The sequence below is a fragment of the Gopherus evgoodei genome, chromosome 1 (assembly GCF_007399415.2).
Source record: "Gopherus evgoodei ecotype Sinaloan lineage chromosome 1, rGopEvg1_v1.p, whole genome shotgun sequence".
Classification (NCBI taxonomy): Eukaryota; Metazoa; Chordata; order Testudines; family Testudinidae; genus Gopherus; species Gopherus evgoodei.
In genome coordinates, this window is record NC_044322.1 from 203826588 (window position 1) to 203898676 (window position 72089).

General features: G+C 44.5%; 1 protein-coding gene across 1 annotated transcript; it reads left to right on the forward strand.

Moving 5' to 3' along the window:
• Positions 1–6046: 6046 nt before the first annotated feature.
• On the forward strand, positions 6047–50200 carry TBX19 (T-box transcription factor 19). Its single transcript, XM_030583408.1, has 10 exons — positions 6047–6077; positions 7649–7873; positions 15592–15856; positions 18375–18509; positions 19372–19433; positions 20568–20629; positions 22806–22994; positions 24759–24894; positions 25640–25737; positions 50134–50200. Exons 2-10 carry the CDS (start codon positions 7677–7679, stop codon positions 50184–50186), a joined length of 1197 nt encoding a protein of 398 aa, XP_030439268.1. The 5' UTR covers positions 6047–6077; positions 7649–7676; the 3' UTR covers positions 50187–50200.
• Positions 50201–72089: the final 21889 nt, after the last annotated feature.

Below are 72089 nucleotides of genomic sequence, written 5' to 3' on the forward strand. Positions count from 1 at the left end.
AATTCCTACATTCAGTCTCTGACTCCCCAGCATCCTGGAAATCCAAAATGATGACGGTTCTACCTTTTTTTCTTTTAAGTAAAAGAACATAAGAATGGCTGTACTGGGTCAGACCAAAGATCCATCTAGCCCAGTATCCTGTCTATCAACAGTGGCCAATGCCAGGTATCCCAGAGAGAGTGAACCTAACAGGTAATGATCAAGTGATCTCTCTCCCGCCATCCATCTCCACCTTCTGACAAACAGAGGCAGAGGTGTAGCGAGCGCCCTCTGTACCCTCCGACCGGAGGGAACCCCGCAAGGAAGGGGGCCCCTAAAAGTGGCAAAAAAAATGTAAGGTATAACTAGGTAAGTGACATTTATTGACGCTATTGCACAATCCATGTCGGTTTTACTGACAAAACCGTGAAGTCATTATGATACATCGTAATGCTATTGGCTACATCAGTTGTCTGTCGGTCAGTTTCGAATTTTAGTTGGACTCATTCAAGAATGTGTATTTGCGTTCATAATGGCGGTCGGCAGATAAATGTTATTAATTTAGTTGTTTAGTTTTTTATTGTTTCCAACGCAGAAGCGTGCTTTGTGATGTCTAAGAGAATGTATAAGAGCGGAGCTAGTAAACAAAAGGCAGCAAAAGATGCCGAGAAGGAACTTGAGAAAATTCCAAAGTTGTCAACGTATTTTGTGCTGCAATCCAATGTACAGGTACAGGCACATGAAACGGACAGCGCTAGCAGCGACAAATCATATCCAGAAGTATCCAGAAGTGCTTCAAGTGAGGTTGAAGGTGAAGCCAGTTGTTCTACCAAACAAACTGTGACAGATATTCCAGCTGCTGCCGGGAAAGAAGTACCTGAATCTGAACCACTGACTGATGATCAAGGAGATTGGCCGTCTATAATATCGGACAGGCAAGTGTGTGACATTGTTGCATGTGGCCCACCGCAGCAGAATGAAAGTTATGAATTTCCATTTAATGAGGAAAGACGGAGGTTCACAAGTACTCATTTCTATCGAACCATGGCAAATGGCGTGAAAATAAGACGTTCATGGTTAATGTACTCAGTTCAGAAAGATGCCATTTTTTGTTTTTGTTGTAAATTATTTGGCACTGGCAACATACCGCTACGTCGTGGAACATCTGCTTGGAAAGCACTGTCAACAAGACTTCAGCAGCATGAAACAGGCAAAGGTCATCAAGACTGTATGATGAAATGGTTTGACCTTCGGTCAGGCATAGTAAACCATACATCTATTGACCAACTCGAATTGCAGGCTTTTCTGAAAGAAAGAGATTTCCGGAGAAATGTTGTCAAATGCATGGTTGATGTCGTTATTTTCTTGTGCGAAAGAAACTTGGCATTTCGAGGAAGTAATGAAAAGTTCGGCGATCCTTCGAATGGCAACTTTTTGGGACTGTTTGAATTGCTTGCAAAGTATGATACTGTCCTCAGTGAACTTTTACAGAGGATTAAGAAGACAGAGACACATGTTCAGTACCTCAGTCCACAGATCCAAAACAAGCTGATTCAACTTGTTGCCAGTAACATTCAAGAGGCCAACATAGCGCAGCTTAAAAAAGCAAAATATTATTCAGTTATTTTGGACTGTACTCCCGACGTGTCACATGAAGAACAGATGTCTGTGGTGTTATGCTTTGTTGAATGCAACGGTGAAGATGGTGTCAATATTCGTGAAGCGTTTGTTGGTTTTCTTAATGTTCATGATACAACTGGCGAGGGCTTATTGGAAGCGTTTCTTGAAAAGGCAAACAACTTAGGAATAGATGTTGCTGACATGAGAGGCTAAGCTTATGATAACGGCGCAAAGATGAGAGGAAAGAATAAAGGAGTTCAAGCCCGCATGCTAGAAATAAATGACCGTGCCTTGTATGTACCATGTGGAGCTCACACTAGGAATCTTGTGATCTCAGATGCAGCAAAGTCATTGAAATATGCCGTTGACTTCTTCGGTCTGATTAACAGAATATACGTTATCTTTTCTTCTTCATCTTCACGTTGGGATATACTTTAAGAACATATGTCAATATCTGTTAAAGGGTTATCGGACACTCGTTGGGAGCCGAGAATTGATGCTGTGAAGCCATTGCATTATCACCTTGAAGAATTGTGCAACGCTTTGTCATCTTTGCGAGAATATGCGCTCGAAAAGAAAGATGGCAATACAGCAACAGAAGCCGGTGCGCTTTTAGACCATGTTACTACGTGGCCTTTTGTTCTGACTGTGTACACATGGTATGATATACTATTTCACGTCAATAAAACCAGCAAATTAATTCAGTCAGCAGATGTGTCAACTGACGTACTGCAGGCAGAAGTTGGTGCTACAGTGAAGTTTTTGGAAGACTATCGAAATACAGGATATAACTCTGTGGTCACAAATGCACGGGAAATAGCAGAGCATATGGGTATTGAGCAGGTGTTTCCAGAAACCAGGGTGCGATGTAAGAAGAGAATGTTTGATTATGATTGTGCTGCTGATTTGAGTAGTCTTTCTACCAAAGAAAAATTCAAATCACAGTTCTTTCTTGTTCTCACTGATCAGGCCATATCTTCTGTTTCGTCGTGATTTGACCAACTCGTGGAGTGGTATAAGTTGTTTGGATTTCTGTACAATGCTAACAGCCTGAAGCAGTGTCACAGAGAAAATGAACTGGAGAATCACAGCAAAAGTTTTGAAAGAAAAATGGGAGACATTGATGCCAACGAACTCATAATGGAATTGAATCGTTTTATTTATGTCATCGAGAAAGAGAGAGGACTTGTCATGGCAAACAATTTTTTAATGTACATATACAAAACAGCCTTCAGGAGATATATCCATATCTTTGCATTTGCATCAGAATTCTTCTGACCACACCAGTTACTGTCGCTGGTGCTGAAAGGAACTTCAGCAGAATGAAACTGATCAAGAATATCCTGCGCTCAACCATGACAGATAACAGGCTTTCTGCGCTTGCAGTTATCTCAATCGAAAACAAGATTGCCAGATCTCTGGACTATGACGCATTGATTACCAATTTGCGGAGAACAAGGCTCAAAAGAAGCGCTTTGCATAAATACGGAATACATGTACACTGTAGGCCTATGTATACATAATATGAACCCTGTATATTGTATAAAATAAATACCGCATTCCAGTTTCTGCATTGTAAGGGGCCCCGGACATATGTTCGGAGGGGGCCATTTTCTTTGTTGCTACAGCCCTGAACAGAGGCTAGGGACACCATTCCTTACCCATCCTGGCTAATAGCCATTAATGGACTTACCCTCCATGAATTTATCCAGTTCTCTTATAAACACTGTTAAAGTGGAAAGACAAAATTAAATTTCCCCAAACAACTCTGTTCACTAGTCTATTATCTGCTTCCTGGCCTACAACTCATTCCATCCGGGCAGCTAGATCATGCAGATGTTTTGTGTCTTCCCGAAAGGCTTTATAAAGTGGGTCTTGGGGCATGCAGATTTTGTAAAGCATGAAGAAGCTGGAGCAAGATGACGCTTGAGATACAGATTTTAAATGGATCATCTTTGGCCTGAGTGCTCTGCTATATTTTTGGCATGCAGCCTAGGTGTGTCTTCAGGTGTTTGTTTTTTCCAAACCTAGAATAGTGACCAGTGCAGATCACCGCACTTAGGATGGACTGTCACAATGAGCATGAGTCACTATCTAGTCATTTTAAAAATGAGCCCCATTAGCTCGCATCCAAAAACCCAGCTGACCAATTATTTGAACAAAATGAGCATTTTTCCCATTTCAATAATTCACATAGATTTAGATCCATTTAGTTCCAACTTCACTGATAAACAAATTCTCCGTTGGGCAGAGCTGTGGTCTGAAACATTTTGGCCTCAAAGCTATTTTCATGGGATAATGACTGGTGACAAGGGGCTCTAGAACAGAATGGCCAATGTTGTTCTTTGTTTGAGGCATTGCTCTTGCTTCCCATACAGGATGCTGGAGCCCCAATGAGGGGTTGCTGTTGCATCTCTCGATGGCTGTGAGAACAGTTGTTACATGATGGGAGAATGAGAAAGTTGCAGGAGGACCAGATACAGAAGAAAAATGTTCTATTTTTGCCTTGAATGCAGCATTTGCCAAACTTCTAAAAGTTGAGCTCTGCTTCACAAAAATGAAACTGATCACCACCCCACCCAGAAACCTTATGTTGTTAAAGGCCATCCATCTTAATACATCCTCGTTGCCCCTGCTCTGGCTTGTCCTTTGGGCCCTTCCACACCTTGGTGTAGATCTTCCTACCATGGCCCTGCAGCTCCTTTCTTATATACATTGATGAGCCATGAAATAATTAACAGCATTGACATTTAAAGTACCATTGCTGGTATCTGAGTCTGATCCCTGAATTCACACCTCAGAGCTATTTTTCAGGCTGTCTGCAAACTCAGGCAGACTTGCTAGCTCAGTTACACTCACTCCACAGTTTGATGGGTTTGTTGTTGTTTTTATTTTCTGCAACCACAACAGCTGGAGACTAATTTTTAAAAGGTAAAATAAAAGCTGGGACTCTGGAGGCTAACTGAGAGGTTTGTCTGTCCCACTTCAACCCCTCCAACTAGTCAGGGAGGGACACACCCTGCATTTTGGAAAATGCTGATGGTTCAATAACCCTAAAGCTATATTAATGCAGCTATAAGACTGAGATTCTACTTATGCAAATGTTTGGACAGTTGAGCACCTGAAGTGTATTTCCCTTTGCTGACATTTTCAAATGTGGGTACTAAAAGTTTGGCACCTCGATCCATCTTGGGGGTCCATTTAAAGTGCTTGCTATGGAAGTGTTCAGCACCCACAACTTCTATTGTTTTCAGTGGAAGTGTTGGATGCTGAAGATCTCAGAAAATCAGGCCACTGGTTTAGTTGGCCTAAAAATGGATCTAGGTGCTGGCTCTCGACATCTGAGTTTGCATTACTGTATGTGGTGCTCACTTTAATATAACACACCAAAGAAAGTTGCTTAAACTAACTTGCTGCATCCAAAAAACAAAAACAAATGAACACCCCCTCCAACCCATCCTCGTGCCCCCTGAATTGTTCCAGTGTCACAAATAAGCCTGCTAAACATTAATCAAATCCATCATCTGCCTGTGACCAGCAAACAACTGGCCTCTAGAGATTCAGCGACAGTATCCCCTACTGCTGTCCTGCTTCCTTCCCTTTCCAACCACTGTGGTCTGTTATTTCTGTGTGTACATTGATTTGCCTTGAGATCTAAGCAACCTGATGCTGGGAGTTTGGATTGATTTTCAGAGGTGCAGCTGAGCAGGTACCACTCCAGTTGAAATCAGTGGGCCTGATGGGCAGTCAGTATCTCTGAACATCAAGTCCCGTGTCATCTTATTTATCCATCAAAGGAACATGCCAAACTACAGCTATAGAAATAATACCGTCGTTACGTGGCTGAGTCATCACTGCTGCAGGTCCCCATCTTTGACACTCCTGAGTTCTGAGCAACTGAATTCCTAACATTAAGGTTGCATCTAAATAATGTTTGCATTTCATCTCCTTGGCATGAAGTAAGAAAAATTTTAAAAAATGGTAGGAAATCTGTATATATGTATTTAGAGCTGGTTGAAAAACTGAGGATTTTTCCGAAAAACTTTGTATCAATGTTGAATTTTCAAAAGATTTCAACTAGTTTTAATTTATTTTTTGTATTTTTCCATGTTTATATATAAAGAACTAAAAGCCACCTGCCCCGTCCTCTAGGTGCTTGTTACAACATTTGACATTGTGCAGTGCATACAAAAAGAACAACTTATCCTCTTCATGCAGCAGAAACAACCAGCTGAAATATTAATTTATAAATACCCTACCCTACACAAATTCATTAACCGTCATCACCACCCATCTCATCAAAAGCCTCCTGGCTTGATTTTCAGAGGGAGCTGAGCACCCCAAAATCCTGTTGACTTCAACATGCATTGCAGGAATCCAGCATGCTGAAAATCAGGATATAGTGGGTAGTATTAACTGCAGGAATGAGCCCTAATATTGCAACTGAGAAAGGAAGCTGACTTCTTGGAACTGACAAGGTAACCTAACTCACTTCTTTATTACGGGAAAGCTGATCAGAATATGGTACATTAAGGCTGAAAAGCATCTCTGGGGGAGGGATAGCTCAGTGGTTTGAGCATTGGCCTGCTAAACCCAGGGTTGTGAGTTCAATCATTGAGGGGGCCATTTAGGGAACTGGGGTAAAAATCTGTCTGGGGATTGGTCCTGTTTTGAACAGGAGGTTGGACTAGATGACCTCCTGAGGTCCCCAACCCTGATATTCTATGATTCTATAGGAAGCAAAATACTTTACAAAACCAAGGTTTGGAAATAGCAGGGCTAAGTAGCACAGTGGCAAAAACATTTGAGCCTTGTCTAAATTACAGCTTCCTCTGTTGCTACCGCTGCTGGGAATTGAGAGTCCTAATTTGTTCTAGTGTAAACAAGTCTCTTCAGTCTGGTACAGCATGAAATCTTTGCAAGACTGGAGCTCCCCACCTTTGAGGCTAAATTCCAATAGCCTCATTCTGTGCATGGCTCTACTGGAATCAAAGGGACTACTTGCAGAATTCAACACAAAAGGGTGCAAAATCCAGCCCTTTGTGCTTAGGAGCACGACACCAATCAGGCTTCTTGTCCTGTAAAGTCTGGTGGACTTTGTAAACATACCATGGGTCTGATGGACCTTGTTAAATTCTGCAAACTGTCGAAAGTCTGCCAGACCCTTAACACTCATTATGAAGTGCACCAGACTTTTATCAATGCAGGAGCTGAATATGTTTTTTACAATGAAACAAATAACTCCAAAAATGTGCCCTTCCAACTTCTCAGAAAAAATCGGAAGCATAAAAGCACATCAAGGGCTGTTGAATTAAACAAGCTTGAAGTTCTCTGTCATGTCATTTTTGAGTGACCAGAAATTATTAGTATACTTTCCAAAAAGAGAACTGTACCTTTTAAAAAATCCCATAGATCTGAACCGCAGCTTGTCCTAGACTCCTGACATTTTGAACATGCACTAAATTGTCCTCTAGGCACAAGACCACATGGGCAAAATTTAGGTGCAGAGGGGCCTTTTTTTATTGTTGTTCTATTTTAAGAAAAAGGGGAGCAGGGTGAGCACATTGCAATTTCTGATGGAAAGCTCGCAAGACTAGCATCTCTCCACCCCGATCTTGAATGTTACTAGCTGACTCTTACCCCTTTGGCTGGGGTTTGCATCAGCACAAGCACAATTTCCATGCATTGTTTCAGTCTGGAAATGAAACAATTTTCATTAATGGAAACCTGGTTCTCAAACAGAACAATTAGACCCACTTCAGATTGATAAAAGATAAAAGCCCATTAATTTGGATGGAGAACTCTTCTTCCGAGGCAGCCAATTGCATAATCAGGCTGCCTCCCACCTGACTTGATGAGTAATTAGGAGATAGTCCTCTTTTTGCATGTGCATGTGTGTCAACCTTAACATGCTGGTGTCATTGTCCCATTGGGACTTCCAGGGGGGAGGAACAAATAGGTGGCCAAAGATCAGGGAGAGCAGATTTGTTAGTGTGGCTAATTAATTGGCTTAGGTTGAGGTATGCTTAGAGTTTGTTTGTTTTTTGAGCCAGCTGAGAAGTTTGAGACAGTACACCATGACTGATCTGGGATGTAAAAAGCCCAGTGACTGCACCGTCTCCAGACTGCTCAATGTTGTGGAGAGCGAACTCCAAGCTGGCAGAGACAAAGGGGACCCGACTGAAAAACAACTCCAGCTTGTCTTGGAGGAGGCTGCGCTGTGGCAGAGGTTCAGGGAAGTCACTAACGAGATGATCGTGACCAAGAACGGCAGGTGAGTGCTGTACTGTCCCCAGTGTAATTAGCGTATCCTACAGTATATGGGGAATATTAGCAACTGCTGTTTACATAGGCTAAAGAAAATTGTAGCCAGGGTATAATGTTGTTAGTGCTGTGTGTGCATCCACATATCCTGTGCAGGGAGGGAAAGGCAGTGTCAGAGACAGCCTACAAATTAAGAAGGGTGTTCATGTTCCTTTCTGAATACTGACAATCATTTCTCTTCCCTTTTATCCCTGATGGTAAGAGACACTGCAAGAAAATATTTATTGCCTTGGGACTGAACAAAATAGTAAAGAACATTTCCAAGGGGAAGGATAGTTCCACCTCCCAATCCCACTGCAAGGGCGTTGCAAATGATTCCCTCTCAACACTGCTTATTATAACAATACTTACTCAGTGCTTAGATGATAGCTTTTCATCTGTAGGGCTGAATGTGCTTTACAAAGGCAGAGCAGTGTCATTATCCCCATTTTACAGCTGAGGAAAATGAGTCACCTACCAGAGATCACACAAGTCAAAGTAGGTCTCAGACTAGAACCCAAGTCTCTCAGCCTGTTGGCCCAGTCACACACTGTCCTGTCTCTGTTGCCCTGATACGCAGTCCTGTACAAACAATTTGTGCTACAAATGGGTGCAAGACAAGCCCGTTGGTAGCATATAGGTGTGGTGCAGATTTAACAGTGCTGCTGCTCCATCGCCTTTGGCAGAGAACTTGGAAACTTGGATGGAACTTTGGTAAATGATTTATTCACAAGATCTAAAGAAGTCAAAATGTCCTCTGCATTGCTCATGATTCTTCCTAGTGCTGGGCACAATCAGTGTGTGGGGGCACTCTACAAAATGCAAAGGAGGAGACAGTGCTAAAGCTGGAGCCTTACTGAGTGGAAAAGTCTAGCATTCTGCTGAGCTGGGAGTGAGAACTGTCCACTCAAGGTGCTCCCACTCGAAACTGGGCAGACCGTGCCATTAGATCTGTAACACACGGGGTGATTAGAGGAAGGTCCAGTCACAAAGCAGAGCAGAAATTTCAGTTTTTAAAAGCACACAGTTCTTCCTTTGCTGGATTGTTGCTGGGAGATTTCATAGAAGATGTGCATATTAAGGAAAGATTGCAACAAAGAGGGGGAGAGAGCCAAATGAAAGGGCTGACGTGTGTCAATCTTGCAGAAAGAGGTTAAGGCCAGCAGTTTTCTGATGCAGAACAGGGGACATCGGCTGAACTGTGGTACTAGCTGCTAGCACCTTTCATGGATTATAGCAGTTAGAGATCAAAAAAATCTATTCACTCAGGAAGCCTACTCCCCTGCAAAAACAGCTGATATTTCTGAGTTATCAGCTATTGAACTGATACCTCACTAGTATTGTGTTCATTCCCAATATAGGCGAGTCTCATGTACATTTAACATGCGCAAATTCAGATTTGCACGGTCAGCCAAAAAAAAAAAAGAGAGAAAAAGAGAAAAATAACAATTTAAACACTGTATCTGTGGTGCGGGCAATTCCGCCCGCCATTACACTCAATCTAATTTGGACTATACACGATTTTCGCTTTATGCACTGACAGCGGAACGTAACCCCAGAGTAAGATGAGACTCGCCAGCATAAGATGAGACTCGCCTGTAGTGACCTGTATGGAGAAACAGACATCTGTTTCTTCTAAAGGCCTCGTCTACCTTCAGAAGTTGTTCCTGTTTAAATTCAATTGGTTTTTAAATGAATGTCGTTAACGCAGAGCCAACTCCTGTGTGGGCATTTGTTTTGCTGTAAGCATGGCTTATTTCAGCTTGGCTTAAGCTGATTCCTAATCAATTTAAGCCAAACCCAGGCAAGCCTGTTTAAACTCAGATAAAAGGGCTTTGCATTGATTTAACTAAACTGGTTACAAATCACACCCTTAGGTAAACCAATGCAACTTCCTTTGTAGACCAGTCGGTAAACAATCAATGTAGACTATACTGCCTATCCCTACACAGAATAATGCTTTACCAGAGGTAAAGCGTACAAGTAAGTATGTGTGGATAATGATTTTTGCCATGGGGAGGAGGGAGTTTGATGGGTCTGTTATCAGGTGTTTGTGATTACTTTTGGGTGGGCTATGGATAGCTTTCCACTGATCAAATTCTCAATATTTTTGCTTTGTTCTAAACTCTGCCTTCAATATCAACCTGATCCTGCCCCCCCTGAAGTCAATGAGAGTTGTCACTAACATCAGTGGAAGCAGGACTGGGTCCTTTCTATAATAGAAAACATAAGTTGTTTGAATAGTAGGTTGAAGTATAATAGTCTCTGGTTTATGGTCCTAAGCACAGTTATGTTGTTAGAGGGTTTGGGGCTGTTACTATAAAATGTAGGCCAGGGGTAGGCAACCTATGGCACATGTGCCGAAGGCGGCATGCGAGCTGATTTTCAGTGGCACTCACGCTGCCCGGGTCTTGGCCACCAGTCTAGGGGGCTCTGCATTTTAATTAAATTTTAAATGAAGCTTCTTAAACATTTTAAATACCTTATTTACTTTACATACAACAATAGTTTAGTTATATATTATAGACTTATAGAAAGAGACCTTCTACAAACATTAAAATGTATTACTGGCACATGAAACCTTAAATTAGAGTGAATAAATGAAGACTTGACACATCACTTCTGACAGGTTGCTGACCCTTGATGTAGGCTTTTGTAAAAAGGCCTCTCTTTGAATTTCTAAAAGTATATTTTAATTAAAACCAGAGTACAGGCTGGGGAAACATAGACAACGCCCTGCAGAATCCAACAGGGCTGTCCAGAGGATTCAGAGGCCCCTGGGGCAAAGCAATTTCAGGGGCTTCTTCCATTAAAAAAAAAGTTGCAATACTATAGAATACTATATTCTCATGACACTGGCCTAACCCTGCTCCCACTGAAGTTTGTTAAAACCCCCATTGACTTCAAAGGGAGGAACGCGGAGCAATTTTGAAAATCCCATCCTAAGAACTTTATGAACACCCAGGAATTAATCCTGACAACACATTATCAAATCAGTAAGTGTTGTTATCTGGGGAAACTGAAGCCCAGTGGGTTGAAGTGACTTGGCCAAAGTTATCTACCAAATCGAAGGCAGTGCTACAAATAGAACCAGAAAAATGTAAGGCTGCATAGCCTTAAAGTTTAGGACTTAGCAGCGCAAGTATAACATGTACAATGTAACAATTTCTAATAGATTAGTCTCCAGTAGGCACTGATGTTTCCCTAAATGTGCTTGCATCATAGTGACTCCAAGTGCCCACAGTGAATATCAAGTCAGAATTAGAGACTTTGATACTATAGCTGATATATGTGGTGCTCTATTATAATAATGTAACTGGTATAATAGGATATAGAGACTCACAGAAGTTAGAGGTGGATACATGTGATGTTTTGGGGATCATGCAGCCCAGGAAGGAGTTCTGTCACTGCTTACTCTGTACCCTGGGGTGCCTTTATGCTGTGATGTGATGGCTCAGACCCCTGATGCCAGTCGCCTGCCCACAAGCACAAGGTCTCACCCTGGCTTCCACCAGCCTCGTTCCTCCCTGCAGGGTGACATGAACGGTCCTTCCAGTCCTGAGACTCCCCAAATCCATCCTTCATGAATTCCAGGCACTTGGGCTTTCCCCTCTGGCTCCTCCCCACGGAAGGCATGAAACCAGCCCTCAGACAGCAATTTACTTTGGCACACACACTCCACATGGTTTGCACATCATAGACTTGTTTGGGGTAAAACTAAACAAAAGGTTTATTTAATAGAAAAGCCACAGATCCAAAGATGGAGGAGGAAGGGAAACAAACATGCAAGTTACATGGAAAATAAACAGGAAGATGCAATCTCAGGCTTTCCATTTCCATATTGGATAAAGTCTCTTGTGTAATACAAGATTCCTTGTGCCTTGGAACAGTTTTCCTGTGTACACCCTAGCCATAAGGAGCAACCAGTGTTTCATGGACAGCACCTGCCAACCAGCTGTCCTTGTTTCTGGATGAAAAATTCAGTTTCAAGCCGCCTTTTTAAAAGGCTTCCCTTCCCCCCACTTCCTGTTTTTTCTGTCAGACTAGGTAATTCATGGTTACTCAGACTGGGGAAATCCCCAGTCATAGGGGGTGGAACTACGGGTGCTGAGGGTGCGGCAGCACCCCTTGGGCTTGAAGTGGTTCCTGTCATACACAGGGTTTACACTTCGATTCAGTGGCTCTCAACACCCCCACTATACAAATTGTTCTCGCTCCTCTGTCTCCAGTTGTCTCAAAGTCTTTCCATTAGCTTTAATGGTTCACCATTGTCCTTTTCTGGGCTGGATAACGGCTGGGTACTTGAAGCTGGAATCATGTACACAACTGGCTTGGGAGGTAGCCCCTCCCAGCCTAATTAGCATCACCTCACAACAGGGCCTAGAAGTAAAGTTGCATCACAGTTACAATTTACAGCTTCCTATCTATACTCATACATACATTCCTAACCTTTGTGTGTACACATCTCCTAATGACCATCAAGTTCAGAACATTGCAAGCTTTCATAAAAGACCTTACTCGATATGTTACAGAGTAGCAGCTGTTAGTCTGTATCCGCAAAAGGAACAGGAGTACTTGTGGCCTTAGAGATGAACATTTATTTGAGCATATGTATTCAATATGTTTTTATAGTACAATATCATTGTCTACAATCAGTTAAATCAACCATTCATTTCTGGAGTTTAATCCATCTGTTCTGTCCTTGGGGCATCTGCACTCTGATTGCCACAAGAAGGGCTGGACATACCAGTTATTAAACTGATATACCACTGAATCCTAGTTCGCGATAGTATGAAACGCATCTGAGCTGTGATGCTGATGCAGTGAGATTCACCACTGTTTTTATTCTGTGCTGTTTGTTAGAGCTGTTTCCATATCCTAAGCATAACGTAACTCCTGATTTAAAAAGTTTTATCTAAGGTATAGCCCCCAAATCACTGTAGTATCTGAGTGTCTCAGAATCACTAAAGCATTTCTCTTCATATCACCCCTGCGAGGTAGGGAAGTGCTATCATCCTCATTTTATGGCTGGGAAACTGAGGCACAGAGAGACTAAGGTCTGGTCTATGTTGAAAATTTACATTGGCATAGCTACATCTCTCAGGTATGTGAAAAATCCCCATGCCTGAGAAGTGCAGCTATGCTGACCTAACCACCGGTGCAGACAGTGCTAGGTCAACAGAAGAATTCTTCCATCAACCTAGCCACTGCATACTAGGGAGGTGAATTTACTACAACAGTGGTAGAACCCCTCCCGCTAACCCCATAGATCACCCTGTCATACAGCTTTTCCTAAACATAACAAAAGCAGAGTCTGCACCGCTGTTTTCAACCTCACTGCATGCTTTCTAAGGCTTTCAGTTGTAGGACATAGCGGTCTAGCAACCTGTTCTCAGTGAAAACTGGGGGTGGGGAGGAGGAGGTTGTGTGCCTTTCCCAGGTTTTCAATTAATATGGATCAACATGGAGAATCATTCCCATGGACAGCTATCAGTAGGTGCCACCAGACTCCTTGCTGTTATCCCTACAGAAACTTGAGTTCTCTCCCCCAAACCGTCTACCCCCAGACTCACTTCCCCTCCTGATCATTTTCAGAACAGCACTTCGCCACCAGGCCACTTTTCCATGGACAGGCCAGAGTGCTGCCCCCAAACCCTCTTTTCCCCATCTCTGCACTCTTCCAATCACCCCCAGGCTTACTCTCCAACATGCTCCCTGCACAGCCCCTCCCCACCCCAGCCTCCCTGCTTGCCTACCACCTGCAGCTTTTAAATGTTATGTATCACTGACATGGCTAACAGCTGGTGCATCTCATAGCTTGCAAGTTGAATGAGAGAAGTGTGGGCCTCAAGGGGGAGTGACGATGTAGGTGTGGGGAGTGATGTTAATGAGTGGGGCTGTGGTGAAACCAAGGGGGTAACGTGTTGGGGGCACCATGGCAAGAGTAGGCTTATTTACAGCATGGATAGTGTGTGTGTGTGTGTGTGTGTGTGTGTGTGTGTGTGTGTGTGTGTGTGTGTGTGTAAAAATAAAACTGTATGATATATACAATGTAAAAAAACAAAAGTCTCCACATACAAAACAAGAAAACAAAAATTCCACAATGCAAAGCTATTTGCTAGACATCAGTAGAACGAATTCCCGCTCAAGATGCACACGCAACAAGTGTGCATTTTTGTGCACTAAGGGCCTGATCCAAAGCCCACCAGTGTCAATGGGAGTCTTTCCATTGACTTCAATGAGCTTTGGATCAGGCCCTTTGAAATGATCTTCTTCATTCACTGTGCACATTAATCAACCATATAGATATGCAGGTGGCTTTAAAGCCCAGCTTTATTTCATATAACAGGATTCAAAAAAGAACTAGGTAAGTTCATGGCAGATAGGTCCATCAATGGCTAATAGCCAGGATGGGCAGGGATGGTGTCCCTAGCCTCTGTTTGCCAGAAGCTAGGAAGTATTTTTTCACACAACGTACAGTCAACCTGTGGAACTCCTTGCTAGATGATGTTGTGAAGGCCATGACTATAACACGGTTCAAAAAAGCACTAAATAAATTCATGGAGGATAGGTCCATCAGCGGCTATGAGCCAGGATGGGTGGGGATCATGTCCCTAGCCTCTGTTTGCCAGAAGCTGGGAATGGGCAACGGGATGGATCACTTGATGATTATCTGTTCTGTTCATTCCCTCTGGGGCACCTGGCATTAGCCACTGTTGGAAGGCAGGATGCTGGACTGGATGGACCTTTGGTCTGACCCAGTGAGGCTGTTCTTATGTATGTATGTTCCATATGTGCCTTCAAGCATCCTATATAATTCATAGATTCCAAGGCCAGAAAGGCCACTTTGAATATCTAGTCTGACCTCCTGTATAACACAGGCCATAGAACGTCCCCAAATAATTCCTAGAGCAGATCTTTCAGAAAAGCACCCAGTCATGATTTAAAAATTTGTTAGTGATGGAGAATCCAGCACAACCCTTGGTCAATTATTCCAATGGTTAATTACTCTCCCCATTAAAGATGTACATCTTATTTCCAGTCTGAATTTGTCTAGCTTCAACTTCCAGCCATTGGATCGTGTTACACCTTTCTCTGCTGAATTGAACAACTCCTCCCATCTTAGTGAATTTTCCAAAATGTCTATGTAGTGAAGGAAGAATTTCAATCTGCCTGTGTTGATATATCTTGTTTACAGTCAGAGTTGTGGTTCCCCATTGGCTGATCAGGGATAAAAGTGGGGACATGTGAATGATTTTTTAATAGTTTTCTAGAAATTGAGATGTTACAATTGTAAGATCTGAATTCTCGCTGTCTTCTAGCTCTGTACTACTGAGGCATAGGGATTTCCAACCACCTCTCCGGTGGAATAAAGCTGGTAGCCCTAAGAGTGTGACTAGTGCAGGACAATATTACCAGTTCTGGTCCCATCAATTAGGGTGATTTTGGGGTGAAATTCCATGTTTCAGGTGAAACATAAAAGCATTTTGTGACTGCTTCTGACTGATCAACAGGAAATGAAAACAGAGTGATGGCAGCCCTTTAACATCATCTCTGGTTCAGCCAAAGTGAGGGTAATTTGTTCTTTGAGCAACTCAGGGAGCGTCTTTGCAGAAACATACTAACAAGCCTCTTTTATAGCAGGATTAATGATGCTTCTCCCACTCCTGCCTTCTGTTTCCACTACAGACGGATGTTCCCGGTTTTAAAGATTAGCGTGTCAGGTTTGGATCCCAACGCCATGTACTCCTTCCTGTTGGACTTTGCCCCGACCGACGGCCACCGCTGGAAGTATGTGAACGGTGAATGGGTGCCTGCTGGGAAACCAGAGCCACCAAGCCACAGCTGCGTCTACATTCACCCAGACTCTCCCAACTTCGGGGCACACTGGATGAAAGCCTCTGTTTCCTTCAGCAAAGTAAAACTTACCAACAAGCTCAATGGAAGCGGGCAGGTACAGGACAATGTTTCCCATACACCTCTTGTCTTCCATCGCAAGCACCTACCAATCAAGAAATATCAAGGGTGCATTTATGCAATTAGAGGGGCCCTATGCACCCACGGATGCCAATTATTCTCTGGAGCCCAAACGTAAACAGGTCTTAATTGGCACTTTCAGATTTTAATGGACTTCTTGATGTTAAGAGAGACAGAGAGTGCTGTGGGTTATTTAATCATCGGGGGCTTTTCATAGTTTGTCTTGTGTGCTGGGTTTTTTACATAGAACTTTAGAGAGAGGGGAAAAATGGTTGTGGGTATTAGGTTTTTGTTGTTTTTCCCCATGTTGTTTGGTGTAAGTGGAATGTTGGCAAGAGTCAGATACCAGAATAAAAGGCTGCTCCTAAATGAAATAATTGCTATGTCTGCTTCTGCCTCATGATAATTATCAATATTCTATTGAGTCAGCTTTGGCCTTTGGAAGGAAACTGCATGTACTAGAAATAAGTGACATTCACTTTGAGCCCCTTAAAAATACAAACAGAAAAATTGGTTTGGACTGTTTTTTTTTTTTAAAGATGTATCTGAAAGTAAAATTTTGCATAAGATCTTTTTGTTTGCTTGTTTGTTTTTGTACAAAACTCCTATATTGGAAGCTACTTGTCAGCCAGGAATCAATTCCTTTCAAGTAAATATTTAGGCTTGGAAGGATTTGATTTTTATCAGTAAATGTCAATTTTACTAGGTATACGCACAAGCCAACAAAAAATATTTCAGTTGATGATAATCAAAATGTACAGATAGGCAAAGTAAGTAAAATGCTGCTTGAAAACATATTAGAGTTTGATTTAAGGGTATTGATTTAAGCATGGTTTGACATGATGTTGACAATTCATGTTTTAACAATTATAAAGCTTTAATTTTTCAAATCTTAACATCTACTGTCATTAAATAATAATCATCTGACCCGCCTCCCGTTGTCTGTCATGCCCATAATTTTGTGCAACTGTGAACTTTATATATATATATATATATATATATATATATAAAAATAGAAAAAATGTTTAAAAATAAACATCAATATTATCTGTCAAAATTATATATATGTATAAAAATTGAATTCTGCCAAACCTATAAATATTTTCTTTACTTTAACCTTAGTCCTGAGTACTATCTCCTTATTGTAGTATTTCTAATTTGTTTGTTGTCATTTCTATTATGCTCACCAAGTCACCTCACAAGCCTTAAAATTTAGCCTCAGAGCACTCTTATGAGGTAGGGAAGTGTTTATATCCATTTGATGGATGGGGAAACAGAAGCATAGACAAGTGACATGCTTTGCCCATGGTAATACAAGGCGTCAGTAGCAGAGCTTTGAATGGAATCCAATGGCTGCCACGTTCTGGTTCAGCATCTTAATTATAAGACCATCCTTCCTTCCTAACCCCCAGAAGGGAGGATATTTTTGAAGGGTAGGAAAAAATGATAGACAAACAAATCTGTCTGAGGCTCTGCTTCCTCTTCTTAATCACAATGTGATACCTGGAGGGAAGTATTTTATAACAACAAATAATTGTATTATTCCCTGAGGACCCCTAGTTTGTTCAGCACTGTGCAAAACACAGAAAAAGAGTATGGTCCCAGTGCTTTTTAGGCCATACACACCTCTGAGTGGGGATTGTCTCATCTGTTTGTACAGCTTCCAGCACAGTTGTGCCTCAGATCTGACTGGGGTCTTCTTTGGGCACTATCATAATATAAATATTTACTGCTGCATTAGAAGCATCTAATGTAATTCAGCTGGAGTTGGTCCCTGTCCATACCCACAGCTCGGACAGAGGGAGGAGAGAAGAAATCCTTCTCTCTCTCCTTAAGCAACCAGGAATTGGGGAGGGGACAGAGTGTAGTGTGGAATCACAGAGAGGATGACCCTGGAGAGCTGTGCTGACATTGGGCTTGCACTGTGATGTTGGTACATGATGTCCCCTCAATATGGGACTGACAACGAGTATCGATGACATGATGCAAATACCACAAGGCCAAGGTCAGGTCATTTCTCGTAATTCCTCTGTGGCTCTGTTTGGTGACAAACATAGCTCTTCAGTTGTTTCAGGCTGGGTATTACTGATGGAGCTGTGACAGTCCATGAGAATGTCCATACTGAGTCAGACCAAAGGTCCATCTATCCCAGTATCCTGTCTTCTGACAGTGACCAATGCCAGGTTTCCCAGAGGGAATGAACAGAATAGGGCAATTATCAAGTGATCCATCCCCTATCATCTAGTCCCAGCTTCTGGCAAACAGAGGCTAGGGACACCATCCCTGCCTGTCCTGGCTCATAGCTAGTGATGGACCTATCCTCCACAAACTTATCTAGTTCTTTTTTGAGCCCTGTTATAGTCTTGACCTTCACAACATCTTCCGGCAAGGAGTTCCACAGGTTGACTGTGTGCTATGTGAAGAAATACTTCCTTTTGTTTGTTTTAAGCTTGCTGCCTATTAATTCCATCTCTCTTCCTTCTTGTTTTCTGCAGATAATGCTGAATTCCTTGCATAAATATGAGCCTCAGGTTCACATTGTTCGTGTGGGAGGCCCACACAGGATGGTGATGAACTGCTCCTTTCCAGAAACTCAGTTCATAGCTGTCACTGCTTATCAAAATGAAGAGGTAGGTGGGTAATAATGTCACACAATTTGATCATTGCGAGTGAGAAATATTAAAAACCTAAGACCTGCCAGATCAGCACACACCAATGGTGAAAATAATCCAGTATCCTGTCTCCCTGTCAGTCCAGAGTGGACTGAAGGCCCATCTAATCGAATACTCTGTCTCCTTGCTGGAACAAAATATACCCGTGGTCCACCTTGTCTAGAATCTGACTGCAGTACCAAAACAGGTGAATAGTCAGGCTAGTCTGATATTCTGCGTGCTGCCATACTAGATTGTTCTATCTGTATCAGTAGCCCATCTCCTTACCACGCTGGAACAAACTGACTTTCTGTCTTGTCCAGTATCTGTCTCTAACACTGGCCAGTGCTAGATATTTTAGTGGAAGTATAACCCCTTCACTCTTCCTATAATCCACCCAGACTATTGTACTGTACCATGGGGAAATTTCTTCCTGACCCCAAGCTATAACCAGGCTGTGCCCTGAAGCATGAGGGTTGGTGGCCCTTGTCCCTTTTTTCCTAGTTAATGTCACTACAGATATTCATATTTCTATGCAATTCAGCAGCTTTGGGAGAAGTTTTCACAGTAATACAGAATTTGCCATACTGAATTGGACCATTAGTTCATCAGTTCTGGTTTCCTGCCTTTGGCAGTGACCAATGTCTGATGCTTCAGAGGAGAGCAATGCTCCCACACAATGCACCTGGCTGACATATAGCCACATGGTAGATAAAATGCCTGTCTTTTGTTTCACTAACTGAGGCAGAACTCAGTCCATTCAGCGTATTCCGGACAATGCTGTGTCAAGTCTCTGTTAAAATTACCTTCACTAACATGCCTTGTTTTTTGTAAACCCAAGATAACAGCTCTCAAAATCAAGTATAATCCCTTTGCCAAAGCCTTCCTGGATGCAAAGGAAAGGTGAGTTTGGCTTTTACACAGCTTGATGACTTTTGCTGCTGTTACAGTTAAAATTGTAACAATACTCTGAGAAATATAAGAGGCAAATCCTAACCTCCTTTCCAGTGCTATAAATCCAGAGTATCTCCATTGAGGTCAGTGGTCTTAATGCCAGATTTGTCATCACATTGTATTTGTCATCACATTTTGGTCCTACATGGGTGAATACACTGCTGATACAAAATGCTGAAATATCATTTATTGGTCATATTTTATAAGACTACTATAATTACAGTATAGTTACATTACGGTTATCTTTAGTTTTGCTTTTCAGTATATAATTACCACTAATTCATAGAAATAGAAGTTTAACACACTGACTGTTTATGCTTCTTATTAACCCTTTAATGTTGCATTTCATACATATAGTGTTAGATTTTAGGTATGTAAGCTCCATTGTATTTACCCTTTAATTATTCTCAGATATTCTCATTTCATGTAACTATCCAGTTATATGAATCAGTAGTAATCACAGATATCAACCTAACTACAGTCAAATTGCAATGTTACTACACTGTAATTACTATACCTTTATGGTAAAGTGTGACCCATTTCATTAAAATAGTCTTCATAGGAGATCACTGTATTTAAGAAGTTAGAGAGACATGCACTGTCAGAAAATAAATGTATTTATTTGTCATCTTTAAATGGTTTGTATGTGCCACCCATGCTAAGAAAATATGGCTCTTTGTCCCCCTCCGGTGGCTGGGCCATGTATAGAGGTGCATGAGTCTGCTACTGCCTTGAAGTTAATGGGCTTGGTCCTTTCACTCAAGCAAAAAAGGTTCATGTACTTAGATCCAGAGCACTAGGGTTCGATCCCCAAAAATGACAGAGCCAGGGGCATTGTTGCACATGGAATGAGGCTGGGGCTCCTGTCTTCTTGACTGCACCTCCTGCATAGTGCAGAGCTGTCTATAGTTCTCTAGTGATCAGTTGAAGATGGCGGACTTCCTTTTTTCTCGTCATTTTTCTTTGTTGATAAAACCTAAAATTGAACAATTTTCAGTTTTTATTTTTTTCAATTTCCATTTCCCTAACCCTTTCACCTTCCTTTGAATACAGCACAACATAACCACTCGTTCTCTCTTTCAGAAACCATCCCCGGGACACTCCCGAAAATGTTTTGGAAGGTCAACATATGACATATTCTCACTGTAAGGTTTCTCAACATCATTTTTCTCATGGGAACTTGAAGTATTATGTAATATAATAGGTATTGTGGACACAGGATGTGCTAGACTAGATGGCCGCTATAGAATCCTGTCACTGATGGAAGCCAGTACTAGAAATACTTCCGAGGGAGGTTCAAGAAACCATGTAGTAGGCAGCTACGGGATAATCTACCTACAAGGACATTTTCTTTATAATCCTCGATATTTAGAGGTTTGCTTGAGCCCAGCAGTTTGAGACTTATAACTTTTCCAAAGCTGTGTTCATTTTTTGTTTGTTTAGTATTATAACTCTGGAAACTCTTCTTATCCCTACAAATGTCCCATCATTATCGCTGGCTGAATGATTCATAAAAAATGGGGGCTGGTGGTGGTTATTGTTTTATTCAAATTTGGCTTTTCTTCCATTCATAAACTCTGATATTTGTGAAAAATGTTTTCTTTCCAGATTTGTACTGACATATTTCACTTCTTGCCCATTCCACAAACTATTTTGATTTCATTTCCCATTATTATTTCTAATTGCCACCATGTATTTTATAATCAGTCACACTGGCAATTCTGTTCCCACCTATAAATGAACTTTGGATTGCCCATCTTGTTTTGTTCCCGAATGAAATTAAGTTTGTACAAATGCCCATGAACAGACTGCATTATGAAGTCCCAACCACAGCAAACAACAACAAGATATTTAATTTGCTCAATAGTTCACAAGAAAATCATAGCTATCTGCTCAGTATTATTAATACTGGGTGTTTGTGCATCACGGCCCTCCAGTGTCCGGAGGCCTACAGAGTACAACTCTTCTATTTCAGTCTGGTTGAAGAAAAGCCTCTTTATTTCCAGTAGTAGGTACTTCTGTTTGTGTGCCAGAAGGCCCCGGGTTCGTGGTCTCCCTTATCATACATATGGGTAGCTGGCAACTGTGGCATCTGTATGTACAGCACATGGTGGGTGTTACAGAATATGTAGCCCATGGATGTGCAGCATACGGAATTGCTTGAGAGGCAGTGAGCTCAGCATTGTGGATAGGCATAAAGGCTTCAAGTTACACTGTTCTTTAGAGAAATGCCAAACTCAGGTGCAGTTTGGGTGGATTCCAGAAGGAGGCACAGCCAGCTCTGTTTGGACAGAGGAATAGATGAGTCTTCTGTGGGGCTTTTGAGGGAAGTGAAAGTTGGAGTGAGGGGTTAGGAAGCAATCCTAGAAGACAACTCTATTCAATATAGTTACTGATTTGTTTGACTAAAACTACCTTGCCTGTTAATTATAATTAACAGGCAATAGTGTCATTTAAAAAAACTGACAAATGAAACCCAACTCCTGATGTGTATCCTGGGGATTAAATTTGATTTGTAGCCTGTCTGAATTTTGCTCATAACACTTAATGTACAACTAACATAGGGTACATGCTTCTGTTTGGGCTGTTTGAACTCCATGGGATGAAAAAGTCTCTGCGTTAGCAAGTGTTTTGCACCCCTCTAAAATCTGAGTGGACAATCAATACATGAAAGTGCCAGGTTAATAGCCAAGATCTCTCATTCTGTAATCTTGGCAGACCTTGTTAGGGGTTGGTACCTTGCTCCCATCTTTTGAATTAGAGGGCAAACTGAGGTCCTGACCATTTGTGCTCATTAAAGATCCTATGGTACTTTTCATAACAGTAAGGGTATCACCTCTGTGTGCTGGCCACATTACACTGCTAGGAAACTAACTTTGTTTTCCTAAATCTGCCCCTCTTCATTTGAATACTGTAGTATTCTTCACATCCTGCCTTAAGCTGTTGTGTAGTACTAAGAATTGAAAACATTATCTAAAAGTTGTAGTTGCTCTGTGCTGATAAGAAGCTGCCATGTTCCACCCTCCGCTGCATTTCACTGGGGGAGTAAATGGCTTCCTCTCTAAAATTTGTGAAGTGCTGGGGGATCATTTGGGATGAAGATGCTATCTAAGCCTTAGCGATATTGTTATCTGGGGTCTAAATGTCTTTTTTGTGGCTTAGAACTAATTCTTTGGTACAAAACAAATGCTAGGCAACAAGCAGGTTTCCTACTGTCTGTAATTCTTGTGATCTGGCTGGATACATTATTAGGAAGCCTGGTTACTTTCCTCATTCAGATTTTATTAATTTTGCTTGCTGTTTCTTCCTTTCCCCTTGCAGTAGGTGGCTGGTTGATTTCCAACCCAGATGCAGTGTGCACAGCAGGAAACCCTAATTATCAGTATGGAGGAGCTTTGTCTCTGCCTGCCCCGCATTCCCACCAGGGCTGTGAGCATTATGCGGCCCTTCGAGGGCATCGGGCTGCACCATATCCTGCTTCGTACATGCAGAGAAATCATTCCCCAACAGGTAAGGCTGCAATGTCTCCTCACACATAGCCTGCACAATTCTTCCTTACATTAAAAGAAACAGCAAAGCAAGAAAAAACAGAAGTCTGTGGAGAGAGCATAGTGTGTCTCTCTTCTGTATCAGTCTGCACTGAACTCTAAGAATAAAATAGCTCCTGAACTCCATACATGAGGAGAGTATTCAGAAATTTAATGGTGTAGTTTACAGAAAACAAAAGTATAAAAAGTTACAGAGGTAGATATGTCACAAAGGCTAAGTATGTGAAGATAGATGAGAATGGGAGAATAGCAATTGTGTTTAAATTACTTCTTATTAATTATACCAAAACTCCCAGAACCATTTCAGACCTTCCTTTCACTCCAAGTAATGAAACAGTATTCCTCCAGAGTCTAAAGCAGCCCTTAAGGGAATATTAAGAGCTGATTTGGGAATAGGTTTTTGTATTGTCAGTGTGTCTTTAAAGCCCCCTCTGTCTCTAAATTCTCTGAGGTGCTCTACTGTGTCCCATTCAGTCCTTCATCTTCCTGTCGTGACTGCCAATTAATACCAATCATGGTGGCAGTTTCTCTGGTATGGATACATGTTCACCAGGAACAGGACTGAGAGCATCAGTTTGTTTCACATAGGTCATTTAACAATCAGCAACTGGTAGTAACTTTGCTCATTGTCGGCTGAGGCTGGATTTGAACCGACAATGCTAGAGATGAAAGGTTCTACATTCCATTTAGAGCGGGTCAGAACCCAGAATTTCTGTTCCACAGGAAATGCTGACATTTCCAAATTTGGTTTGTTCTGAATCAGAAAGAAAAACAAAAATAAATTTAAAAGTTTCCACAAAACAAAATTTTTGATATTTTTGTTTGTTTTTGTTTTGAGTCAGCCAAAATGGTAATTTTTTGATAAAATTAAAAATTTCATTGAGATTTTGACTTTTTAAATTCTAATATTAGTCATAAGTAGAGCTGGTTGAAAATTTTCCATTGAAACTTGGCTTTTTTGGAAAATGCCAATTGTCTGGACCAAAATTTTCACCGAATCTCTTGCAATTTGCCAAAACACAAGCAAGCTTTCATTGGAAACCAGCTGGTGTTCCATTGTCCACAGTTCTGTGCCTGGGAGCCCACCAGCCCTGGCGGGCTGGCTGGAGCTGGATCTCTTGGGCAGGTGGGTTTCCGCTTTATGGCTTTGGGGCAGACCCACCTGCCAGACTGCCCCGGGGTCAGGGTGCATAGCCCCACCAAGCTTCCCCTGTGGAAACAGGAGCCTGGAAGCCCTGGGACACCCAGCTATTAACTCAACTCTATTTATAATATAAAATACATTTCTAAGCAAACAATCATTTTGAAATGAAAATTTGAACCGTTCTGTTGTGATAAGGGCACAGAACACATCAACCTTTTCAGAACGCTCACCATTTTTTTCCAAACAAAATTTAGTCCAAATAGACATGTTCCCATGGAAAGTTTTGATATCAACAGTACGGCATTTTCCAATTGAAAAATGTTCTGTTCGAAATCAGTCAACCAGCTCTGGTCCTGTTACCATTCCTCTGCCGTCCAGACTAGTGTCACGAGTCACCTTTTGAGTGAAAAAACCATCAGTAAAGTAAGTTTGTTCTTCCCTGTGTGCTTGTTGTCGCAAGCCCATGGGGAGGAGCCTTAATTAGCCAATTAAATTCTCTCTCAGTCCTGCCTGTTTTCTACATTCTTTTATTGCCTTGCAATAACTTGGTATAGTCACCAAACTTTTGTGTTCCCTCCAAAGTGAATTTGATCGAGAGCTCAAGCAATCATCTGCAGATGTTTCCAGGACACGATAGCTGGGCTTCTTTACCATCCACACCACATGCCAACTTGCTTTCAGTACCACATGCCAAGGGAACTGCCACTGCGGGTCCTAGGTAAGGTTACAGTGGAACCATAGATATTAGAGAACGGACAAGTCCAGAAGTTTCTCCTTCACTGTGGTTAGGCAGCATGGCTTGGAAGCATGTGCACAGGTTTAGAACTCAGGACTTTCTGACCACGCCTCATTGCATGGCCTTGCCCAAATCACTTTACCTCAGTTTCCCAATCTGTAAAATGAAGACAATAATGTGTACCAGCAGAGTTTTGTGAGGCTTAAATAGTTAATCTTTGTGCTGTTCTTTGAAATGGAGAGCACTAAATAAATGGTAATTAGTATTAGCCCCACCCTTTAGTTAGTGCACAGTTAGTCTTTTCAAAGCAGCAAAGAGTAGTTTAGGAGTTTGGATGCGGATTTTAATTTTAAAATTCTGAAAGTCACTGGAGAAAACATTTCAAAAAAAATGTCCTCTCCTTGGCTGATCAGCTTCAGAGCTGGTGGACCTATTTTCAAAATTTAGAACTATAAACCTTTTCAGATTTCAAAATTAGCTTCACATTTCCTCCCCTTTCCCCCGTTGCCCCAAACCAGCCCTAGCTCTTATTGGGTTTTCACATAGGAGCTGCCAGTTGAGACCAGGGGCCGGTTGAATCTGGAATGCTATCACGGACAGTAGCCAATACTGGGTAATGCACTTTACTTTGCTACATTGTGCCATGGGAGCGGGAGGGGCTGTAAGTGTTAATCTACTTTGAAATACCTGTTTAAGTTCTATTGTGGTTTACACTGCTTTGTTCCAGCCCCTATCCCTGTCTGTGGACAGTCAGCAACAGTGCCCTTAATGTTGCCAACCCGGGGAGTGACATGAATGGCAGCGCTCCAGGCACGTTCCTACGAGGTAACATCCCTTTGCCCACCACTTCTGCCTCGATTCCTCTACAGGGAGCAGCCGCCAGCAACATGGAAACACCAGGGGAACCCGCTCTAGCCAGACTAGCTGATTCTGCCTGGACGTCCTTGCATTCATTTTAACGGGCGGGAAGCTCTTTAGGAATGTTCCACAGGTTCCAAGCAAGCCTGATAGGACAAGAACGCCTCCTACGATCACAGTTCAGAGTGGGGAGGGGACATGTGCACAAGGAACCTATTTCAGCGATGCACCAGATTCCATGATAAACCTTGCACCTCTCCATTTCCAAATAGGCAATGAAAGATTGTGTCAAGAGGCCTAGTGCAAAGGAGGAGGAAGAGTTAGAGAGGAGCTGGCCTCTTGTTGTACCATTCAGCACTACAGCAGACAGATGACTATCCAAGTCTTTAGAGTCATCTTTGCTTCCATGTCAAAGCAAAGGGGCCAGAGATTCAGGTCCCAGTGGAGGCTTCTGGGTATTTTAATGGGATTTCAAAGGCATAAGTATTGTAACTTAGGCCAGACACAATTAGATTGCTGGCAGGGACTTCATAACAACCAGAAACCATGACATCCTCATACAGTCCCTGAGCAGTGTTTTAAAGTGGAAATGCTGCCCGTAAATGCCCTAATGTTTTTAAATACTTGTTTTGTGAAGTTCTTAAAATTCTTGAAGCTAACTTCCAGCTTGGAGGAAATTGCCTTCTGTCTCCCTAAGACACTCCCCTCTAGTTTCACCTGCATAGGGTGGTATTCTTCCCTTCCTCTCCTACAGCTGTTGTGTAATCTTTGTGTGCTATAAGAAAACCTAGCAAGGCTGCCAAAAAATTGGCTGCATTTCAGCGTTGAAGTGGTTCCTATACAGAGTTCGTAAAGTGATGTAAGTTCTTTAAGTGGCATATATTTATTATTATTTTTGAGCAAATAGTTACAAAAGAGAATATTAGAATCTTGCATTTCCATTTTGCTTCAGGGTGCAGACAGAGTAAAAATAAACCACAAATGAAATGATTTGACTTAGTTTCACTGTCTTACCAAAATAATAATAATAAAGCACCTCTCTTACTGTAGAGGCTTCAGACAAAGTTCAAAATAATTCAACCAGCAGCAAATCTCAACCCAGAAAGGAACTGTCTGTTCCCAGCTCTGCCACTGACCTGCTGTATAACCTTGGGGCAGTCCCTTCCCTTCTCTTGCCTACGTCCTCATTTTGCCTGTCGTGTCTATTTAGATTGTAACTTCTTCAGGGCAGGGATTGTCTTACTGAGTCTATGTACAGTGCCTAGCAAAATGGGGCTGTGATCTCACGTGGGACATCTAACTGCTAGTGTAATACCACTACTACTACTAGCTTCCCGCCCCCAGCAGACCATCTCCACCCATTTCCCAAACACCAGCTTCCATCAAGTTTCTTCATACCCCAAAGCCTGCCTAAGGCCTTGCTCCACCATGATATCAGCCACTGGTGTAGCTAGGGAAAGCCACAGCTCATGCTGTGCTGTTTATCCTGCTTTCAAGCATCAGTAAACTGCACCATACTGAACTGCAACGTCCTTGAGTACAGGAGGTGACTGTATTTGTGCAGCTGTAGCGATGCCAGTGGATGGCTATCCAAGGCATATACCCGCTGTAGACAAGGCCTAAGAAGACAGGCCTTGCAGCCTTCCCTGAAGGTCAGCAAATCTGAGATACACAGAGAAGAGTGTCGTTAGTTGACTGTTGCTTTAGAGGTGACCATCTGTACTATGGTAAAAGGAAAGCACGACAGTTCTTAAATTCTCTTTAAAACCAGTAATCAATTCTTGTTGACTAATGAGAGGTACTGGATTAACAGCACGACAGGCTTAAGTCCCCACTGTAGTTACATAAGAGGCCAGGGCAGACCAGGCTTCCCCATGACTACTCCACATTGTTGTGTCTGCACAAGTGTTTCAACTGGTGTCAAATATGATTGTGGGTCTTCTCTTGACCGTGAACTGGACTGATACCAGTCTCATTCAGGCACCCCAGGGCAACTGTCAGACTGGAAGCATTTTCAGTCAGGCTGGCTGGTGTACAACTGACTAAGCTAAAGATGAAACACTCTGGTACCAACACCCCTGTGCTGTCCCCTCCAGATTCTCTCAGTATTGTTGAGACACGTCATTTCCTCTCAGGACACGTGTTCCAGTCAAAGCCACGTCCCCACCTGACTCAGCACTGCCATTAGTTTATTTGAGGTGGACCCCTTTGCCCTCAGAACTGAAACCACCAGGTTGCTTCACTGCCACAAGCCAGCCATCGGCTAATGACTCTTCATTACAAGACACTTGGTCAAACGGGAGCTAATGACTTTGGTAAAAAGTGATGAAGTCTGTCACCCCACTCTAGTTTCCTGCAATTATCTGCACTTGAAGTGCCGATGAATGTTAGTTTTCATCTTTGTTTTTCAAATCCTCTTCAAAGCGTGATAATTAAGTTTCTCAGTGTTGGTCTCTTCTGGTTTGTAGACACAGATTTTAAACAAGTGGTTCTGAGCCCTTCTGATCACTGCAGCAGTCTCCTCTAGGAATAGGTTTATTGACTAACTTGTGCTACCCTCTGCTGGCTGTTCAGCTCCCCTTTCACAGCACAAAAGCTGCATTGTGTACTTATGGATATTGCAGAGGGTAGGGTGACCAGACAGCAAATGTGAAAAATCAGGATAGGAGGGTGGGGATTAATAGGAGCCTATATAAGAAAAAGACCCAAAAATCAGGACTGTCCCTATAAAATCAGGACATCTGGTCACCCTAGCAGAGGGTAACCAGTGACTCCACAGTGTTACAGGATGTGCTGTTCTCCCCAAATAGTTAGATGACAAAGGATGAGTTAACACATCTTCTAACTTGCTCTTTTTGCCAGATCCACATACTGGCTCTTGAGTCATTGAGCTGTGCTTTGGCTATGCTGTTACCATCACAAGAAGATATGCAAACTGCGGTTTTATTTCATTGATGTGGAAGCGGGGACAGAATGCAGCGAACTTCCCCATAGGTGTGTTAGCTCTACTGGACCGAGAGGAGAAAAAAATGGATCAGGGTGATTACGTACATAGGCCCACATCCACAAAAGGTACTTGGGCATCTAAGTCCCAGGGCTGGCTGCACTGTGATCCACAAAACTCCCACCAAATCCTGTAGGAGCCTAAACTTACTCAGGCCTTGGCTACACTTGAGAGTTACAGCACTGGTGGTGGCTTTACAGTGCTGTAACTCACTCCCTGTCCACATTGGCAAGGCACATACAGTGCTGTATCTCCCTGGCTACAGCGCTGCTTATATTCCACCTCCACGAGAGGAATAAAGAGAATAGCGCTGGTGCTGCAGCGCTGGGGTGCCAGTGTAAACAGGGAATAATCTTAATACGCTGTAACTGACCTCTGGAACCTTCCCATAATCCTTTTAAGTAAAGAGAACTCTCTTTGTTATGTTTTGATGCCTCTGTTTGGTTTGTTGTGAAATTGGGACTCCTGGAGCTGCTTATCAAAAAACCAAACACAGCTACTGTTTGCTGTGAATGAGTGAACAGGCAGGGGGCTCCCTTTGGAAGGCCCACAGCTAGTGTTTGCTTGAAGAGAGGGGACTTGAGGGGAGAAGCAGCACGGCGAGCGGGAAGGACGGAGGGGGGGTCCGTTTCGGGGAGGCTGCTTATCTGGTCTGTGAGGAAAAAAACAAAGAGGGCTAATTGCTTTCAGTGAGTGAGAGAGGGGTAGGGGAGGGGTTGGAACTTGCAAGGCAGCTGCTGATACACAGTGTCGGCTCCAAAAATCCACTCTCTCTCTCCCCCACACTCCCTGTCACACTCCATCCCACCCCCCTCTTTTGAAAAGCACGTGACAGCCTCTGGAACGCTGGGATAGCTGCCCACAATGCACCGCTCCCAATGCCGCTGCAGGTGCTGCCAATGTGGCCACGACCGTGCGCTGGCAGCTGTCAGTGTGGACAGACTGCAGCGCTTTCCCTACTCAGCTGTAAGAAGACAGCTTTAACTCCCAGCGTTGTACAGCTGCAAGTGTAGCCATACCCTCAGCCCTTAAATTGCTGCCTCTGGGCACGAACATGGCTGCTTCCTTATCTCCCATCTAAGCCCCTAGGACTCTGCAAGGTGGAAGGGTCCCAGTCAAACATCTACATCACAACTAAACAAACAATTAGCCTGAGCTCCACAACCCTGAATCAGCTAGCATCATAAAACTGAGGTGCCATTTTCTAAAAAAGTAATATTTGGTGGAAGATAAGACCTGAGCCAAGCAGGGGGTATCCCTCTTTCACTTGGGAGATCTGAACAGTTTGTGTAAGGACATCCGTTTCCCACAGAATGGATTTCCATAGTAGTACCAGCTGGGTTAAATGTGCCAGCAGGCGAGGTGTGTTATTCCTCAGGGAAATGTTGTGCAAATGGGGAGAGGATTTTGAAGTGGCACTTGCTCTTAAAGGCAACTCAAGAGGAGAGTATGAACAGCCACAATTGGTCAGGACCTCAGTTCTACATCTTGCCAAGTGTTGCTGATGCGTGTGTGTGTGTGTGTGTGTGCGTGCGTGCATGTGTGCATGTTCTGCAGACATTCTGTCTTCTGCTGAGGTACAATGGGATGGTGCCCAGATTTTCCCAGAATGCATTCATCAAACATAGGCAGGCACGGCAGCATGGATATGGAGCCATGACTGACACATAGCTCTGTTGTGGGAACAGCTATGTGGTGGCACAGTTCAGCCATGCTTGTTGTAATTGGCTTAGATGAGCAAGTCAGGGCCTGGTTCCAGAAACGTGGTTGTGTGGCATATTGAGGACTCCGTTGAAATTGCAAGCTATCACTTTGAGAGCAGGGGAGTTTCCTGGTCCTGTATCCAGCCTAAGGAGCTCTGTAGGGAAGCTTGCAACTAGCAATCCGTCTGTGGCCAGCCAGCCTAGAATAAGGTGGAGTGAGTTGTGCCTCTGTTTTACGGAGCAGCCTGCCTCGTCTCTCTGCTCTGGTTTTGGCTTTTGTATGTCATTGTTCTGAATTCTAAGAAATAAAGTAGTGTTACATTGCAACTTCCAGTGAGAACATTTGATGTTTTATCCAACTTCTCTGTCCAGGTGCTGTGAACAGAACAGGTTGCGCTTGTATTATAGCTGGGGCTACAGAGGGAAGGGCGCACCTAAAAAATCATCTTTATTTAGCTGCACGGTGCTCTCCACACCATCCTGGGTCATATCCTAAGTACTGACCAAGATGGAAAAGCACCAGCTGTTGAGTCACCAGCATCACTTCTAGCAGCACCTTGCTCTCCCCACAGCCTGTGACTCATTCCGAGTCCTTGTTTGTATCAGTTTGTAGTGTGTGCCCTGTGCAAGTATTAACACAACCATTGGTGATTCCTTGTTGCAGCCCTCTACCCCTTTTCCCACTATTGAGAGACATGGCTCATTAAACGCACACCATAAGACATTCAGTTCCTAAGTTCTCATGTTGATCATTTATTTTCCAAGCCTAAACATTTTTTGGGGGCTGAGACGGTTGAAGCACATGCTTCCATGGGCAGATGATTATTTGCTTAGAGTCAGGGTTACCATGTTTATTGCAAGTGAGATGTTTATTTTATTCTCCCAGTGTGGAAATCTCCTAATTATGGATGGAGGACACGTAGAAGGAAACAAAGAGTAGCTAGGAACTCTGCAGTGCCGAAGTGCAGGCAGTACTCTGTCTGCCCTTAGAAAGTCCCATTTTTTTACTTTATATTATTCAACAGTCTCTCAGCTTACAGTGGTTCTGTGATGTTTTGGATTTGCCCATGACAAACAGGATACAGAATGTGCATGGAAACCAAAAGGCATCCTTGGCACAGCTGGAACACCAAAACACCTTGAATCAGACACTGAGGGAAGCCCTTCCAAAAAGCACTTGTGTTCTCTTTTTACTATATCATCTAAAACTCTAGGTGGTGCTCTGGCTCTAACAAACTGAATGGCCCTTTTAAAAATGCTTTTGAAATGTTGCTTACTGATTGCTATGATTTGTAACAGCCATTTGTTTATGTGTTTTTCCTGTTGCAAGATTTCTTTTTAGAAAGGGATGAACATGGCCTGGACAAAAAGTAGAATTTTAACTTCCCGATGATGAGAGGTTAGCAGAAATCACATTGAAATATTGTGGCTTATGATTTAATATGGCATAAACTAACCATCTGCTCTACCTATTTATTTATACCATATTTGTCCCTGTGGTAAGTGAGCACCTACACAATGCATTCCTAGTGCTGTTCTGAATAACTTCATGCTTGTCTGTCTGTACATATGTACAGAAAGGTTAATTGGGCCTTCAGAATGGCCAGACTTTAAATTGTCCTTGATTATGACATACAGGGAGAAGATGATGCTCAAATCACATGTAATTGGAGTGGTAGGATCATAATAGATATAGAGAAGGCCCATTACATGATGAAATCCATCCCCTGCTCAAGAAGATGACTGTTCCCCAAATCAATTTCATCATGACTTATAAGATGTGGAATTTGCACTGTGCCTTCGGTGGAGAGTCTCAGAAGAGCTAGGTTCTCTTTCTGGCTCCACACTGACCTGCAATGGAACTGTGGATAGGCCTTTGCCTCTACTCCCACACCATTAGTCTGCCACGGATATTTAGACTATAAATTCATCAGGACAGGGACTGTCTCTTACTGTGTGTCTGTACAGTGCCTAGTGCAGTAGGACTGTGATCTCAAGTGGGGCCTCTAGGCAGCTCACAGCAAATTAATAATGTAATAAGTTATTAACTGTCTCCTTATACTGGTAGTATGTGTGGAAAATAGTGTGTGTATGTATATATATAGAGAGCTAGAATTGTATTAATGTATTGATAAGGATAAAATCAATTAGTAGAACTCCATTTCTAAAATGTAAATTACTTTCCCACTGACTATATATCTATTCATTGAGTAGGAAGATGATTTGTAAAATTTTTAAAAATAGGTTTTTGTGGGGAGTTAGAGGCATAACTCCTTTCTATTGACTGTGGAATGAACAACAGAAAAAATGTTTAGAGACTTTCACACTGCAGCAACTTTGAAAGGAATGACAGCAGTTTCAAAGCCACTAACTAAATTACACAGTCAGTCATTTTCTGGGAGCCAAATGCAAATATTTGTGCACAGGTAAGAGAGGTTCCCCCTTCCTGCCGCCCCGCCTCTACTTGGGTTGTGTATGTAGCTGTGTAACAGATATGGTTTTGATTTCTGTGTTGCGCATCTTTGCATTTCTTGGGGCCTGATTTTCTATTGCCCTGGATCTCGTGCAGTCATTTACACTGTTGCCAAGTGGGTGTAAATTTCTTCCACATCAGAATGGTAGCATTTTACATCCGTTCTGCCATCACTTTGCACCATTGTAAATAATATGCAATGTGCAGCGCAACAGAGAATCAGGCCCCTAGAATCTGGAGACAGATGTTACTTTGGGACCTCTGTGAGGTTCTTGCCCTTTAACCCACTGAAGACCAAAAAGTTAAGTGTGCGCGTGCGTGTGTATAATCTGTCCTCCTAACCATTCACTTAGCTATAGCTGGCAGTTTGGAAAATGGCCCAGTTCCAAGTCTGATGTGATTAACTGTCCCCCATTCTCTCTCTGCCCCTTCCTATGAAAGTCCCTCTGTGTATAACCAAATACCAGGACAGAAAATCAATTTCTGTAACATATGCTGCTGTACGTCTATTAGTTCTGTGCTGAACAGCCAATCCTACAGACAGGGCTGGCTCTAGCCATTTTGCCGCCCAAGCATGGCGGCACACCATGGTGGGTGCTCTGCCACTCTCCGGAGCTGCCTGCCACCCTCCTGGCAACCGGCAGAGTGCCCCCGGCGGCATGCTGCCCCAAGCACGTTCTTGGTGCACTGGGGCCTGGAGCCGGTCCTGCCTACAGAGAGGAGACATATTGCTCTAGGTACCTCATGTCAGCGTACAGTGAAATGCCTTGTCTGTATCCATTTAAATTCAAGACTTCAGCAACCTGGAGCAGATTTTCTCAAGGTTGCCCATAGCAAGAACTGTAGTTCTGGGAGCCTGTATGTCTCTTCAATGACTTGTCTGTTAAAAGAGTTGATTTAAGTGGACAACTTTACCAGCGTGTGCCCTTTACATGGGGATTGCTGGAAAGCAGTGTGTCTGGCTCTGCCACTGATTCTGTAATCTTGGACAAGTCTGGTGATAGAGGAACTATGCCTGTAAAATGGGAATAAAAAGGGGATATTGATCTCCCTCTCAGAGGTATTGAGGGGCTTTAATTGGTATTAGTAAAGTGTTTTGCTGGTGGTAAATGCAATATAATAAATGTACTGAGCGTTACTAACATTATTGTCCTTGTATTATACTGCTTGGGAAACACTGTTTCTTTTTAAAATTGTTTCTGTCAAATTAGTACAGCCCAAAATGAAAGTATAGTCATTGTGTATATATAGTATTTTCGTGACATGAAAAAAAATAACCACCCATCTTCATGAAAACAAGATTATTTGAGCTGAACTTTCCCCTGTGTGCTGGTAACCACTGGAGTTAATGGATACTGACTTCTGTCACGTAACAGGGCCCTGATTCAACAAGGTACTAAAGCGCATTCCTAACTTTAAGTATTTGAGTAGAAGATAGGCATGTGCTTCAGTTAGGCAGGTGAGTACCTTGCTGAAAAGGGGCGGAGGGGGGCTCACTTTGTAACCCTGATCCAAATCATATAACTGGATACAGGAAATAAAAGTTCAGCCTCTCACCAGCATGTCTATTACACCCTGCAGTGCTGGAAGCACAAGCCTATTAAATATGGGGGTGAGTGAATGAAACTGACTAGAAGCAACAGTGAAACCGAGCAATCTAGCTAGCACCGTTGTCCAAGATGAGTAGGATTACTGAGATCAGATTTACTCATGCCAGTCATCGCACTGGTGTGTGCGTGTGTGTGTGTGTGTGTCTCTCTCTCTCTCTCTCTCTCTCTCTAAGGACTGCTCCTGTGAGTTTGCCAGCTTGGCCTCCTAGCTAATGCTCACTTCATGGAGCTATAAGCAGTGGTGAGCTGGAGCCAGTTCGCGTGAACTGGTTGTTAAATTTTAAAGCAGTTTTTGAACCGCTTGTTAACCCGCTTCCCTAGGAGGAGGTGCTGTGGCTTTGATGGGCTGCGGCTGGGAGGTGATGGAATTCCTCCTCCGGCCGCTGTGGAACCTATGTGGGCTGCCGCCTGGCCCTGTGCACTGGCCCTGTTGCTGCTGCTGCTCCCCTGGCCCTGGGGCTCCCACTGCTGCTGGGTGGGTCCCCGGGTGCTCTGCTGGGCCTGGGCTGGGTCCTGCTGCTCCGAGCTGCTCTCCCCGTGAGTACCCACCACCCTGCCTGCAGCCAGCCCCTGCCCTATCTCCAGCCAGCCTCCAACCAGCCAGCCAGCCCTGCACTCCTCTGTCTCCAGCCAACCCCTGCGGTACCCCCCTGCGGCCCTGCCCAAAGCCAGCCAGTCCCACACCTCCCTGTCTCCAGCCAGCTCTACACCCCTCTGCTCTGCCTGCAGCCAGCCCCACACCCCCCATCTCCAGCCAACCTCACACCTCCTTGCCTCCAGCCAACCCCACACCCTCCTGTTTCCAGCCAGCTCTGCACCCCCTGCATGGCCAGCAGCCAGCCTCGCACTCCCTGTCTCCAGCTAACCCTGCTCCGTACCCCTGTATGCAGCTGGCCCCATGTCCAGTGGTGCCCTGCAGTTCCCAGGGTAGTAACCCTGCACACCTGCTTCAATGAGGGGGGAGGGAGCAGCTGGGACCCACACATATGCACACCCTAGGGTGACCAGACAGCAAGTGTGAAAAATCAGGACGGGGTGGAGGGTAATAGGAACCTATATAAGAAAGAGACCCAGAAATCGGGACTGTCCCTATAAAATCAGCACATCTGGTCACTCTAGTACACCCCCAGGGAGTGGTGGGGCCCCACACATGTGAAACGGAGCTCATTTCTAGTTCAGGCCCAACTTTTTAAAAATGAACTTTAGGTAGAGTTAACAAACATCCGTATTTTCCCGGACATGTCAGGCTTTTTGGTTCTTAAATCGCTGGCCAGGAGGAACTTTAAATTTCAAAAAATCTTCCCAGGAAAATATGGACGTTTGGTAACCCTAACCCTGTACAAAAAGTACATACTGTGGCACGTCCCTTAAATCAGAACTTTTTATAGGGAACCAGTTGTTAAGATTTTGGCAGCTCATCACTGGCTATAAGGTACTGCATGTGGGAGGAAGCACTAGTTCTTCAATTTGTTTTGATGAAACATTTCAGCTTTCAACATTTGTTTTAAACTAATTGTGGATTTTTTTAAAAGAAGTTGCTACAGTGCCTGGCAATTTGGTAATGTGTGTTGCGTGCAAAGCCAAGTATCCTGCTAGGCTGAAAGCTCTCTAATGAGGCTCTAGCCTGCTATCTTTTGATTCCTCATCCCTTTAGGATCCTTTGACAAGGGGGCGGGGCTAACTCATGGAGAACAGGGGTTAAAAAGCCAGTTTCTAATCAACCCGAGGAGCTAGCATCCAGGGGAGTTTTGCAAGGGAGTTTAGAGAGGGAGTTTGAGCAGTGGCATAGCCAGGTTTTCAGGGTAGGGGGAGCAAAAAACATAAAAAAGGCACCCCCCCCTCAGCTCCCCCCCGGCTATGCCCCCTTGGCTCCCCCCCTCTGGCCATGCCCCCAGACCGGCCCCCATCCCCCCTGCTCACCTTAGCTCCTGCGCTTCTGTGCTGGCCTGCCGCCCTGCGGCTCCTCCAGCCGTGCAGTGGGCAGTGTGGCCTCGGTGCCAGGCTGCCGCTGCCGCCCTGCGGCTCCTCTGGCCATGTGGCTAACAGGCGCCGCTTCTGCGCCTGCTAGCCTGAGCGGAAGCAGCTGCTTGCGCTGAATCCCACCAGCTACGCTACTGAGCTTGAGAGCCATATATACCAAGCAAACTTATCCTAAACTTAGGCCAATAACCACCCCTTCAAAAATACCCCTCAAAGGACAAATGAATGCACACAAAACCCCCGTCCCCCTGCAAGAGTAAAGAAAATAATGCAGGCAGAAGTCCACAGCGGAGTGGGAGCTAATCCAGTTTATTGCACTGTATGCAGCATGTACGATTACCTGCCCTGTGGGCAGGTGGCATGTGTATGCATTCGGTGCAAGCAAGTCATGGCCCTCAGAGATTGCATATGGGCTCTTGAGACCAGAGCGGGTCTATTATAGGAGCTAAGGGAGATGGGGAGGTACATGGACAAGATTTTCAGAGACACACTAGAGCAGTTCCACTCCAACTTGACAGCCTCTGTGATGTTCAGGAGGATGGAATTCCGAGGGACGGAGAACTTCAAGCCAGAGTGAAGGGAAACAATCCCATAGTTGGGAACCTCCTTCCAGATGATGTCACGGTATCCTGTCACACTGAGGATATGGGGACCCCAATTATTAGGAAGATACCCAAGTAATAGTAATGGGGGATTCAGTTTTTAGAAAGAGAGTTGGGTTTGTGGTGACTGCTGGGTGTGAAGGTTGAGAACCTATTGAGACATCTAGATAGACTTATGTGCAGTGCGGGAAGGGGAGGGGTATAGGAGGGATGATGGTGGTCATGGTCATTACATTGGGAAAGGTAGGAGAGAGGTTCTGGATACCAAATTTAGGCTGCAACATAAGAGATTAAAGTCCAGGACTTCCATGGAAGCATTTCAGAGAATGCTACCATTTCCATGTGCAGGGCCAGTTAGGCAGAACTGCAGGGTCTCAATGTGTGGATGAGACAATGGTGTTCAGAAGAGGGATTTAGTGTATTAGGAGCTGAGGAACCTTTTGGGAAAGGAGGAGCCTATGCAGGAAGGAGGAGCTCCACCTAAACCAGAACAGAACCAGATAGCTAGCATGTAAAATTAACAAGGTTGTAGAGGAGTTTTTAAACTAAAGTCTGCGGGAAAGCCAACGGGTTCGGACAGACACATTCCTTAGGAGAGGATTAATTAAAGGGGATACTCTCTCAACTTCTGTCTTCTCCTGTTTACTATGATATAAAGTACAAGTACGAACTGAAGAGAAACACTCAAATGAAAGAGAGTCTCATTCAGTGACACCCTACATGAAGGCAGACAACTAAATACTGACAAATTTTATAAGTGCTTGTATACAAATGCAAGCAGTCTAAATACTAAGATGGATCAACTTGAGTGCCTGGTATTAAGGATGGTAAGAGGATATTGATATAATAGGCGTCATGCCCCTTGGTATTTCAAGACCCCGAGTTTCACTTCAGGGCCCACTGTTCAATAACAGGGAAGTTAACCCAGTACCAGCTGTGACTTTAATGCCTTAGAGATACCAGCTATCCGCATTGCTTATTAACTCCCAAGGCTTTGGCCAGCCTTAATATAGATTTTAAACAATCCCCTTGAAAGCCCCCGTCCCTCTTGAAACCAACTAAGTGGATGCCTGTGATAGTAGGCCCTATTCACCCTAATATCAAGGAAACTCCAAGTTCCTCTGTTTTGAAAGGACCAGACACATGCCATAGGTCAGTTTCTTCTTTGATCTCCCGCCTTTATATGATTATTCAATGCTCAGTCTGATCCTGTAATCATCTTTGTTAAGCATTATTACTTAAATGAAAATGAAGCGAGAAATATTTGCACAATTCTAAGCGTACTAAAGGCACAGACAGAAAAAGACAAACTTAGGTTACTATCTTATCAAACTTCTGTTCAAAGTAACAAAGTTCTTATACAGTTGACTTTGGAGACTTATCCTAGCTGTAGCAGCTAGGGGTCCTTTACCTGGCAGAAAAAGTCCTTGCCTCTTTGGATCCAATCTGGTAAAAAAAAGAACCCTGTTTCTTTCTAGGGAGCTTTTATCTGAAAACCCTGCCATGTGACTGTTTTGACCCTATGACTCACAGGTGCAAAAGGTGATAGAGATGGCTGGGGAGTGGGGAAGTCCAGGAAGTATTTATTCAGTGAAGTCATCCTGTGTGACTCATCTCTGGGTGGGAGTTCCCCCTTCTGAATTGTCCCCTGTACTGGTTTCTATCTACTATATTGAGAATCGAGGAGAGTTTCCTCTGGACATGTTGCTTTTTAATGAGTATCAGCTGACCACTTTCTCCCCAAGGGTTGTAGCTGCTTTTATGGGTGAAACTCAGCAATGATTAATGAGCCTAGTCGTTATGGAGTCTGTCCCAACCATGTGAGGGTTATGTAACACACGTGTACAGATATTCTTCTGAACATGAGAAATACAGAGATTAGCATCTGAGTGTTACTGTCACCCATTCACTAGCATTTAGGAAAGTCCAAACACTACATATTTAACTGTAATTTTAACAAGTTAATTTTAATAGCATTCCACCTGCATACAGACTCTCAGCTGATACATATGCCTGAAGTTGGCTTAAGCCTCCATGGTCACAGTAGGCATCACAGAAACATGACTGAATGATGATAATCAATCGGGGACAGTAATACCAGGGTACAAAATATGTAGGAATGACAGAGTAGGTCGTACTGGTGTGGAGTGGCACTATATATGAAAGAAAGCATAATAAAATAAATGTAGTAAAAATCTTAAATGAATCAAGCAGTACCAGAGAATCTCTATGGATAAAAATTCCATGCTGGAATAATATGAGTGTAGCAGTAGGAATATATGACCAACCATCTGGCCTGCTCAAAACAGAAACAAAAAATGCAGTAATAATTGGGGATTTCACAGATAGCCATATTCACTGGGTACATGTCACCTCAGGACAGGGTACAGAGATAAAATTTGTAGACACCGTTAATGGCTGCTTCTTGGAGCAGTTAGTTCTGGAACTGCAGGGGAGAGGCAATTCTTGATTTAGTCCTAAGTGAAGCACAGGATCTGGTCCAAGGGGTAATTATAGCTGACCTGCTTGGTAATAGCAACTACAATACAATTAAATTTAACATCCTGGTAGGGGGTAAAATACCAAAGAAACCCACCACTGCAGCATTTAACTTCAAAAAGAGGAACTACACAAAAAAGAGGAAGTGAGTTAAAGAGAAATTAAAGGGAACAGTTATAAGAGTGAAATGCCTTCAGGCTGCATGGAGACTATTTAAAAACACCCCAATAGAAATGTCAAACTAAAAATAAATCCCAAATTAAAAAAAAATAGTAAAAGGGCCAAAAAATGCCACTATGGCTAAACAGCAGAGTAAAAGAGGCAGTTAGAGGCAAAAAGGCATCCTTTAAAACTTGGAAGTCAAATCCTACCAAGAAAAGTAGAAAGGCACATACACGCTGGCAAGTCAAGTGTAAAAGTATAATAACGCAGGTCAAAAAAGAATTTAAAGAGCAACTAGAAAAAGAGACAAAAATTAACAGCAAAAGTTTTTTTTGTGCATCAGCAGCAGGCAGCCTGTCAAACCATCAGTGGGTACACTGGACGATCAAGGTGTTAAAATGGGGAGACAGAGGACATACAGAGCCCCTGGCATCGGGTTAACAGACCCAGCAGATGCAACCAGAGCTATAGTTCTCTACTGATCAAATAATTGCTTGATGGCAGTCATTAACACCTTCCAGCATAACAATCCCCCACTGCTCAGCTCTGCCCATTGTCCTAATGGAGTTTCAAATGGTGATACCCTGAATGGCTTATTTCCCAGACAGAAAGAAAAGAAATAATAAGGGGGAGGGGGGAGATGGATATGTGAGAGAAGGGGAGATCAGCCCACACAGACACCCTGGCATGGGAGAGGAGCAGAGAATGTGGGACACACTGAGCCATTGGCCTGGGAAAGAAGGGGGAATGGTGGACACAGAGCCCCTGGCATGGGAGGAAAGAGTATACACTAAGCTCCTGGCATACAGGATTTGGGGGTTTCAGGCAGTCCCTGAAACAGAAGGGGATGGGAGTGTGGGACACAGGGAGCTTGTGGGGTGGAATGGAGGGATGGAAGGAGCCCCTGGCATGTGCAATGAACTCGACCTCTAGAATCTATGAAGGGTGAGCCCCTCTAATTTAAATAACATAATAAACCTGCTGCCTGGTGGCAGGTATCCAAGTGGATGTTAAAGATCCTCTGGTACTCTTTGGCAAGAGAGAGAGAGAGTGTTGGGAAAAAGAACCTAGGTATTTTGACCCACATCCTCCACAAAATACACAATGCAGAGAGAGAGAGAGAGAGTGTGTGTGTGTGTGTGAATACCCACATCCTCCACAAAACACAATGCAGAGAGAGAGAGTGTTTTGGGGAAAAGAACCTGCATGTTTTGACCCACATCCTCCACAAAATACACAATGCAGATTGGGCCTAATGTGTAAGCTATTGCTGAACATATAATGGCCGCTTCCTTTGCCTACGCAGTGGCTGACTCATCACTGCTCTGAGGTCCTGTATTTTAAAACCCAGCTCCCTTCTCTGCCATTGCTACTGGAATTCGAACCTGACATTGCAGGAGGCTGGTTTTAACTGTTTTCTTCTCCCTTTGTCGCCCTGGAAAGGGAAAAACAGCATATGTTTGGCTCACCACTTAAACTCTTGCTTTGAAGCATAATTACATTGACTGTATCCTCCCCCTCCTCAATTTGCACTATCCAATGCAAAGGAATGATTGCCGTCGACAGCGAATGTATGCCAAATCCCACAGCCTAAATCATTGTTCAATTGCGGGTGGGGGGGAACCCCTCCCATTTTATTTCTTTTCTCCTTGGCAGCCAGTTGCGGGCACTTCTTTCCTCTCGGTCCAGCAGATGGTGTCAGACGGCTGTTTAATGACTCACACAGAGCTCAAAAAGGAAAAGGGATCATTCTGCTGATAGAGCTGAAAGATGTTAGAGGAAAGCTGCCAGTTTTCAAGGATGTGCGTGGAATTTGAAAGCCCAGACATGCTGTTGCTTCAATTGTGTTGTGTATGTGCATCCTACTAGCCTAGCTATTTTGGGTGGTTGCTTCTTAGTTTTGCTATTCATCACACCCAGAGCCTGGCTCTGTGTATTTTATGTCTCTTTCCCAAGAGGTTAACAGAACACTCTTTCAGCTTGATTATGTTACTCTTGAGCCACTGAATTCATGTAACCTTAATTTGGACTGTGATTTTTTTATTTGTCCACTACCATTTCTCATTGCCATAGTCCTTGTTCTGATTCCTAACAGTAACTAATAAAATAGGAGCAAGAAATAAAAAATCCCTGTTTGCTTTTCTAGTTGTCCGACCCTGCAGCAAGGAGAGTGACACAGCAAGACAGCCTCCGCAGCGTGCTGCTGTGAGTGAGAAATGCACATTTCACGCTCCCAAAGAAAAGAGGTGGGACAGGGCTGAGTGATAGACTATGAACCTCTCACCCTGAGGTCAACAGTTCAGATGTGGGCTTGGCTAAAATGTAACTCAGTACTGTCAGCCTCAGGATGCTTCTCATACAGGCCTTATAGATTCATAAATTCATAGATTCTAGGGTCAGAAGAGACCAATGTGATCATCTAGTCCCACCCCGTGCACAAAGCAGGTCACAGAACCCTACCCATCCACTTCTATAACAAACCCTAACCTATGCCTGAGTTATTGAAGTCTTCAAATTGTGGTCTGAAGACCTCAAGCTGCAGAGAATCCACCAGCAAGTGACCCATGCCCCACGCTGCAGGGGAAGGTGAAAAACCTCCAGGGCCTCTGCCAATGTGCCCTGGAGGAAAATTCCTTCCCGATCCCAAATATGGTGATCAGCTAAACCCTGAGCATGTGGGCAAGACTCACCAGCCAGCACTCAGGAAAGAATTCTCTGCAGTAACTCAGATCCCATCCCATCCAACATCCCATCACCAAACACTGGGTATACTTATCTGGCGATAATCAAAGATCAGTTGCCAAAATTAGGCTCTCCCATCATACCATCCCTTCCATAAACTTATCAAGCTTAATCTTAAAGCCAGATATGTCTTTTGCCCCCACTACTCCCCTTGGAAGGCTGTTCCAGAACTTCACTCCTCTAATGGTTAGAAACCTTCGTCTAATTTCAAGTCTAAACTTCCTAATGTCCAGTTTATACCCATTCGTCTTGTGTCTACATTGGTACTAAGCTTAAATAATTCCTCTCCCTCCCTAATATTAATCCCTCTGATATATTTATAAAGAGCAAGCATATCCCCCCTCAGCCTTCTTTTGGCTAGACTAAACAAGCCAAGCTCTTTGAGTCTCCTTTCATATGACAGGTTTTCCATTCCTTGGATCATCCTAGTAGCCCGTCTCTGAACCTGTTCCAGTTTGAATTCATCCTTCTTAAACATGGGAGACCAGAACTGCACACAGTATTCCAGGTGGGGTCTCACCAGCGCCTTATATAACGGTACTAACATCTCCTTATCTTTGCTGGAAATACCTCGCCTAATGCATCCTAAAACTGCATTAGCTTTTTTCACAGCCATATCACATTGGCGGCTCATAGTCATCCTGTGATCTACCAATACCCCAAGGTCCTTCTCCTTCTCTGTTGCTTCCAACTGATAAGTCCCCAATCTATATCTAAAGTTCTTATTATTAATCCCTAAGTGCATGACCTTGCACTTTTCACTATTAAATTTCATCCTATTATTATTACTCCAGTTTACAAGGTTGTCCAGATCTTCCTGTATGATATCCCGGTCCTTCTCTGTGTTAGCAATACCCCCCAGCTTCGTGTCATCCGCGAACTTTATTAGCACATTCCCGCTTTTTGTGCCAAGGTCGGTAATAAAAAGGTTAAATAAGATTGGTCCCAGAACAGATCCTTGAGGAACTCCACTAGTAACCTCCTTCCAGCCTGACAGTTCACCCTTCAGTATGACCTATTGTAGTATCTCCTTTAACCAGTTCCTTATCCACCATTCAATTCTCATTTTGATCCCCATCTTTTCCAGTTTGACTAATAATTCCGCATGTGGAACCGTGTCAAAAGCCTTATTGAAATCTAGGTAAATTAGGTCTACCACATTTCCTTTGTCTAAATAGTCTGTCACCTTCTCAAAGAAGGAGATCAGGTTGGTTTGGCACGATCTACCTTTAGTAAAACCATGTTGTACTTTGTCCCAATTACCATTGACCTCAATGTCCTTAACTACTTTCTCCTTCAAAATTTTTTCCAAGACCTTACATACTACAGATGTCAAACTAACAGGCCTATAGTTACTCGGATCACTCTTTCTCCCTTTCTTAAAGATAGGAACTACATTAGCAATTCCCCAGTCGTACAGTACAACCCCTGAGTTTACTGATTCATTAAAAATTCTCGCTAACGGGCTTGCAATTTCATGCTCCAGTTCCTTTAATATTCTTGGATGAAGATTGTCCGGGCCCTCCGATTTTGTCCCATTAAGCTGTTCAAGTATGGCTTCTACCTCAGATGTGGTAATATCCACCTCCATATCCTCATTCCTGTTTGTCATCCTTCCATTAGCCCTAAGCTCCCCATTAGCCTTATTAAAGACTGAGGCAAAGTACTTATTTAGATATTGGGCCATGCCTAGGTTATCCTTAACCTCCTTTCCATCCTCAGTGTGTAGCAGTCTCACTTCTTCTTTCTTTATTTTCTTCTTATTTATATGGCTATAGAACCTTTTACTATTGGTTTTAATTCCCTTTGCAAGGTTCAACTCTACTTGGCTTTTAGCCTTTCTCACTTTATCCCTACATGTTCTGACCTCACTAAGATAGCTTTCCTTGCTTATCCCACCCTTCTTCCACTCCTTGTAGGCTTCCTGCTTTTTCTTAATCACCTCTCTGAGATGCTTGCTCATCCAGCTTGGTCTACAACTCCTGCCTATGGTTTTTTTCCCCTTTCTTGGGATGCAGGCTTCCGATAGTTTCTGCAGCTGCGACTTAAAGTAATTCCAGGCCTCTTCTGCATTTGGATCCACAAGTTCTTCAGTCCAATCCACTTCCCTAACTAATTTCCTTAATTCTTTAAAGTTAGCCCTTTTGAAATAAAAAACCCTAGTCCCAGATCTATTTTTGTTTATCCTTCCATCTAGTTTGAACTGAATTAGCTCATGATCACTCGAACCAAGGTTGTCCCCTACAACCATTTCTTCTATGAGGTCCTCACTACTCACCAAAACCAACTCTAAAATGGCATCCCCTCTTGTCGGTTCTTCAACTACTTGGTGAAGGAATCCATCAGCTATCACATCCAGAAAAATCTGAGCCCTACTATTCTTGCTAGCACTTGTACTCCAGTCTATATCTGGGAAGTTAAAGTCTTCCATGATCACACATTTCCCATTAGTGTTTACTTCCTTAAAAACATTAAAAAGGTCTCTATCCATATCCAAATCAGATCCCGGTGGTCTGTAGCACACCCCAAGCACTGTCTCAGGGGAGGTTCTAGTAGCTTTCTTTCCCAGTGAGATTTTTGCCCAGACAGACTCTGTCTTGTCCATTCCATAACTTATTTCTTTACAGTTAACCTCCTCATTGATGTACAATGCTACTCCACCACCTTTGCCTTTATTTCTATCTTTCCTAAACAGCACATAGCCTTCAATACCTGTACTCCAGTCATGACTACTATTCCACCACGTTTCTGTTATCCCTATAATATCTGGTTTCACTTCCTGCACCAATAGCTCTAGTTCCTCCATTTTGTTCCCTAGGCTCCTTGCATTAGTGTAGAGACATCTCAATTTTTGCCGTTTGGCTTCACTCACATTCTGTACCCTGTACCCTGTTAGGCACGGACATTCTACCATCAACATCAACTTCAATAGGGTTGGATCACAGGATGCAGATGCTTCGTAGCAAAGAGCCCCCATTAAGTGAATCTGATTGCCACTGGAAGTTCCAGGTAGATTGCCCCTGGATGACTGTGCTACGCCCACCCTTATGTGCTGGGGTAGTTAATAGGTGGACCACGGGCCAAATCCAGATTGTCAGACACTTTTGAGCGGACCCCGAAATCTTTTTATTTACTTATGATTATTATCATTATTGTTATTATTTTAAAAAATATTTTCTCTGGAGTCTGGACCTTGACCAAGAAATTTGAAAAAAATAATTGACTACCCCTGTTATGTGTCATTGGTTTCAAAGGGTTGAATAGGAATGACCGCAGCGTGGTAGGTCATGTGATGGATTGATCTAAAAAGCAGAGAGAGAGACAAGCTGCAATATTTGAGTGCAGATTTCAACCTTCGCCCCCGCCAGCATCACCATCGCCAACATTTTCTTCAAGGGGTATTAGGGTCTTTAGATATGGGATGACAAGTAGAGCAGAGCAAATAACTGAGTTTTGTTTTCAGTGGCTGAACCAAAAAATCCGCAAAAAAAATGTGTTTAATTTTGAACCTAAACTGAATTTTTGTTTTCTTGCTGAAATGAAATACAGCAAAAATTTCATTCAAGTCAAAGGCAATGTTGCAAATGCCAACTCAAAATGACATTTTGAAACCAAGTATTGATTTGAATCAACATTTCAAAACAAAATATTATTTGGATCAATATTTTTGAAATGAAACATTTTGACGTTCAGTTTTTGGGAGGTTGAAAGTATTCACCGAATTTGACCCAAATTTGGAAATAATTTTGGAATTATAAATTTTTTTGGTTAATTTACTACTAGCTGAATTTTTTTTTTGCCCAGCTCTAGCTACAAGCCTATAATGGGACTCCTTTCATGATATGCTATGACAGGATTTTCAGTTGTAGTTAATGGGTCAGGTGCAGCCCACCTGTTTCCCAGCCCATTGTCCAAATGGGGTCCTTTGTAAAACTAGGGTCTAGGTGTTGATGTATGGATTTTGAATGCCCCACATTCACTTAGGGTGGGGTTAGATGCAGGCAGGGATTGTCCAAATTCATCTCTGTGCTAAATGGTTAATAAAATGGAAAACATTAGCTGAGCCGCCCTGATATGATAGTCAAAGGCATAATTTTTGCAACACCAAGAAATTTGTTTTATAAAGTGACAGCTTTTCATGATGGCATAATGTATTCCCTTTGATATATTTATTCTTGAGCAGTCCCTAAGAATAGCACAAGGGGTATATAAATGTCCTGGCCTGAGGCACAGAAAAGGAGGGAACTGCAGAACAGTTCTCCTTAGTGACTGAAGTACTGCTGCTTTGCCTTGCTATCATGGTCCTTTGACTGGACAAGAGATTTTAATTCTCCTGTACGCTATGAAGGATATTACATAAAATCCACACCCAGGAGTGAGAATGACTGATGTTTAGATAGCACCTTTCACCCCCGAGGGACCCAAAGCTCCCTACAAACTGTTAGGTTGTGCAGGTTCCATTCTGGCCCCTCTAGGGGCAGTGTGGTTCTGTGCTGCTCCAGGGTCAACTCATGCCAGGATTGTGCCTCAGGAGGCACAATTTATCCTGGAGCACCATACAGGGAAAGCTGTGCTATCCCCTCTGTTGGTGTACAGTGCCCTCCTTTCCTTGGCTGGCCAATTTGCCTGTCTGGAATGGAGAGGGGGCAGGGCTATGACCACGCTCCTCCTTGCTGATCCCTGGGTCCTTGGGATGGTTTGCATCTCTGCCATGCTAGGAAGGGGCTGTCTCCATGCTCTCCCCAACAGAGTGACTGTGATTTTTGCCTTGTCCTTGATTGAGTGTGCGTGGGGGGGAGAGGGAGAACATAGAAGGAAAGATTGCTTCTACCCTCTCCCCCATTCTGCACACCTACAGTCAAGCACTTAGTTACAGGAGATGGGTTAGTCACCTGAGCAGCAGCTTTGTAGTACCTTCGTTCCCTTGAGCTACTGGTTCAAATGCTGTTCATGGCAATTTAGCTCTTCACCCTTCCAAGGTAGCTAGGTTGAGTATCCTGTAGTTCACTATATGGGCTGAGGGCGACTGGAGCCTTCTGAAATGGTTCCTAAGCCTCGACAGCAAAAAAAGTTATGATGACCCTTTAACTGTTGTCATGGTAACAAAGCAACCCAGGCTGTGGTTTAGATTTTCAACAATAGGTGCTAATCTCCCAGATTATCAATTTCAGAGGGAGCTGCCTTCATGACAGAATGTTACAAGATAGTAGAGATGGGTTTAACCAGTTGAGCTGTGTCAGGCCAGCCGCCTAGTGTGTCCCTTTCGATGTGCTGGATTTCTGCTTATTGCGTCCCAGGGATCTGAAGGACTAGATGGCGCTAGGGACTTGCAAAGGGATACAAAGCCTTTAAGGGACCTTAAAACTGTACCATCACCAATTCAGCACTAGCTTGGGTTGACTGATACCAAGGTCACACTGACTGTTCCATGGCCTATGTGAAAAGTGTGCTGATCTCAGGCCATATGTTCGAGGACAAAAGACCACCCTCAGTATTTGGCCTCCTTGTTGGCAGTCTCAGCAAAGAGGCTAAGGACTGATAAGGAATGGACATCCTTTTCACCCTGAAGGGCATGTCTGCTCTTAAAATATTACATGGTAGTGCTGCAGCTGTGCCACCGTAGTGCTTCAGTGTTGTGCATCAGCGGCTAATGCACTTATTCCTGTTGTCTAAAGCTCCTGTCTCTAATCACGTGTCCTGTTTAGATGGGAGGGATTCTCCTGTCAGCGAAGGTAATTCACCTCCCCGGGAAGTGGTAGCTCGGTCAATAGAAGAATTCTTCTGTCAACCTAGTGTTGGGACTTAGGACATTTTTCGCACACCCCTGACCGACGCAGTTAAACCGACCTAAGTTTCTAGTGTAGACCCCGCCTTAAAATGGCCTCCTTTAATTGCTGATGGATCTTGACAGGGCAATGCAGGAAGCTTGTATTGCTGCTGCCTAGGCCACATCTACTCGGTTGGTGGATTGCTTCAGTCTCCAGGCCATCGTTCACCAGCACTAAACTCCCTTTAAAAATACTATCAAATGTAGATATTGCTCAGGCATCCGAATGATATTTGTAATTCTTCCTGTCTATACGTTAGAGAGACTCTTTCAAGATAAAAGCCAATATTCTTAAAAAAATTAAAAATTCTTCCACAGTCACTTTAATAACAATTTCTATTATTCAGATATGTTTTCACCATTCATGCTGTTTATTTTATTTTTTTGCTCTTCACTCAATGTGGCCAGTGAATCTAGTCTGGTTAGTTTTACTCTCTGTTTATAGTGACTTTCACTTTCTGATTCCCATGCACTAGCCCTATGCTCTTGTGCTGGGTTCTCAAGAACATAAGATCAGGTTTGAACTGACAAAACTTGCTTCCCTTGGAGTTTTGTTTCAGATTTAAGAAAATGTTTCTTTTTTATTTGCATAACAATGCTGGCCCTTTAAAGGTCCAGCTCTCATTGAAGGGAATTTCCTTTCTTCAGAGTGAATTCAGCAGAATATTATTGGATTCCTGTAGGAAAGAAACTCCCTTCCAGTGCTAGAAGTGGATTTTTAAGGCTCAGGGAGTATTGGTTTATTATCCCTTCCTACAACAATTCTGTTCTTGCAAAATGTAAGTAATGTTCCAAAACTTCTAGATGTTGTTTCTTTAAATGTTTACTTCTTTTGCAATGTGACTGAAGCATCCCGATAATGGGCCACAAATGACCAGTTTTTGCTCAGTAAAAGGCTTTGAAAGGCTCCAGGTATGGCAGGCATTACATGAAATCAGACCCTGCTTTATTTTTAGACAGGATTGTTGATCTTCATTGTACTTTCAGCATCAGCAACTTTTGTCTTGAAGGAATCAAGATGTTTTCTGGTTGCTCCAGGTATGCAGCCATTTCCTATATTATTCAATAGTATGCATGTCTTGACCGTAACCTAAATGCTGCTATTTCCCATATTTTGAAGCATTATCTTCAAAGGCAGCAGTCAGTCAGCCTTTGGTGGCGTTTCAGCAGGAGGTCTGCCGGTCCCGCTGTTTCGGTAGTAATTTGGTGGCGGGTACGTTGAAAGCGCGAGACCAGCGGACCTCCCGCAGGAAAGCCGCCGAATCCATGTGACCGGGATGGACCTCCCGCAGAAACGCTGCCAAAGGCTGCCTGACTGCTGTGCTTTGGGCAGCAAAAACATAGAGTCACCCCTGTCAGTCCTGCCTAGAATATCATGCCAGCTGGAGGCTTTTGTCTCAGGCTGCTCTCCCAGCCGGCAGCACTGCGCACCTGTCCCAGCCTACCCCTTGCTCCCATGGCTCACAAAGCTTGGACAGTAGTAAGGAGCAGTTCAATTATAGGCTGAGCAAGTGCAGAATGGTGGTAGAATGTGCCTTTGGACATTTAAAATCTTGCTGGTGCTGTTTGCTGACTAGGCGGTTTGCGATTAGAAGAGCCAGGCTTCGGTGTGACATTTGTGTGTGTTTCTCTTTGATGCAAATCTGCCCCCTTTGTTGATTTTAATTCCTTGTAAGTCAACCCTGTAAGCCATGTTGTCAGTTGCCCCTCCCTCTGTGAAAGCCATGGCAGACAATTGTTTCGCACCTTTCTTCCACGCAGACGTCATACCACAGCAGGCATGGAGCCAGCTCAGATCACCTTGGCAGTTATGAGCACTGTAAACACCACGTGCATTATCCTGCAGTGTATGTAGCACCAGAAACTTCAAAAGCAGGCGAGGAGGCGACAACAGCGCAGTGATGAGAGCGATGAGGACATGGACACAGACTTATCTCAAAGCCCGGGCCCTGGCAATCTGGATATCATGGTAGTAATGGCGCAGGTTCATGCCATGGAACGCCGATTCTGGGCCCAGGAAACAAGTGCAGACTGGTGGGACTGCATAGTGTTGCAGGTCTGGGATGATTTCCAGTGGCTGCAAAACTTTCGCATGCATAAGGGCACTTTCATGGAACTTTGTGACTCGCTTTCCCATGCCCTGAATCGCAAGAATACTAAGATGAGAGCAGCCCTCACAGTTCACAAACAAGTGGCAATAGCCCTCTGGAAGCTTGCAATGCCAGACAGCTACCGGTCAGTCAGCAATCAATTTTGAGTGGGAAAATCTGTGGGGGCTGCTGTGATCCAAGTAGCCAATGTGATCACTGAGCTGCTGCTATCAAGGGTAGTGACTCTGGGAAATGTGCAGGTCATAGTGGATGGCTTTGCTGCAATGGGATTCCCTAATTCTGATGGGGTGATAGACGGAACGCATACCCCTATCTTGGCACCGGACCACCAAGGCAGCCAGTACATAAACTGAAAGGGATACTTTTCAATGGTGCTGCAAGCACTGGTGGATGACAAGGGACATTTCACCAACATCAACATGGGATGGCCGGGAAAGGTACATGACTCTTGCATCTTCAGGAACTCTGGTCTGTTTGAACAGCTGGAGAAAGGGACTTACTTTCCAGACCAGAAAATAACCATTGGGGTTGTTGAAATGCCTATAGTTATCGTTGGAGACCCAGCCTACCCCTCAATGCCAGGGCTTATGAAGCCATACACAGGCAACCTGGACAGTAGTCAGGAGCTGTTCAACTATAGGCTGGGCAAGTACAGAATGGTGGTAGAATGTGCATTTGGACATTTAAAAGCGCACTGGCGCAGTTTACTGACTCAGTTAGACCTCAACGAAACCAACATTCCCATCATTATTACTGCTTGCTGTGTGCTCCACAATATCTGTGAGAGTAAGGGGGAAAAGTTTATGGTGGGGTGGGAGGTTGAGGCAAATTTCCTGGCCGCTGATTATGCGCAGCCAGATACCAGGGCAGTTAGAAGAGCACAGCAGGGTGCACTGTGCATCAGAGAAGTTTGAAAACCAGTTTAACGACTGGCCAGGCTATGGTGTGAAAGTTCTGTTTGTTTCTCTTTGATGAAAACCCGCCCCCTTGGTTCACTCTACTTCCCTGTAAGCCAACGGCCCTCCCCTCCTCCCCTTTGATCACTGCTTGCAGTGGCAATAAAGTCATTGTTGTTTCAAGTTCATGCATTCGTTATTAATTCGTCACACAAATGGGGTGGTAGAGGAGGGGAGGAGGGAAGGACAAGGCCACACTGCACTTCAAAACTTATTTATTGAATGCCAGCTTTCTGTTGCTTGGGCAATCCTCTAGGGTGGAGTGGTTGGGTGCCCGGAGGCCCCCCCACCGCCTTCTTGGATGTCTGGGTGAGAAGGCTATGGTACTTGGGGAGAAAGGCGATTGGTTACACAGGGGCTGCAGCTGCGGTCTGTGTTCATGCTGCCTTTCCTGCACCTCAACCATACACCGGAGCATATCAGTTTGATCTTCTAGTAGTCTAAGCATTGCTTCCTGCCTCTTCTCACCACACTGATGTCATCTATCATCTTGATCCCACCACCTCTCCTCTTGCTCCTGCCATCTGTCCTCTTGCACGTCCCTCCTGTCCTCACATTCATTTTGTGCTTTCCTGCACTCTGACATTGTCTGCTTCCATGCATTCTGCTGGGCTCTTTCAGTGTGGGAGGACTGCATGAGCTCAGAGAACATTTCATCGTGAGTGCATTTTTTTGCCTTCTAATCTTTGCTAGCCTCTGGGATGGAGATGATACGGGGAGCGTTGAAACATTTGCAGCTGCAGGAGGAAAAAAATGGGAGAGTAGTCTTTAAAGAGACACATTTTAGAGAACAATGGGTAGACTCTTTCACAGTGAACCAAGCTGTTAACATTACATAGCACGTGTGCTTTCTTTACAAGGTCGCATTTTGCCTCTTATATTGAGGGCCTTCCAGTTTGGTGTGAGAGATCACACATGCAGGGCTGGCAGGCAACAGAATTTGACTTGCAGGCAGCCATGGTAAGCCACAGTCTTTTGGCTTCTTTAACATTCATAATATGTGGGAATGGTTTCAAACAGCAGCACCCTCATTTCACATACCAAGCACCCATTGGGTTGGCCATTTAAAACGAGTTGGCCATTTAAAAGCGGGGACTGTGGTTTTCAGGTTAACATGCAGCACAAACCCAACTACCCCTCCCCCCACAATTATCTGGGATGATCGTTTCACCCCTCCCCCCACCATGTGGCTAACAGGCTTTGAGAGTACATTCAGGAGAGCTTCATTGAGATGTCCCTGGAGGATTTCCGCTCCATCCCCATACACGTTAACAGACTTTTCCAGTAGCTGCACTGACCGCGAATGCATGCCAAGTCTTCAGGGCAAATTAATCATTAAACACCCTTGCTTTTAAACCATGTATTATATTTACAAAGGTATACTCATCAGAGTCCCTTCTCCGTCTTCTAGGTTTGGGAGCCCGCCTTCAGTGGGTTGGGAGGATACTAGATTCAGGGTGAAAAAAGGTTCCTGGATATTGGGGAAAACGGTTTCTCCGCTTGCTTGCTGTGCACTATCTTCAACCTCCTCCTCCTCCTCCTCATCTTCCTCACCCCCAAAATCCACATCCCTGTTGTGTGAGAATCCATTGATGGAGTCCATGCACAGGGCTGGGCTAGTTGTAGGGGCACCCCCTAGAATGGCATGCAACTCATCATAGAGGCGGCATGTCTGGGGCTCTGACTTGGAGCGGCCGTTTGCGTCTCTGGCTCTTTGGTAGGCTTGCCTGAGCTCCTTAAGTTTCACGTGGCACTGCTGTGAGTCTCTGTTATAGCCTCCACCCTTCATGCTCTTGGAGATTTTTTCAAATGTCTTGGCATTTTGTCTTTTGGAATGGGGTTCGGATAGCACGGATTCCTCTCCCCATACAGCGATCAGATCCAGTACCTCCCATTCAGTCCCAGGGCCACCCAGATGGTTCAGGGGGCCTGGGGCAGAGCGAGGGAGCTGCGGCGCTTGTACTCATCCAGCAGCGGTACGGGTCTTTGGTGGCATTTCGGCAGCGAGGGCCCTTCAGTCGCTTCACGTCTTCAGTAACACTGAAGGGCCCCCGCCGCCGAAATGCCGCTGAAGACCCAGACTGCTGCTGGACCAGGGCTTGCGGGGCCCCTGTGGGGCCTGAGGCCTGGGGCAAATTGCCCCACTTGCCCCCCCTCTCCAGCGGCCCTGTTCGGTCTATGCTGGAGCTCTTTTGCGATTCTGGGACTCCATGGTCAGCTGTGCTGATGAGAGCTGCATGGTCACCTCTGAGCTTGCCACGCTGGCCAAACAGGAAATGAAATTTAAAAGTTTGCGGGGCTTTTCCTGTCTACCTGGCCAGTGCATCTGAGTTGAGAGTGCTGTCCAGAGCAGTCACAATGGAGCACTCTGGGATAGCTCCCGGAGGCCAATACTATCAAATTGCAACCACATTACCCAAAATTAGACCCTGCAAGGTCGATTTCAGTGCTAATCCCCTTGTCGAGGAGGAGTACAAAAATCAATTTAAAGAGCCCTTTAAGTTGACAAAAATGGCTTTGTCGTGTGGACGAGTGCAGGGTTAAATCGATCTAACACTGCTAAATTCGACCTAAACTTGTAGTGTAGAGACCAGAGCTAAGGTACTAGCTATCTTCCCCACCCCTTCCCTCAAGTGGACTTAACTGGGAGATGGCAGGATGCTCAATAGTCTAATTAGGCAATGGTTGATGAGCTAATGACTGCAATCATAAATGACAGGAAGGAAGTACAAAGGAAAAGGCTGATGGGGGATGGAATCTGAAGAGGAGAAGATCTTTCCTTCTTTCCTCAGGAGTGGGTGAAGGGGAAGTTACTTCCACTTGTATGATGCTGCACAAGGCTGTACTGGTAAAGGGGGACTCAGTAAATAACACTGTGGTGCCTACAAATGTGTGTCTGGACTGTTTGAAGTAGGCCAGAGGATGAAGAAGATACAGTAGGGTTGTCACAAAACCCATGGCTCGACTGTCAAAAGTGCAGAACACCTATAGCGCCACTTGACCTCAATGGGATTTAACTCCTAAAAATTGGACCATTCACTGATCAATATTGTACTAAGGATTCAAAACCAGGCAATGTAAACCCGTAATGGGAGCTGTGCAAAAAAAAATGATTTTTCAGTTCGCTGGGCAAAAAAATCACACATAAAAATTGTTTTGGGTCAAACAAAATGTTTCATTTCATTTTTGAGTTTTTAAAATCTTTTAAAAATAAAATGGTATAAAAGTATAAAATTGTATAAAAATAAAATAAAAAGTCATTTTGAATTGAAAAATCTAAACATTTAATTTCTAAAATATCAAAACAAAACTTTTAGATTCTTTCCTACTTTTTTTTGACTGAAACAATCTGGCAAATTTACCACAAATTTGCAAAATGTTTCAGTCTCCTGAATCTGCACTTTTCAGCAAAGAAAAGTTTTGCCTGAAAAATTTCACCCAGCTCTACCAATAACACTTACGTATGCCCATTATACAGGATTTATGAACATCAATGTTCCACCTATAGTCTGAATCTCCTTTATCATGACCTGTTAGCTAAGTTCTGTCTTCATTCAAAAAGCCAAAGATAATAATACTTAACATCTTTCATCTTCAAAGTTCCTTATAAGCCTTAACCAATTAACCCTCACAAGATCCCAGTGAGATAGATAGGCAAGAGTTGCCACTGCCACTTCACAGATGCACTGAAATGTTAAGTGATTTGCTTGGAGCCACAGAAGCGTGTAGTGTCCGAGCTGAAACTCAGCTCAGCGCACTTACATTTGTGCAGCGCTGGGAGTTACAGCTGTGTTCGTACAGCTGTGTAGGGACAGCGCTGCAGTGTGGCCACACTGACAGCTACCAGCGCTGCAGTGTGGCCACATTTGCAGCATTTGCAGCGCTGTTGGGAGTGGTGCGTTGAGGGCAGCTATCCCACAGAGCACCTTGTCCCATTTTGGGGCTGTGGGTTGTGAGAAGGGGACGGAAGGGTGCGGGTCATTCCGCTTCCTGTCCCTACGCCCCGTGGTGCATCGCTACAGATCCCAGCAGTTTGGCGCCATTGTGAGTCTGCAGCGCAATTTCTGTTAGAAATGGAGCCCAAGCTGCTGAGGACCTTGCTGATGAATGTTGCCATCACATCACGTTTGGTAGTTGAGCTATTCCTTCAGCTCCAAAGTGACAGTGAGGAGTCAGACGATTATATTGATTCGCCTGACGCGCAAGACACTAAATTGCTTGTGGCAGTAACGGACGTGCTCAGCACCGTGGAACGCCGCCTTTGGGCTCGGGAAACAAGCACTGAGTGGTGGGATCACATTGTCCTGCAAGTCTGGGATGATGAGCAGTGGCTGCAGAACTTTCGGATGAGAAGAGCTACTTTCATGGGACTGTGTGAGGAGCTCGCCCCCACCCTGTGGCACAAGGACACGAGATTGAGAGCTGCCCTGCCAGTGGGGAAGCGGGTGGCTATTGCAATCTGGAAGATGGCAACTCCAGACAGCTACCGATCGATCACGAACCAGTTTGGAGTGGGAAAGTTGACCGTTGGAATAGCGTTGATGCAAGTTTGCAGGGCCATTAATCACATCCTACTGAGAAGAACTGTGACTCTGGGGAATGTGCAGGACATTGTGGATGGCTTTGCACAAATGGGTTTCCCTAACTGTGGAGGGGCGATAGATGGGACACATATTCCTATTCTGGCATCACCCCACCTGGCATCCGAGTACATTAATCGGAAGGGGTATTTCTCTGTAGTTCTCCAAGCGCTTGTGGATCACCGTGGGTGTTTCACTGACATTTACACAGGATGGCCTGGAAAGGTGCATGATGCACGCATCTTTTGGAACAGTGTCCTGTTCAGGAAGCTGCAGGCCGGGACTTTTTTCCCAGACCGCAAGATCACAGTAGGGGGGCTCGAAATGTCCATTGTGATCCTTGGAGACCCCTCTTACCCCTTAATGCCATGGCTCATGAAACCATATGCAGGGAAGCTTGACCGGAGCAAGGAGCAAGGACCGGTTCAACTACAGGCTAAGCCGGTGCAGAATGACTGTGGAGTGTGCTTTCGGCCGTTTAAAGAGACGCTGGAGGTGTCTTTATGGGAAGCTAGACTTGGGGGAAAGCAGCATCCCCGCTGTTATATCCGCGTGCTGTACCCTCCATAATATTTGTGAAGGGAAGGGTGAAACATTCAGTGAGGAATGGACCTCTGAGGTTCAACGCCTACAGGCTGAATTTGCACAGCCAGAGAGCAGGGCTACTAGAGAGGCCCAGCACAGGGCTTCCAGGATTAGGGATGCCTTAAGGGAGCAATCTGAGGCTGAAAGCCAACAGTAATGTTTGGTGCCTTGCATGGGTGTGAAGTGCAGTGGTTACAATGATTTGCAGTGCCTGTTTTTCCCTTGGGGTACAATATTTTTCACTTTCTGCAATAATAAAAAATGTTTTAAAAGACAAGAAATCATTTATTCAAAATACAGTACATAAAAGGGCAGGGGGATAGGGTGCTGAACTGTACATTCAGAGGTTTGAATATGTCCTGCCTGGATTGCTGTGCAATGCCTGCTGCACTTCAGGATTAATATGCTGCATGGTGATGGGGGTTGAGTGCATAGGGTAAGGGTCGTAGTTCTCAGGGCTGGTAGGTGAACGTACAGGTGTTGGGGGCAGCTGGTGTAAGAACCAGGCTGCTGGAGAAAGGGGTTTTGAGCAAACACTGGGGCACAAGGGAGAGAGCTTTTTTGTGAGGGGCGTTTAGCACAGTACTGATCTGCCTGCATGGCTACGAGAGACTGCATACAGTCTGTTTGGCGCGCCAGGAGGCTTATCAGCTGCTTTGTGCTTTTCTTGGTAGCCAATTCCTTTCTCCTGCTTTCTGTTTCCCTCCACTCATGCCTTTTCTGTCTCCAGTCCTGCAGCCTCTTATTCTCTCTGGCATACTGATTCATAACTGCTTTCACCAAATCTTCTTTGCTTTCCCTTGGTTTACCCCTCAAGTTCTGTAGTCTTTCAGCAGGCTGTGATAGGGCTGGAGGATTCAAGGACACTTAAAAAAAACAGAAATAGAAACATTTAATACAGAGGCTGCATTGTTTATAATCACAGTGAAGGAGTTTGTAGATTATTTGTAGCATCATTTACACATAGCAAACATAGCACAGAGAGGCCACAGCAGCAAAGACATGGTGAGTAATGGGGTGAGTGTTTCTGCCACGACTCACCTGGGAAGGGGTGCTTCTTGAGTCAGGGCTCACTGGGGTTTCTGTGCATTGGGGAAAGCAGAGAGCAGCTGGGGGGGACCTGCACTGAATACTATGCCTACATTTTCAACAGGATTTTCTACTGCCAGATATATCACTGCTGCGTGTTACCTGGGAAGAGAGGGAGGGTCTTCTACAGCAATGTGGATTCGGCCCTGGTCCCTATGCAGCTTGCCTGTGTGCAGCAATGGTCCCCCCACCCCTGGCGGCACAGTGGCGCGGACGCGTTAGCCTGACTGGGTCAAGGACCATGGAGGCTATCCCTATAAACTTGCGCCAGCACATTGCCCACACTCTGGCTGAAAATTTTGAAGAGATTACCGAGGCCGATTACCGCGACGTGATAGACCACATCAATGGACTATTCCACATCTAGGCATGCATGCATGCAGCCATAACCCCCACCTCTTCCTCCTCTCCCAAAACATTTCCTTCCTTAAAATAAAAGCTGCTTACCAGGAATCCGCTCCTCTGCTTCTTCTTCACCAACAAGTTCCAGCTTCTGCGACTGGCTAGCTTCCTCCTGGCTTGAGAAGAGCTCCTGGCTGCATGCCTCCTGGGACTCCTGGGTGTCTCCCTCCACCCCAGTAGCTTCACTCTTGGCTTCCTCTACACCCTCCCCCTCTTCTCCCTGCTCTGAACTCTCCATCGTGATCCTTGGATTGGCAGTGGGGTCACACCCAAGTATGGCATCCAGCTCCTTGTAAAAATGGCAGGTTGTGGGGGCAGCTCCTGAGCTGCGGTTTCCCTCACGGGCTTTGCAATAGACACTCCGCAGCTCCTTTACTTTAACCCTGCACAGCAACGTGTCCCGTTCATGGCCCCTTTTCAGCATGGACTTTGATATCTGCCCATAGGTGTCATAATTTCTACGGCTGGAGCGCAGCTGTGACTGCACAGCTTCCTCACCCCAAACACTGATGAGGTCCTGCAGCTCGCAAGTGTTCCATGCTAGGGCTCGTTTGGGGCGTGGCGGCATGGTCAGTGATTGATTGATTGACTGATTGCACTCCACACCTGGCTGAGCAAACAGGAAGGGGATTTTTAAAATTCCCGGGGCATTTAAAGGGCGGGTCACCTGAGCCCAGGGCAGTGGAGTGCGAAACGATGAGCAGAGTGGCTGAAAAGGTATGCTGGGATACCTCCTAATACCCTGGAGGCCAATAACAGTGCTTTTGGTGGCCACACTTGATGAGCAGCGCTGCATCACCAGTGCTGGAATCGCTACACCCCAAGCAGACCAGGTGTACAGCCAGCGCTGCAGCCAGGGAGTTGCAGCACTGGCTGTGCTTTGCAAGTGTGGACACAGAGTGAGTTGCAGCGCTGTAACCCCATCACCAGTGCTGCAACTCTCCTGTGTAGCCAAGCCCTCAGACAATGGGTGAAATCCTGGGTCCATTGACAAAACTCCAATTGACCTCAATGAGGTCAGGGTTTCACGCCACATTTCTCTTGCCTTGCCTTACAGGCAACTTTTAATTGTCACAAGCACCTTGTGAGATAGGCAAATCGGTATTACCTCACTGCACAGGTAGGGAAACTGAAGCAGACAGTGAAGATGCTTTTCCCCAAGTCAGAAAGATGAGATTAGAAGTCAGGACTTTCTGTCTCCAAGTGCTGTGCACTCAGACCACAAATCCATGCTGCCTCTTGTGTAGTCTCTAATCACAGGGTATCTTTGACTCTGGGTCCCAGTTCTTGGTTACACCCACATGATTCCTCTCAAGGAAATTGCACAGATTTATTTTAGGGTATTGTGGTTGCCTTAAAGGAATGGTTTACAGTCTTCCTTGGACTGCAGACCATTTCTTAAGACAAAGATCCTATTGTGGACATTTTCCCTCCTAACCTCCTGGTTCAGCATCTTCCCTGGAGCAGCTGTTGTATTAAGTTACTGTAGAGAAGATGAAAACAAGTCTCTTTATTGGGATGGGTGAAACTATGGTACATCCCATCCATTTTGTTGTACCTGTGCTCTTTATTTCCTCTCATGATACAGGTTTCAGAGCGGCAGCTGTGTTAGTCTGTATCCACAAAAAGAACAGGAGTACTTGTGGCACCTTAGAGACTAACACATTGATTTGAGCATAAGCTTTTGTGGTTTTAGTCTCTAAGGTGCCTCTAAGTACTCCTGTTCTTTTTTCTTGTGATATTGGAACTTTATATAATAAGTAAAGAATCTCCCTTTGTTACAAAAATTATCTATTGCTCTGGTCTCTCCGGGGTCACTTTGCTGTTGGGTCCTTTCCCTTTGTGTGTTTTATGTTCCTTCGGTTTTGGGCGCGTCTGAAAATTTGGTGATGTTTATATTTGCACCAAATAGACACTCAAGAAAGGAATACGTGAATAAGTATGCAAGATGCAAAGAGGCTTGGGTAGGTGTTTTGTGATAATTTAGTTGGAAAAGCCTTAGGAAACTAACAGATTTCCAGACCAGGCTACAACTATCTGCTGGCATCACTGCATAGAGACCGACAGGTGGTTCACCATAGGCATAGAAGCAGCTCTGTGAACCACAGACTCCAATTTCAGGACCTCTGCCTTTGGGCCTGTCAGGGTTCCTTCCCCACTCTGAACTTTAGGGTACAGATATGGGGACCTGCATGAAAGACCCCCTAAGCTTATTTACCAGTTTAGGTTAACAGTAAGCTGCCACCACCAAGTGTGTTTCAAATCTTAGGGGAGAGCCACTTGAAACTTTGCCTTCCCCCAACTATTTCCCAAGTCCCTAACCCCCACTTTCCTGGGCAGATTTGAGACTAATTCCTCCCCCCCCCCAGGTCCTTACACCCTTTTCCTGGGTAGGCTTGAGAGTATACTCTCACCAATTAGTCCTGGTGAACCCAGATCCAAAACCCTTGGCTCTTAAAAGAACGAAAAATCATTCAGGTTCTTAAAAGAAGAAGTTTATTAAAAGAAAAGGTAAAGTTCATCTCTGTAAAATCAGGATGGAGATAACTTTACAGGGTAATCAGATTCAAAGAGCCCAGAAGAACCCCCTCAAGCCTTAGGTTTAAAGTTACAGCAAACAGAGGTAAACCCTCTAGCAAAAGGAACCTTTACAAGTTGAGAAAATAAAGATAAAACTAACACACCTTGCCTGGCTGTTACTTACAAGTTTGAAATATGAGAGACTTGTGCAGAAAGATTTGGCAAACATGGATTGATATTCGGTCCCTCTTAATCCCAAAAGCAAACACCACCAAAACAAAGAGCACAAAAAAAGCCCCTCCTCCCCAAGATTTGAAAGTATCTTGTCCCCTTATTGGTCCTTTGGGTCAGGTGTCAGCCAGGTTACCTGAGCTTCTTAACCCTTTACAGATAAAAGGATTTTGGTGCCGGTGGCCAGGAGGAATTTTATAGAATTGTATACAGGAGGGTTGTTACCCTTCTCTTTATAGTTATGACAGAGCCAAATCCAAAATCCATTAGAGTCAATGGGAGTTTTTCCATTGACTCAACTGGAAAGAGGGTGACAAACTTTAATGTACTATGGTACTAATTTAGAAAAGCATTTAGCACATGCTTAAATCCATTTTTATTCAACAAAGTGTTTCACCATGTGCTTACCTTTACGCAGACACTTGAGTTCTGAGAGAGACTCTTAGGACTTATACCGATATAATTATATTGCTGTAGTTGTACCAGTATAACTCCCTTTGTGGATACTGTTATTCTGGTATGAGAGTGCCTTTTTCCAGTACATCTTATACCACTTTCAAAGTGACATAACCTATATTGGAAAAAAACACTCATACTCCAGAATAAGAGTGTCTGCACTATGAGTCATACAGGTATAACTGTAACACTATAATTATACAAGTATATTTTTGCTGGCAAATGTCCCCATGTAGAGAAGCCGTTCAAATTTTGTATTCCTGAGCTGAATCCAATGAGGCTTACTTGTTCTGGCAGTCTGGATGAGTCAGCAGAATAGATCTGTGCCTTCATACAAGGTCCTAAGGCCTGACAGTCCATCTCTAATTTTAGTCAGTGGAGTCTTACATCTTCATCCCAGAGTGCTATGCACACTGTAGACCAAATCTTGCTTTGTGTTCTGCAAGTACCCCCCCGTCATGTCCTCTTTCCCCTGGCCATAATCACTATGCGGGGGATCAGCATGGGGTGTAGCACCTGATAACTGCCCTATGCCAGAGGTTCTCAACCTTTCCCACACCACAATCCCCTTTTACCTACCAAGACCACCTCGGGGATCCTACCTGGATCCCCCTCCTATGTAGCAGGAGGTCACAATCCCCAGGTTGAAAACTCCTGCCCCATGCTGAGTGACTTGTAAGGGGAGCAAGGTTCCTTAACTTCAGGTCTGCTTTGCTCCATCAGTGATACAAAGCAACCTGATCAAGGCCTAGAGAAGGAACTGCTTTCCTGGTTTCATATAGTAGACTTGTACTCTTGTGCTGTGCTGATCCAGGTTTCTTTATCAAACCCTAGAGTGGACCTGACCAGACCCATGCACTTCTGAGTGGCAATGAGTTCACTGGTTTTGCATAACTTTGCTGCACCAATACTTAATATTAGAGCTTAATATTGTAAAGCATTTCAGAAAACAAAAATTCAATTTGCTGTTTTCTGGCCCCTTCTGATTAGCATTATATGCAACAGAATCCCCCAGGTTAACACAAGAAGAGAAGAGAATTTCAGTCTTTTGTGCTGTCGTATTCTAAGGATAACAGCTGGGAGATAGTCATGGCAAGTTACTGGTTTACAATCTTCCCATGGCCAAAAACCTACACAAAATCTTTACACTGTTGCTGTTTGCTTTGTTATTTCAAAGCGGTCTTTTACAGCTGCCATTATCTTAAATGCTTGTCACCAAATGTTTATGAGTCCAAGAGAGAATTCTGTAAGCCTTCCTCATCCTCATGCAATAGGATATTTCATGATCTGCTTATTTTTCACTATAAATTAGGTAGTATCTTGTAAACACAGATCAGAATATGAAGCTGAATCATATAAAGACAGAACACATGGCAAAAGTCCCTGTGTTCAGTAGAAGATACCACCCACTTGGGTTATGATCTTGGGATGCAAAAGACAATCAAGTGAGAGAGTCAGTGCAGTATAAAAGGAAACTTTATTTCATTCATTTGTGGTGGTGCCTGGTGTCTTGTGTGTGTGTGCATGTGTGCGTGTGTGTCTTCATAAAACACACTCTGTATTCCACCTCCAACACAAATACAGAATCAAATTTAAAATTAAATGAGATATATTTCAGAGATAAGGTGGGGGAGGTTATATCTTTTATTGGACCAATTTGTGTTGGTGAGAGAGAGATGCTTTTGAGCTTACACAGAGCTTTTCTTTTGATCTGGGAAAGGTACTCAGATTGTCACAGCTAAATACAAGGTGGAAGAGATTATTTAGCATAAGTAGTTAACAAATATTCTAAGGTGCTATTCAAGGCAAAGTGGCCCGTTAAGACCCCGGCAGTCATAGGACAAAAAAAGGGGGGTTAGTGGGTTATGAACTGTTGTAATAAACTATAAATGAACTCACACAGAAAAATGATAAAAGATAAAAATGTCATATCACCCCTGGGCGAACACTTTTCACAAAGCAATCATTTCATATCTGACCTCTCAGTCCTCATCCTCAAAGGAAATCTGCACATTTTCAAAAGATGAACCTTGAAGCTTAAATTCATTACTTTGCTAGGCACTCAAAATCATGGTCTAAATAAAGACACTAGATTTCTGCAGTGTTGTTGTAGCTGTGTAGGTTCCAGCATATTAGAAAGATAAGGTGGGCGAGGTAAAATTTTTTTATTGGACCCACTTCTGTTGAGAAGAGAGACAAGCTTTTGAGCTTTTCAAAGAGCTTTGTAAGCTCAAAAGCTTATCTCTCTCCCCAACAGAAGTGAGTCCAATAAAAGATATTATCTCACCTATCTTTTCACACTGGATTTATGGCATATTATAAATCTGTAACCCACTAATCCTCATCTTCAGTCCTATGACTGCAGGGGTATTAACAGGCCACTTCACCTTGAATGGTCCCTTAGAATCTGTGTTAACTACTTATGCTAAACTATCTGCTCCACCTTGTTTTTAACTGTGACACCCTGAGCACCTTTCCTAGACCTGAAAAAGAGCTCTGTGCAGGGGCAGTGAGTTATATTGGCCCATGGTGCCTGCGCTCCAGCAATATTCAGGGCCGGGGGCTCGGCTCCACCAATGTTCGGGGCCGGGTCTCGCCCCTGGCCCTACGTGCCTGCCTCGGGCCCTGGAGCGTCCCTGCCTCAAGTGGACGGCTGCCCCTTGCATTTCCCCACTGCCTCCGCTCTGCTGGTTCCCGGCATCAACTGCCGCTGCAGATTCCTAGTGCCTCCTCCACTAATGCCCGGGCAGGCTGACCCTGCCCTTCCACCTCGGACCCTTGCTTTTCCCAGTGGGAACCTCCACCAGCACAGGGCCCCTCCCGCACCTCCAGTCACTGCTCATGCCCCATGTTGGGCAAGGGGCAGCCCCACCCCCAGTGAGGCTACAGTGAGGGACAGCAGCAGTGGAGGAGATGCACATGTGATGACTGCCCCCCCCCCCGCACCTACCACAGGGGGACGAGGGGGCTTCCTGGACCTGAGAGGGGTCCTAAGAGCATGTGTAGTGACAGTGGTGTGAGGTGAGTGTGCTGTCGGCGGGGAGAGCACTGGGGGGAGTCCTTCTCTCTGGCCCAAGCCCCGGGGCAGCCTGACTGCACCGCAAGCTCCTCATTCCAAACCATAGCCCTCATCTCCCCACACCCTAATCCTCTGCCCCAGCCCTGAGCCCCCTCCTCCACTGTGAATCCCTTATCCATGGCCCCACCCTGCAGCCCTCACTCCTGCACCCCAACCTTCTCATAGACTCATAGACTCTAGGACTGGAAGGGACCTCGAGAGGTCATCGAGTCCAGTCCCCTGCCCTCAGCAGGACCAAATACTGTCTAGACTATCCCTAATAGACATTTATCTAACCTACTCTTAAATATCGCCAGAGATGGAGATTCCACAACTTCCCTAGGCAATCTATTCCAGTGTTTAACTACCCTGACAGTTAGGAACTTTTTCCTAATGTCCAACCTAAATCTCCCTTGCTGCAGTTTAAGCCCATTGCTTCTTGTTCTATCAGTGGAGGCTAAGGTGAACAAGTTTTCTCCCTCCTCCTGATGACACCCTTTTAGATACCTGAAAACTGCTATCATGTCCCCTCTCAGTCTTCCCTTTTCCAAACTAAACAAACCCAATTCCTTCATCCTTCCTTCATAGGTCATGTTCTCAAGACCTTTAATCATTCTTGTTGCTCTTCTCTGGACCCTCTCCAATTTCTCCACATCTTTCTTGAAATGCGGTGCCCAGAACTGAACACAATACTCCAGTTGAGGCCTAACCAGTGCAGAGTAAAGTGGAAGAATGATTTCTCGTGTCTTGTTTACAACACACCTGTTAATGCATCCCAGAATCACGTTTGCTTTTTTTGCAACAGTATCACACTGTTGACTCATATTAAGCTTGTGGTCTACTATGACCCCTAGATCTCTTTCTGCCATACTCCTTCCTAGACAGTCTCTTCCCATTCTGTATGTGTGAAACTGATTGTTCCTTCCTAGGTGGAGCACTTTGCATTTATCTTTATTGAACTTCATCCTGTTTAGCTCAGACCATTTCTCCAATTTGTCCAGATCATTTTGAATTTTGACCTTGTCCTCCAAAGCAGTTGCAATCCCTCCCAGTTTGGTATCGTCCTCAAACTTAACAAGCGTACTTTCTATGCCAACATCTAAATCGTTGATGAAGATATTGAACAGAACCGGTCCCATAACAGACCCCTGCGGAACCCCACTTGTTATACCTTTCCAGCAGGATTGGGAGCCATTAACAACTACTCTCTGAGTACGGTTATCCAGCCAGTTATGCACCCACCTTATAGTAGCCCCATCTAAATTGTACTTTCCGAGTTTATCTATAAGAATATCATGCAAGACCGTATCAAATGCCTTACTAAAGTCTAGGTATATCACATCCACCGCTTCTCCCTTATCCACAAGGCTCGTTATCCTATCAAAGAACGCTATCAGATTAGTTTGACACGATTTGTTCTTTACAAATCCATGCTGGCTATTCCCTATCACCTTACCATCTTCCAAGTGTTTGCAGATCATTTCTTTGATTACCTGCTCCATTATCTTCCCTGGCACAGAAGTTAAACTAACTGCCTGAGCCCCTCCTATACCCCAAACACCTCTCCACTAGCCCCACCCCTGGGCCCTGACATTTTTACATTATTGTAAAATATATATATTGGCTTACAAGGCAGGTGCAGAGGGGCAGGACTTGGACCCGTTCTGGGCACCACCAAAAATTATACAAATGTACTGCCCCGGCTCTGTGTGAGCTCGAAAGCTTGTCTCTCTCACCAACAGAAGTGGGTCCAATATCAGCATGGTGGGTTGTCACTCCTGGGGTGCAGTGTGCGAGCTGTGAGAACCGCTACACTCCTTTAAGACACACACCTGGGCTGTTCCTGCCCACACTGCTATTCTGGAATGACAGCCAGCCTCATCAGGCCTTGGTAACACCCAACACAACAGTCAGGGCCGTCCTTAGGATTTATGGTGTCCTAGGCGGGATTATTAAACTGGTGCCCCTGTGCCTGTCTTGCTCTTAGCAACACAAACATAAGCTTACACTATTGGAAAACTTGCCACATGCATGTTATTAAAACCAGTTTAACTTAATGAAGCCCACTGTTGTGGCCAGGTCCACACTACAGCGTTAAATCGATTTAAACAGCGTTAAATCGATTTAACGCTGTACCCGTCCACACTACAAGGCACTTAAAATCGATTTTAAGGGGTCTTAAAATCAATTTCTGTACTCCAGCTAAACGAAAGGAGTAAACCTAAAATCGATATTACTAAATCGATTTAGGGTTAGTGTGGATGGAAATCGAAGTTAATGGCCTCCGGGAGGTATCCCACAGTGCACCAGTGGCCGCTCTGGACAGGTAAAGGAACTCTACTGCACTGGCCAGGTATACAGGAAAAGCCCCGGGAACTTTTGAATTGCATTTCCTGTTTGGCCAGCGTGGAGCTCTCAGCAGCACAGGTAACAATGCAGTCTCCTGAGAATAGGAAAAGAGCTCCAGCGTGGAACACACAGGAGTTATTGGATCTGATCGCAGTATGGGGAGAAGATTCTGTGCTATCAGAACTGCATTCCAGTAGACGAAATGAAAAAACTTGGCAGAGAGGCCATACCAGGGACTCGGTGCAGTGCAGAGTTAAAGTGAAGGAGTTCAGACAAGCGTAGCAGAAAGCCAAAGCAGCAAATGGCAGATCCGGATCTTGGCCAAAAACATGCTGCTTCTACGCGGAGCTGCATGCAATTTTAGGGGGCTGTGCCACGACAAGCCCCCCCTTGTCTGTGGATTCCGAGATGGGGGTAATAATCTCAGCCATTGCTGATGATTCTGCGGAGGGTGAAGATGAGGAGGAGGAAGAACTGGAGGACGAGATGGCAGAGACCACACAGCACTCCATTCTCCCCAACAGCCAGGAGCTTTTTCTCACCCAGACAGAATTACCCTCCCAGCCCTCCCAAGCCACTAGCCCAGACAATGAAGCCATGGAAGTGACCTCTGGTGAGTGTACTTTTTTAAATATAAAACATAGTTTAAAAGCAAGCGTTTTTTAATGATTGATTTGCCATGAGGGTTTGCATGCATTAGCTGGCATTAAAGTTACTGGAAAAGTCTGTTAACATGTCTGGGGATGGAGCGGAAATCCTCCAGGGACATCTCTATGAAGCACTCCTGTAGGTACCCCAAAAGCCTTTTCAGAAAGTTTCTGGGCAGGGCCACCATGGTACGAAACTTTACCACGCCATGCCTGGACCACGTAATCGTGTATCATTGCATGACAAAGCCTAGCTGCGTATGGTCCCAGGGATTGCTGGCATTCAAGAAGCATAATTTCTTTTTCTCTGTCTGTAATCCTCAGGAGAGTGATATCGTTCATGGTCACCTGGTAAAAATTAATGTATTTTATTAAGGGGACAGAGATGACCATTCCTTCGGTGATGCTTTCCTGCGGCTTAAAAGAAATCCTTCCCTTGCAGTTAGCCATGCGGGGGGAAGGGAAAAAGCAGCCCATTCCTACGGGGAGGTGTCTCTAAAGGCGCTGACCTTTTTCGCATTTGGGCAGCAGGAATTTTCTCTGCTAATTGCCAAGGGAGGGGGGGTAGGAGGAGGGGGTAAGGTTTCAGTGACCTGCCATTACAGCAGACATGCAGAGTGGGGGGGAAAACCATTCACAATTTTCCTCTAGTGCTTAACCTTTCTGATGGCATAAGAAAAAAAGCAAAAGGTGTGCTTTTTAGCAGTTTGGCTGCCCAGCATGAATTTTACCTGCTAATAGCCACGGGTGGGGGGAAAGAAGGAGGTTGTACGGTTAACTGCCATTAGATGTATGCCTTACCATGTCCGCCTACAAGCTGATTTGTAATCCCCGGACCTGCGTCTGTGTTGATCTGTTACACCACAGCCTCAAGCACTAAATACTAAAAGAATCCAAAGGCGACCTTGTAGTGAAGTGACATGTGCTACGTACGGTGAATAGTGTAGTTCACTGTGAAAGAGTATAACCATTGTTCTGTGAAATGTATCTCTTATGATCCTTCTGTCACTCTTTTCCCCCACTCATGCAGCTGCACATTTTTCAAGCCTCCCTACTCCAGTCCGAAGGATAGGTCAGATAAGGAGGCTGAGGAAGAAGAGGACACGGGAGGAGATGTTCACAGAAATCATGGCAGTAACCCGCAGTGAAAGAGCTCATCTGGGGGAGTGGAAAGACGTGGTAGCAAAGTACAGGAAAGCTGCCAGTGAACGTGAGGACAGGAGGGACCAACGTGAGGACAGGAGGGACCAACGTGAGGACAGGAGGGACGCTTGAGATGAGATGTGGCGGCAGGAAGATCAGCGGTGGCGGAATGGAATGCTGGAGCTGCTGCGTGATCAAACTGACATCCTCCAAAGTCTGGTGGGAGAGCTGCGGGGTCACAGAGTGCCACTCCAGCCCATGTTTAACCTCCCTCAGTACTCACCATGTCCATATCTTCCACACCCAGACGTGTAAGAACGCGTGGGGAAGGCTTTCTGCACCTGCCCACTCCACCCCCGTGGACAGTCCAACCAAAAGGCTGTCATTACATTGAAATGTCCTTAATGGCCTTTTTCTTTCCTCCTATACTCCTCCCAAACCACTCCCGGGGTACCTTTTTATTTCTCTTACTCTTCTTATAATGACATGCTATTCAAAGCAATTGGGAGAGTGGGTTGGTTACAGGGAATGACTTTATTTCCATAAGCAAGCTGTTAGGGAAGGGTGGAGGATAGCTTGCTTGCAGCAGGAGTCAATACGGTGGGGGAGGTTCATGAAGGGGAAAGAAACACAGCAGTCACACCGAACCCTGGCCCATGATGAAACTCGTTTTCAAGGCTTCCTTAATGGCCTTTTTCTTCCCTCCCATCCTCCTCCAAAACCACTACCGGTGTACCTTGCTATTTCTCTGTAATCTATTTTTAATTACATGTTTTTTAAAGCAAAAGGGAGGGTGGGTTGCTTACAGGGACTGACTTTTAATAAAGAATACAAGGTTTTTAAAACATAGTAACTTTATTTCCATAAGCAAGCTGTTAGGGAAGGGTGCAGGGTAGGTTGCTTGCAGCAGGAGTCAATACGGGGGGGGAGGTTCATGAAGGGGAAAGAAACACAGCAGTCACACCGTACCCTGGCCCATGATGAAACTCGTTTTCAAGGCTTCTCTGATGTGCACCGCTTCCTGGTGTGATCTTCTAATTGCCTTGGTGTCTGGCTGTGCGTAATCAGCGGCCAGGTGATTTGCCTCAGCCTCCCACCCCGCCATAAAGGTCTCCCCCTTACTCTCACAGAGATTGTGGAGCACACAGCAAGCAGCAATAACAAAGGGGACATTGGTTTGGCTGAGGTCTGAGCGAGTAAGTAAACTTCTCCAGCGACCTTTGAGACGCCCAAATGCACAAATGCATGATGGGAATGTTGGTTTCGTTGAGGTCTAACTGAGTCAGTAAACTGCGCCAGTGCGCTTTTAAACGTCCAAATGCACATTCTACCACCATTCTGTACTTGCCTAGCCTATAGTTGAACAGCTCCTGACTACTGTCCAGGCTGCCTGTGTATGGCTTCATGAGCCATGGCATCAAGGGGTAGGCTGGGTCCCCCAGGATAACTACAGGCATTTCAACATCCCCAACTGTAATTTTCTGGTCTGGGAAGTAAGTCCCTTGCTGCAGCCGTTTAAACAGAGTAGCACTTCTGAAGACACGAGCGTCATGAACCCTTCCTGGCCATCCCACATGGATGTTGGTGAAACGTCCCTTGTGATCCACCAGTGCTTGCAGCACCATTGAAAAGTACCCCTTGCAGTTTATGTACTGGGTGCCCTGGTGCTCTGGTGCCAAGATAGGGATATGGGTTCCATCTATGGCCCCCCCACAGTTAGGGAATCCCATTGCAGCAAAGCCATCCACTATGACCTGCACGTTTCCCAGAGTCACAACCTTTCGTAGCAGCAGCTTAATGATTGCTTTGGCTACTTGCAGCACAGCAGCCCCCACAGTAGATTTTCCCACTTGAAATTGATTCCTGACTGAACGGTAGCTGTCTGGCATTGCAAGCTTCCAGAGGGCTATTGCCACTCGCTTCTCCACTGTGAGGGCTGCTCTCATCCTGGTATTATGGCGTTTCAGGACAGGGGAAAGCAAGTCACAAAGTTCAAAGAAAGTGCTCTTACGCATGCGAAAGTTCCGCAGCCACTGCGAATCGTCCCACACCTGTAAAACTATGCGGTCCCACCAGTCTGTGCTTGTTTCCCGGGCCCAAAATCGGTGAGCAATAGGTAGAACCTCCCCCATTACCATCAGGAGCTCCAAAGCGCGGGGGCCCGCGGTTTCGGAGAAATTAGTCTCCAGGTCCTCATCACTCTCGTCGCCGTGCTGCCGTAGCTGTAGCCTCCTCTCCTGCTTTTGCTGTTCATGGTTCAGCATAGACAGCACGAGAATGCGTGAACTGTTTACAACGTCCACGATCAAGGTACTGATCAGACCAGGGTCTATGCTTGCTGTAAAATGGCGTTTGCTCACTTCACCGAGTAAAAAACGCGTGAAATGGCTGTCTGCTGCTTTCAGGAAGGGAGGGGGTGAGGCTGTACCCAGAACCACCCACGACAGTGATTTTTGCCCCATCAGGCACTGGGGTAGTAACCCATAATTCCAAGGGTCAGGGAACACTGCAGGAACTATGGGATAGGTACCCACAGTGCAACGCTCCGGAAATCGATGGACGCCTGGGACCATGGACGCACACCACCGACGAATTGTGCCCTAGTGTGGATGCGTAAAATCGATTTTATAAACCCTGTTTTATAAAATCGATTTTACTAATATCGATTTTAATCTGTAGTGTGGACGTGGCCTGTAATGCTGATCGACTAGCACTAAAGTAGCACTATAGAAAAAATTCTGATTTGACAGAATGATGCAAATAATATAATTTTTTTAATTTGTCAACATTTTATTGGAAATTTATATGAAGAGGTATTGAAACAAGGATTTGTTTTTAATTAAAAGCAATCTTTCTGGCTTTTTTGGCTGCAAAATGAGGAATAATGTCATGGTATGACACAGACAAAGTGATGTCTTGTTCGATTGCAAGAATAGCAAGACCAGTCAAGAGTTCCTGACTCCTTGTAGAGCGGAGATAGTTTTTAATGAGCTTTAGTTCAGAGAAACTCTGTTCTCCTGATGCTACTGTTACAGGAATTGTCAGTAGAATACGAGTGGCAATGTACACATTAGGATATATGTCAACAAGTTTTGCTGGTATGAGTAAACTGTACAATGTCCATCGTCGATTTTGCATATGTCAACACGGATGACGGTATACTCAATTCTTCATACAGTTCAAGTCCATTTAAATCAAAACGATCGCCGTGCTTCAGGAGGCTTTCTAAGTCAGGGGTCCCCAGCGTGGTGCCCGTGGGTGCCATGGCGCCCGCAAGGGCCTCTCAGTGCACCTGCTTACTGGCCGGCGGACAAGCATCTGCTGAAATGCCAGCAAAATTCAGCAGCATTTTGGCGGCAATGCCTCTGGATGACGCTGCTTGCTGCTGATAAGCAGCGTCATCCAGAGGGGTCACCGCTGAAATGCCGCCGAATTTTGGTGGCATTTTGGCAGATGCTCATCCACTGCCACAGTCCTTTGTCAGTCAACATTTTTGGTTTCTCTGATTAAAACTAGCCCACTCCCTTCTCCATACCAAACTTGTCACAAATAATTGTCAACTTAATTTTCTGTTTTTGGTTAAGATATTG

Bases quoted from the DNA above. Each gene is read 5' to 3' on its own strand.
- TBX19 (XM_030583408.1), top strand. From the start codon at position 7,677: ATGACTGATCTGGGATGTAAAAAGCCCAGTGACTGCACCGTCTCCAGA. The intron at 7,874-15,591 runs GTGAGTGCTGTA...TTTCCACTACAG, and splicing joins ATCGTGACCAAGAACGGCAG to ACGGATGTTCCCGGTTTTAA. The intron at 19,434-20,567 runs GTGAGTTTGGCT...TCTCTCTTTCAG, and splicing joins TTCCTGGATGCAAAGGAAAG to AAACCATCCCCGGGACACTC.